Source organism: Nerophis lumbriciformis, linkage group LG11 (assembly GCF_033978685.3).
Source record: "Nerophis lumbriciformis linkage group LG11, RoL_Nlum_v2.1, whole genome shotgun sequence".
Lineage (NCBI taxonomy): Eukaryota > Metazoa > Chordata > Actinopteri > Syngnathiformes > Syngnathidae > Nerophis > Nerophis lumbriciformis.
Genome location: NC_084558.2, coordinates 6,391,768 through 6,442,960, shown reverse-complemented (window position 1 = coordinate 6,442,960; position 51,193 = coordinate 6,391,768). Strand labels below are relative to the sequence as shown.

The 51,193-nt window shown below is 41.0% G+C and overlaps 4 protein-coding genes across 9 annotated transcripts in view; 1 reads left to right on the top strand and 3 right to left on the bottom strand.

Annotated features, from left to right (window-relative positions):
• Window positions 1-4,731: 4,731 nt before the first annotated feature.
• Window positions 4,732-7,493, bottom strand: znf668 (zinc finger protein 668). Of its 2 annotated transcripts, none has more exons than XM_061967572.1 (2): window positions 7,404-7,493; window positions 4,732-6,912 (listed from the first exon to the last, which is right to left on the bottom strand). In XM_061967572.1, the coding sequence occupies exon 2, from the start codon at window positions 6,902-6,904 to the stop codon at window positions 4,967-4,969; it is 1,938 nt and encodes a 645-aa protein (XP_061823556.1). In that variant the 5' UTR covers window positions 6,905-6,912; window positions 7,404-7,493; the 3' UTR covers window positions 4,732-4,966. The 2 variants fall into 2 exon arrangements, with proteins under 2 accessions (XP_061823556.1, XP_061823557.1); XM_061967573.1 differs by lacking the exon at window positions 7,404-7,493 and adding an exon at window positions 7,115-7,265.
• Window positions 7,272-24,821, top strand: znf646 (zinc finger protein 646). Of its 3 annotated transcripts, none has more exons than XM_061967571.1 (4): window positions 7,272-7,561; window positions 8,657-11,120; window positions 12,279-13,268; window positions 20,574-24,821. In XM_061967571.1, exons 2-4 carry the CDS (start codon window positions 8,821-8,823, stop codon window positions 21,331-21,333), a joined length of 4,050 nt encoding a protein of 1,349 aa, XP_061823555.1. In that variant the 5' UTR covers window positions 7,272-7,561; window positions 8,657-8,820; the 3' UTR covers window positions 21,334-24,821. The 3 variants fall into 3 exon arrangements, with proteins under 3 accessions (XP_061823555.1, XP_061823554.1, XP_061823553.1); XM_061967570.1 differs by lacking the exon at window positions 7,272-7,561 and adding an exon at window positions 7,900-8,037; XM_061967569.1 differs by lacking the exon at window positions 7,272-7,561 and adding an exon at window positions 7,916-8,080.
• Window positions 24,822-24,904: 83 nt separating this feature from the next.
• Window positions 24,905-43,622, bottom strand: LOC133610868 (tumor necrosis factor receptor superfamily member 12A). The gene is made up of 5 exons (XM_061967574.1): window positions 43,300-43,622; window positions 29,001-29,099; window positions 28,794-28,937; window positions 26,804-26,852; window positions 24,905-26,718 (listed from the first exon to the last, which is right to left on the bottom strand). The coding sequence occupies exons 1-4, from the start codon at window positions 43,376-43,378 to the stop codon at window positions 26,812-26,814; spliced, it is 363 nt and encodes a 120-aa protein (XP_061823558.1). The 5' UTR covers window positions 43,379-43,622; the 3' UTR covers window positions 24,905-26,718; window positions 26,804-26,811.
• Window positions 43,623-48,336: 4,714 nt separating this feature from the next.
• The window catches only part of rnf40 (ring finger protein 40), an 18,001-nt gene continuing 15,144 nt past the window's right edge, over window positions 48,337-51,193 (bottom strand). For all 3 annotated transcript variants that reach the window (XM_061967577.1, XM_072914066.1, XM_061967575.2), the window contains exons 18-20: window positions 50,865-51,005; window positions 49,810-49,911; window positions 48,337-48,818 (exon numbers count right to left, since the gene is read on the bottom strand). In XM_061967577.1, coding sequence (XP_061823561.1) covers window positions 48,642-48,818; window positions 49,810-49,911; window positions 50,865-51,005 — 420 coding nt within the window. In that variant the 3' untranslated portion in view covers window positions 48,337-48,641. The remainder of the gene's footprint in view (window positions 48,819-49,809; window positions 49,912-50,864; window positions 51,006-51,193) is intronic.

Sequence of the window (51,193 nt, the reverse complement as noted above, 5' to 3'; positions counted from 1 at the left end):
ATGATTTAATGATTTATTTAATGAACATGTGTGTCATTATGGGTCAGCAACATATGATTGTGTATTGTATAGCTCATAGTCACACCACAAGCACCGTGCGTAGGGCCCTACCATTTGTTGGGGCCGCCGTTACGCATGAAGAAGTGCATGTAAAATGTCAATTAATGAATGACAGGGCACTTCATATGAAATGTTACTGCAAAACGGATTCCTAGCCCCTTCCTGCTCTGTCACTGATAAGAATGTAATGGAGCAAATCTCCAATTTCTCATGGTGTCACAGTGCTAGTGCTGTGATTAGGTGGGCAGGAATCGAATCGAGGTAGTGCCAGGAACATTTGGAATGTTGTCTTTGTTCTGTTCAATTTGTTATTTTGCACAAAAGGCCTTCATTTAACATTCATTTCAGTACAAAACATGCATGAAATTTAATTCAAGTTTGATTTAAAAAGTATAACAAAACGTTGGACATAAAAACATTTGTAATGGGGATGAGGCGGCCTCAAAATACAATTCTGCTCAGGCCCCCAAGGGGTTTTACCTTTCAATTAACCACAACAGCGCCCCCACCTGCATGTAAAGAGGTATATCGTACGTCTGGAAACGTTTAAGTATTTTGAGCCCAACCCAAAGCAGGTGCCACCAAGGTCTTTTAAAATTTAAAGTTAAAGTACTACTGACAGTCCCACACACACACTCGGTGTGGTGAAATTACTCTCTGCATTTGACCCATCCCCTTGTTCTACTCCCTGGGAGGTGAGGGGAGCAGTGAGCAGCAGCGGTGGTCGCGCTCGGCAATCATTTTGGTGATTTAACCCCCAATTCCAACCCTTGATGCTGACTGCCAAGCAGGGAGGTAATGGGTCCCATTTTTATAGTCTTTGGTATGACTTTACAAAATTTACAAAAAAAGTCTAAATTAATACAAAATTAATGGGATTTTGATTACTTGTTAAATACTGCACCACACACTACAATGAACCACATGTGTCAAATTATATTTTGGTTTTATTCCTCTTGTTGAATACTCATTTTTATACTTTCAGATAATACTCAATACAAATACTTCCACAGTGAAACAGTTATGAATCACAAATGCAAAATACAGTCAATGCAAGTGTCGCTGCAGGAAATGAATTAATGTTACAGTGAAGGACGTACAGTAAGTGTGCAACATGTCATACTTAGGGAGTCATTACAACACAAAGCAATGTTTTAGCAAACATTTAGTAGGAATTCATAGAAAAAGTTACCATCGTTTACCTAGACTAAATAATTACGAACCAAAAAAAGTCCGAAAACGGTCATCAGAGCTTTTCCACCAGTCATTCACGCACATAATTGACTTGAGATGCTGTCACAGAGAACGGCTGGACAAAAGGCGTCTAAAAGATCGTTAGTAAACAACAGAGGCGTTATGATGCAAAAGGGACAAGCGGTATGAAATGGATGGATGGATGGATGTTCTGATCTTGTTGATCAATGAAGCCTCGAGGCACACTGACACGCTTATGGCCCCTTCCCCACCAGAACACTCCCACTTACGCCAAATCACCGCCATGAAGTTGTAAAGGAAAGATATGTAACAGAGTATGAAAATCAGGAATTTGTCAACTCACCCAGAAAAAAATGTAATCACTGTCACTGGAAAAAAACAACTTGAAGACTGACACAGACATGACATTAAAATAATATCCTAATTAAGTGTTTAACTTTTTGTAATCTCCGCATTTCCTTTTTTTTAATGTAATATTTTAGTACCTATCTTGGTCTACAAAGTCCAAACTTAATAGCAGTTTTCAGGCTCCATACTAATTGTTATGGTCTTAAAATAGTCTTATTCACGGCCGTCTAGTAACTGGATGTACTTCTTTGTTGTGTGCGGGACTTTGCTACAAACTCCTACTGAAATGCAGTGAGCTAGTTAGTTTTTTAGTTGTGTATCTAAGGTAGGGAGGGCTGCACGATTTGGGCCGAAAATAAAATCTCAATATTTTCTTAAGGGGTAAAAACTACAAGACAACAGGAAATGTTATTGATTTATTTAAATACACATTTTTGTGTGTTTATTTATTATTTCATATTTTTCCTCATTACTTTATGCCTTTTTGTTAAAGTTTTTCCATCTTTTGTTCATTTCTACAATGTGCCATGGGTCCACAAGATGAGCTTGTTTTACAATTGGCCCCTGGGCCAAACTTTAAACATTGCTGGTTTTAGCAAGAAGACACGATGGAAGTCAGCTCTGTTTTCTTAGCAATTATGGAAGCAATAAAGTATGGGTTGCTTCTGGAACCTGCTGACACACAGCGGTGGTGATGCGCACTCCCTGGGCTTGTGGAGGCGGATCTCTACTCACGCGGAAAAAACTTTGCCTTTCGTGATTGATTGATTACAGAATACTTGCATGACGCAAAAGCACTTATTGAAGTGAGTAAGATTGGGTTGCTTCCAGAACCTTCAGACTGGCAGTTTTCTCTACACTTTGCACAGCGGTGGAGATGCACACTCCCTGGGCTTGTTGAAGCGGATCTCCACAAAGGCGGCGAAAAGTTTTGCCTTTCATGACCGGTTGTATTTGATCACAGAATAAATGCGCTAAAGCACTTATGGAAGTAATGATAAAAGTTGTTTTGCTTCTATTGCCTCCAGACTGGAGAGGCTTTCTGCACACTCCTTGGGCTTGTGGAGGCAGATCTCCACAGACGCAAAACACACTCATATATATATATATATATATATATATACACACACATATATACATACTGTATATACATATATATATATGTATGTATGTATGTATGTGTGTGTGTGTATATATATATTTCATTTTTAACACGTACCTTTACTTGCTAAATAAAGCTACAAAGTTGAATAACTGGCACCAAAGACGTTAAGTTTTCTGTGGCAAAGCAGGTGAGTATGTGGTGTTTTGTGAAGTGGCCCATACTGCCACAGTTCCGGAAGGGGGAGCTAGCTTACAGTAACAAAAAAAAATGGTATAAAATTGATTACCTTATTTTTCTGACTTTTAGGCGCACTTAAAATCCTTTAATTTTCTCAAATATCGACAGTGCGCCTAATACACCTATTAATTCTGATTGTGCTTACTGATCTCAAAGCAATTTTATTTTGCGCATTGTGTAATTATAAGTGTGACCAGTAGATGGCAGTCACATATAAAATATGGGTGGACTCCAGATTGACGCCTGTTCAATAAATGACGCTAGCAAGTACCCGTAAGCAAGCAACACCAAAACTTTGATGTTTCATTGAGAATATAGACAATTACACAAGACGCTCAAAAAGCTTTCAAATTGTTTTAGTAGGACTTTAGTAAGCTACGAAGCTGCGCCACTTGATGGAACGCGGGGCATTGCGGCAACCGTAGTTAGACGTATTGGGCTTCAACATAAATGTATTATTATAGTGTGTGTGTATAAGGAGCCCCAAAATGGCACCTATTAGGAGACCTACTATCTGGCGTTTTGTTTCGTTGCGCAAAACCAACTTTTCTTACCTATTGGTTGGTACCCGCTTATGTGTATTTGGGATCTGCATACCGATAAGTCCCGAAAATCAGCGCATGTCCGCCAATTTAGCCATTTTTTTCTATCCTCTTGTTGTGGGGCATTCATCCTCTAGTGTCACCATTTCTAATATAAAGTAGCATACAGTTCAAACTTATATCTGTCGGTAGACTCGCTATGGAAGTGCTAAAAACCATCGGTGCAACAAAGATGACGGGGAGAAGCGGAGCCATGTAAATAAGACCGCCCATAAAACGGCGCATCCTGAAGAGACGGTCAGAAAGCGGCTTGAAGATGTTCTGAAAAACATAATCTATGCCATATTTTGACCACAGAACTATAATTACATGTTATGTACACCACAAGGAAGTGTTTTAAATGCAGGGGGGGGAAATCATAATATGATCCCTTTAACCTCTTAAACCTCTAAAGGCTTAGTTGGCCACATGCGTGGACAGCACCTTTTAGCTCTTATTTCCAAAATTGTGTACACTACTGAATTGGGGTCTTATGGCCGCTTATGTGGACATTTATACTGCCATCTGGTGGTGTCAGAAGAGTATGACATACAATGGAATTTGGGGGAAAAAGTGTAAAAATAAGAATTAGCATGTCACTAAACATGAAGTACACATTTGTGTACTTATGGACTAAGTACATCATATCAAAAGATGATTCTTAGTTTTTATTCTAATTAGGGTCCAATAAGCCCAAATAGCAAAGAGAAATAAAAAAAGCATGTAAACAAACAGCTTGGGCTTAAGAGGTAAAGGCCCAAGCTGTTTTTTTGCATGCTTTTTTTATTTAATTAGAATAAAAACAAAGAATCATCCAATAAGCCCAAATAGCAAAGAGAAATTAAAAAAAGCATGTAAAAAAACAGCTTGGGTCTTAACCTCTTAAGCCCAAGCTGTTTGTTTACATGCTTTTTTTATTTCTCTTTGCTATTTGGGCTTATTGGACCCTAATTAGAATAAAAACTAAGAATCATCTTTTGATATGATGTACTTAGTCCATAAGTACACAAATGTGTACTTCATGTTTAGTGACATGCTAATTCTTATTTTTACACTTTTTTTCCCTTCATATTCCATTGTATGTTTTACTCTTCTGACACCACCAGATGGCAGTATAAGTGTCTACATAAGCGGCCATAAGACCCCAATTCAGTAGTGTACACAATTTTGGAAATAAGAGCTACAATGTGCTGTCCGCGCATGTGGCCACTAAGCCTTTAGAGGTGTTAACGCGCCTTTTGTATGAAAATAGACCCGCTCATTGGCAGTGCGCCTCATAATCCGGTGCGCCCTATGTTCCGAAAAATACAGCAATCGTGCAGCCCTAACCCAAAGTGGATTTTAAAACAACACCAAATAACGACAGAGATACAAGACGGACCATTGATAGTTGAACATGTGTGAATGGAAAAAAAACGCTTTAAAGTCCTTCTTCTTTGATTAAGTAATCGGGTAGAGTCTGAAAAGTGGCGGTGGACACAGGGACGGGGACTGTCAGGGAGATGCTGCTGGCCTCCACAGTGATTGGTGGTGGCTCACTAGGTGGAGGCGGCACAGGTGTACGGGGCGGTTCACTAGGGGGCGGCGCGGGTGCAGGCAGCGGATCAGTGTGGATGATGTTTAAGTCAGTGTGCGAGGTGGCCAGGTGAGTCCGTAAGTGCTTGCGCAGGTAGGCGGGGAACAGGAAGGCCTTCCCGCAGTGGGAGCAACTGTGAGGTTTGCTGCTGGAGTGAATCTTCTGATGTTTGCGCAGGCCGGCCCGGTTGAGGAAGCCTTTGCCGCAGCTGGGACAAACGTGAGGCCTCGGTTTCGGGTGCTGCCTCTCGTGCTCCTGCAGCTCCGCCGGTTGTGTGAACTCCGCCTGGCAGGTCGCACACGTGTGCAGGCCCGCCGTCTTCCCCGCGTCCATGGCGTGGAGATTCTCGTGCACTTGGACTTCATCCCATGTGCCAAAAGTGGCGTTGCAGTGCGTGCAGGAGAACTGAGGCAGGGTGGTGTGGCTGCTGAAGCCTGCTGGCTCCTCTGGTTCTTGTCTCTGCTGCTCCGCAGCGTGAGTCCTCTCGTGTTTGCGCAGGCTGGAGGACACCACAAACGACTTCAAACACTCCCCGCATTTAAACGGACGCTCTCCCGAGTGCACGCGGCGGTGCTTGTTGAGGCTGGAGCGCTCTGTGAACGACTTGTCGCACTCCGTGCACGAAAAGGGACGGAGACCCGTGTGGACCAGCATGTGACGCCGCAGATCCCAAGACGCCACAAAGGCCTTGTCGCAGCTCTGACATTTATAAGGCCGCTCTCCGGAGTGGACGCGCTCGTGCACGGCCAAATCCGCCGGCTGTCGGAATCGTTTAGCGCATTTGTCGCAGGGGTATGGTTTGAATCCCAGGTGGGCTCGCTGGTGCCGGCGGAAACTGGACGGGTCGGAGAACATCTTGCCGCATTGCGGACACAGGAAGGGCTTCTCTCCGGAGTGGGTGCGCAGATGAGACTGGTAGGAGGACAGCTGCGTGAAGCCTTTGCCGCACTGCTCGCAATGATAAGGTTTGTTTTGGGAGTGGATGCGCTGGTGGCAGACCAGCGAGGACGAGCGCGAGAAGGCCTTGCCGCAGTCGGAGCACAGGAAGGGTTTCTCCCCAGTGTGGGAGCGCTCGTGGTTCTTCAAGTCCTTCACTTCCGTGTAGGTTTTGCCGCATTCCTTGCAGGCGTACGGACGATGGCCCTGGTGGTTTCTCCTGTGCTTCCGGAACACGGACGGGTCAGCGAAGCTCTTGCCGCAGTCGCCGCAAAAGTACGGCTTCTCTCCCGTGTGGGAGCGCATGTGCACCTTGAGCTTGGACAAGGTGGGGTAGCTCTTAGAGCATTGGCGACAAGAGTAAGGGCGCTCGCCGCTGTGCTGCGTCATGTGGATCCTCAGGCAGATCGCCTGCATGAAGGCCTTGCCGCACTCGGTGCAGACAAAGGGTTTCTCTCCGGTGTGAGAGCGGCTGTGGTTGCGCAGTTCAGTGGGCGTCTTGTACGCCTTGTGACAGTCGGGGCACTGGAAGGGCCGCGGGGCCGAGTGGGTGCTCTCGTGTTTGGATAATTGCGCCTTGCTGGGGAACGTTTTAGCACACTGAGCACACGCGTGCTCCGTCGCGTGCGCCGAGAGCTTGTGGCCGCGCAGCGCGGACACACTCCGAAAGGCCTCAGAGCAAGACGGGCACTTGAATGACAGTTTGGATTTCGGGGGACGGCCCCTGCCTCGCTTTTTCACGGGCGGATTCTTGGCCACGTCCTCCTCTCGTTGACTCTCCTCATCTTGCCCTGGAGGGGTGTCCTGCTCTACAGGAGGCGGGCTGGCGGGCTGTGGAGAAGCCATCCTTACATCTGGAGATAAATTGTACAAAAAAAAAGTCATCAGCATTATGGAGACACATTATTGTGACAGTAGGCTAAAATGCTGCTTCGTATAATACATGAGAGCGACGATGCCGCATCATATTAAATTAAGTGTACATTATCAGGTGCAACTATACAGCATTACGTCACAAAATGGCTGGCATTAGGACCTTAGGGACAATAAACTCACCGATTAGACGGCAGGGGAAGTCGGCGGGAATTAACTATTTTTGAGTGCGTAACAAGATAACAAGCCGCACGTGTCCGTGACGATGTATGGATGTCACTGCGTTAATAAATCCTGACGATAAATTGCGTATAGTCCACTGTTAGCTTCTATGCTAATTTATTTCGGAGCGGCACAAAATGGCTGGCTTTAGGACCGCCTGCATCAGCTGGCATCATTCGCGCAAGTTTGACTAGGCTAACATAACATTGTTATGGTTTTACTCTATTTAACAAACAAGTTGCACACTTGCCTGGAAAGGAAACATGGAAATTACTCCCCACGCTATTCCTTGTCTGATGAAGCGGTTCGTTTTGACGGTCTGTGTGTGTACTGTGGCTGTCTGACGGGCGGCGCTAGGACCATGATGACGACATTTACAGCGAGCCAAAAGTGAAACTGCCTCTGTATGTACGTAAAGATTTTAATTATTGCCAATTTTATTCATGAATTCTTAACATGTAGGCTGAAGAATCATAGCTGGCTTGGGGGGGTATTTTAAATACATACGTATTAATATAAATTAACTCTCAAAAGACAAAGACAGCCTAAGCCACATAAAACAATGTCAACTGGTAAATGTTTATTTTTGCATTAACCTACGTGAAAACCAAAACAGTATTTGTTTAATTAATTTAGAAATTATTATTATTAAATAATTATTATTTACTACATTATTATCGATACATTATTTCTCTGGGAAGTAGTTTTTTAAGTGACTCTCGACGGGGGAAGGATTAACCGCTGCACATTTCCTGTTCCCTAGCAACAAGAGCAATGTAAAAGAAGAGATGGGAAGACAATTGGAAGAAATATCTTATCTTTAAGCTAACAAATACATTTTTGTGACTAATGAGCTATTATATAATCGTCGGAATGTACATGAGGTGACTTCCAAGGTTTTTACTTGAACACATTTGCTGTCGTTGTGTGAGTGCATATGCTTCCGGTCGTTTTGGTGCAATGTTTGTTTTGCTAGCTAGGATGTGGCTAGCAGTTAGCGCGCTAACCATTAGCTCGGCGAACACATTTACCGGCAGTTAGCTTATATATTTTTTTTAAATGTCAAATACATTCATACATACATTTGTGACGCTGCGGTTCCCAATTGCTGCAGTAAGGCTTTGGTTTGTCGGTCTATTGACACAGCTATAGCCTCTTAGTGCAATGTGTTCAGGTGTGTTTAATTATGTTTCGTCTTTTCCCTTTCAAAACGTGATCATATCTAATTATGAGCTGTAATATGGAATGTTGTAACGATTTGCTGATAATGGGGTTTACACTTGGCTAACTAAGGTATTCAAATAGTTATAAATATCTCAGTATGGTGCAGTGCAGTTATACACAACAAACTATAATTAGAAACATCCACAATGTATCTTTTAAAGGCGGGTTTCATTCATGGAACTCTTATTAAATTGTGCCAGTGTACTAAATGATGATCAATTATATTAGAAGAATGGTTGCTGTATACTAAACTAATATATTCTTTGTTGTTCCTCTCAGCTGCTACTCTTCTAATTGCATGGACCTACTCCCCATCTGCTATTTTCCCCCCAATGGATTCCCTTTGGACTTAAAGAACTGTTCTCTATTGTGAATCAAATGCATCGCCCTCCTGCTCATTCATACACTTCATATTCAGTGCGCTTGTTTCAATCTGCATTGTCATGGCTCAGCACGACACCGCACGGGCGACCGGCTATCCGTGCAAACAGTGCGGGCTGGCGTTTCCCAACATGCCCGATCTACTTGAGCACATGGACGCTCACCTGGACCAAGAGGAGGAGCGCAAATACAAATGCGATGAATGTGGGCGCGGATACAGACACGCCGGTAGCCTCACCAACCACAAAAAGGCTCATGACGTGGGGTCCTTTCAGTGCAGCGTATGTGGCAAGGAGAACCCTAACGCTTTGGCTTTGAAAAACCACATGCGTAGTCACACATCGCAGAAAAAGTACGCCTGCTTAGAATGCGGGAAAGCCTTTCGCCTGGCGACGCAACTTGCCACACATGAGAGGGTTCACCTCATCGTGCAAGAAAAGTGCGAAGACGTAGAGAATGAAACCTCTGATAGTGAAGACAAGACAGAGGTGTTTAATCCGCCATGTGACACCGCTGACGACGGCGACGGCGGCGGCGACCGACCTTTCAAATGCGACTTGTGTGACAAAACCTACATCCACCATCGCAGCTTGAGCAACCACAAGAAGACCCATCAAGTGGGGATGTTTGAGTGCACTGTATGTTTCAAACTGTTCAACAACATGGCTGCACTCTACAACCACCAGAGGACTCACAAGGTCCGAAACGGCAGCAATAGCGGCTCAGTGTCTGACCTCTACACCAACTCCACACTGGAGCAGTTTTCTCCTCAGAGTCACGATGCTCCTGTTAATTTCTGCCATTTATGTCAGGTTCCGTTTCCAAGCGATGAGGAGTTCCAGGAGCACATCCAAATGCATAACTCATCATCCGCATCATTTGGGCTGCCAGATAACGCGGCAGAGAGCCAGGATGTGACGTATGACAGCACGGCTAAATCAAGCTATTTTGCACATCCTATAACTAATCCTTCTTTGTCACTAGTAGATAAGAGTCAAGGTTTTAATGGCCTCATGTATTCAGACTGCGGCAATAATTCAGCACCTCAGGGAGAACCCTCGCTCACGAGTGATGACGTTCCCGCTCTGGCACTGAATGTATCTGACTCAAACGCTGTTGAATCTGCCGAGCGTCCCTTCAGGTGTCAGATCTGCGGCAAAAGCTACCGCCACTCCGGAAGCCTCATCAACCACAAAAGGTCACATCAGGTCGGGATTTACCACTGCTCAGTCTGCAAGAAGAGCTACCCTCACCTGGCTGCACTCAAAAGTCATCTTCGCCTCCATAAAGGTCAGAAATCCTTAGGCCTCAACGGGGATGAGGATTGGCTCTCCTTAGAACCCTTCACTCTGGACGACCAGCAGGGATTATTCCCCTCACAGGAGGAGGAAGAGGAAGACCTCGCAAGCCTGGGTGTCGATCAGGAGAACGGGGCCATGTATAGCGAGCCGTTTAATCAGGAATTACCTCCGGATATGAGCGCACAGCTACCTCACAGCGAGCACTTGATGCAGAGGCACATGTGTGCTGACTGCGGTGAGACGTTTGCAGACATCGCTGGGATTATTGCTCACAGTTGCTCTTTACTGCAACAGGCAGACACCAAGGGGACCTTCCAGGACAGCACCGATATGTCATTTCATGGACAGAACGAAGCCAATCATCAGGGTTACTTTGATCAAGAAAGTATGAGCAACGACCGGCTGAATGGTGACGAAGAAGATGACGGTGATCTTTACCAGTGCTCTATTTGTGGGAACAGCTACAGCAGCATGAGGGCCCTCAGGAGCCATCTCCGAGGACACACTCAATCCCAGTGCACTGCCGCCACCAGCTCCGGGCCCTCGTCCATGTCCTCCCATGAGGAAGCGAGAGAGGACGAGTCAGAGGAAATGATGATCTGCAGCACCTGTGGAGAAAGCTTTGCCAGCAGACAGGACTTACTCACGCATCAGGTTGTGCACATCAAAAACTCAGAGGACATCATCAGTAAGCATGACGAGCCAGGAGGCGAGGAGGAAGCGGAGAGCATCATATGTGGTAGCTGCGGCATCTTTTGCAGCAGCTACCATCACCTTGAGAACCACAACTGCACAGCTAAGAGGAAAGAGGAATCAACAGCAAATATTAAGGAAGAGGATATAAAGGCTAAGGATGTACGAGAAGACAGGAGCAGGGAGGCTTCAAGGGATCGTCGGCACAGGTGTGATCAGTGCGGCCGCTCGTACAGACACGCCGGCTCCCTCCTGAACCACAAAAAATCGCACAAGACTGGCGTGTTCAAGTGCCACATCTGCCAGAAGCGCTTCTACAACCTGCTGGCTCTTAAAAACCACCAGAGGTCCCACTTTGATGTCAAGAGGTCAGTCCCAGGCAAAGTACATTTTAAAACTACAAATGATTATTATATTCTTATCAGTCATTATTTGTTACTTTTTTCTATATAATTAGTAGTGGGATGGGAATAAATCCTGTCTGAATTAGTTTTTTAGAGCAGAAAAACGCTGGAACGCAACATCTAACAGCCGATGTCATGTTTTTATTTTTCAGTACAGTAGAGTATAGTACTACAGTTATCAACAATCAATTTTACACAGTCACCAAAGTTATTCACAACAATCAAATCATCGGTTATTATTGCCATCCCTAATTGTGACGTCGGGACGTAGCTCGGGATGTAACGGTTACCGTTAAAATGATAAACTGTGGTAAAATGTGTTAATATTACCGTTTCAAATTGGAATTCTCGTAAAATCGTGGTTGATTAACACACTATAAAAAAAACGTACCATGATACTGCTCATTTCCCGGAGAAGCAACTTGCTCACTAATCGCTAGCTAGGTTAGTTACAAACAACACCTGTGTTAATTAAAAAAAACATATTAAAACAGAAGTAGACAAACATATGTAAACACTTAAATAGCAATAATATGGCTGTTAAGATGCCAGAACAATATTTAATGTTTCTTCTGCCAATGAACGTGTGCCTGCGTGCGTTCGGCTAATAAATTTTTTTTTTATAAAACTTTGTGAAAAGATTTCTGTGTGTGTATTAGAGCAACAATACCGTAGTACAAATGATAACTAATGATTTTGGTCACAATAACTGTAATATGAAAGGTTAATATTGTTATAGCTCTACAGTCTACACATAGCATTTGACTACTTGGCAGCAACCAGCAGAGAGCGCTATTAGTTCAGGCCCAAACACTTTGCTGCCTAAATGGGCTGCCATCAAAATTTAAATGGAAAGTAGATACGAGATATTTCCAAACATTAAATACCTTAAACCTGGTCACTAGAGGACATTTTGGCAACATCAATTCGTCTTTATGCTTTCAACTTTAATACTTCTGGTGTATACATCATCATATTCCTTCCCATGTACAAGAAAAGTGTAAACATTTGCTAACTTTTTTCAGATAATCCATTAGGAAGCTTATTACAATGTTCATGCCGTCAGCAAAGGAAGGTTATATGTATGCATCATTTTGTCTGTTCCTCCTCTCTCCCCATCAGGCACACTTGTCACGAGTGCGGCAAAGCCTTTAAAATCCAGAAGCAGCTTTTGAACCACCTCAGGAGGCACAAGGAGAACCGGGCCAAGATCCAAGAACTGAATGACCAAATTCAGGCCCTGATGCAGTTGAACAGGACCGGGTTTGAGGATGATGCCAGAGAAAGGCAGGAACAAAAGAGACCGGATGTCGGAGTCAAATCAGAGGACATGGGTGACCGGCGACCGTTTGCATGTGAGCAGTGTGGGCGCACGTATCGTCACGCAGGAAGTCTGGTCAACCACAGGAAGTCCCATAAAACAGGCCAGTATTACTGTTCTGTTTGCAACAACGCTTACTCCAATCAGCTGGCAATGAAGAACCACTTACGCACACACTTTGCCAATAGAAAGCATTCTTGCCAAAAGTGTGGAAGAGGCTTCAGAGGTAAGAAGCAGCTCTCAGCCCACATTTGTGCAGACTCCCGAAAGGGCGGGAGGCGGAGCTCGAGGCAGAGAGCTTCAAAGTGCAAACAATGTAAACAGACGTTTCCTACTGCTGACCAACTGACGGCCCACACCTGCGGCAGATCTCCGCGAAGCGGCAGTGCACAAGCAAACGGTAAAGAGGAGCGGGCGTTCACGTGCAACATATGCCAACGCAGCTATCGCCACGCAGGCAGCCTTCTCAACCACAAGAACACCCACAAGACGGGACACTTCACCTGCACCTTCTGCTCCAAGCCCTTCACCAACCCTATGGCGCTGCGCAATCACACACGCATCCACACGCAGAAGAAGAAGTACACGTGCGTCACATGTGGGAAGGCCTTCCGTCTGGCCAGCATCCTGCACAACCATCAGAAGGTGCACGTCCGAGCGGACGGACACTTCAGCTGCTCGGCGTGCGGGAAGAGCTTCCAGGGAAGGTCGGGCCTTAAGAGGCACCGATGCAGGAGAGGTGAGGCAAGCAGCAGCGTCCAGCAAGGAGAGAACACGGACAAGTGCTTCACGTGAGTTACTATTACTAGCCATTGTGTGTGTGATGTACTTTCATCATATCCTTGGTTTGTTTACACTCACCTGCCACAGCATCTCATGCAGGGGTGCCCATTACGTCGGTCGCGAGCTACCGGTAGATCGCGGAGGGTGTGTCAGTCGATCGCCAGCCAGTCATTAAAAAAAAATGTCCTAAAAATTAGCGATCATCAATCTTCACTATAAAGTCACTTTTGTCACTTGACTGACATTCGCGGCACTGGCTGCTGCGAGCTCAGTATTGAGAAAAAAAACGACTGACAGAAAGGCGAGGAAAAACTCTCGCATCGTACATGCTGTCAAAAGCCTAAAGACCGACCGCACAGTGTGTGCGTTAGAGATGCGCGGTTTGCGGACACAACCGCGGAGTCCGCGGATTATCCGCGGATCGGGCGGATGAAATTAAAAAAAATAAGATTTTATCGGCTCGCGGGTCGGGTCGGGCGGATTAATTAGATTTTTTTTTTTTTGCGGGTGGCAGTTAAACCAATTGGGAAATATATATACATAGTTAAATGTTGTTACCCACATACGAAAAACGAGCAGGCACCTGCTGCATATGCCACAACAGAAGAAAAAAAGAAAGAAAAGAGATGGACACTTTTACGGAGCGGAGAAGGGACGCCTCGCCGGGGTCCGGGACCGAGGCCCCTTCCCCCGAGAGGGCCCCACCGGGAGCCGTAGCTGAGGCGATCCGCGAGAAGGGCCCGACGCACGTCCAGGGTCACTACCGCGCCCACCGCACCGACACCCCGCCTCGTCCGCTTTCGCCGCGGCCGGCGTCACGCGCAGCAGGTAAGCAGTTTACCTGCCCGCCACCCCCGTGGCCGGGGGCTCGTAACATGGGTCACTCCGCGCGCTCCGCCCGCGCAGCTTACCTGCTTGCCACCCCTGTTGCCGGGGGCGCGTAAAAGGGGTCACTCCGCGCTCAGTGCGCTCACGAAAGGGGTGGGGCTCACCCTGGTTGATATAGAGAGCAGGACGGTGGCCATGGAATTTCATTTAAGGTTTGTGATAAACCATCAAACTCATTCGTTAAAAGGACTCTATAGTAATATAAAGCGAAATTTTCTGGACATTATCATGCAAGAAAAGTTTATTTTTGGGATCGCGATCACCGCGTAATGATTTTTAAAGATTGCATTACATTATTAACTGTCCCATGTGATCAGCCAGTGCGATTGGAAGTCCATGCTCAATTATTGCCTCCGTAAATAAAACTTCGGCATTTATCACATCCAAAGAATCTGTTTGGGCGACGAAAAACGTTGAAAGTTTTCCACTTGTATCGCTAGCAACGGCATTAGACTTGTGTTTTTTTTGTCCCAACGTGGTCTTTTACATCGCTAATTCCTCCGTGTCCGATCGAAAAATCTTGTCTGCACAAGGTGCAATACGCGTAGTTTTCACCCTTTTTTTTTTTTTTTAATTAATATTAGATATATAACAACGGGCGGATGGCGGGCGGATGCAGTTCAGATCAAACGTTACATCGGGTGGATGGCGGATGGATGACGACTTTCTGACGCGGTTGCGGATGAGATAAATTGCCTATCCGCGCATCTCTAGTGTGCGTGTATTCAGTAAAGGGCCAAAAGTTTGGACACGCCTTCTTATTAAACATGTTTTCTTTATTTTTAAAGGGGAACATTGTCACAGATTTCTTTGACTTTATCGTTGGAAATGCATCTGCTTTGAGTGTCGCAGGATATCCACACATTCTTGCCATCTCTGTCGTAGCATAGCTTTCGTCGGTAAGGTGTGCGGAACAAACGTCCAATTTCTTGCCACTTTCGCATCTTTGGGCCAGTGGTGCAACTTCAATCCGTCTCTGTTCGTGTTGTTACACCCTCCGACAACACACCGACGAGGCATGACGTCTCCAAGGTACGAAAAAACGGAAAATAACAGAGCTGATTTGACTCGGTGTTTGAGAAAATGGCGGATTGCTTCCCAATGTGATGCCACGTTGTGACGTCATCGCTCCGAGAGCGAATATTAGAAAGGCGTTTAATTCGCCAAAATTCACCCATTTAGAGTTTGGAAATCGGTTAAAAAAATATATGGTCTTTTTTCTGCAACATCAAGGTATATATTGACGCTTACATAGGTCTGGTGATAATGTTCCCCTTTAAACATGTTTTCTTTATTTTCATGACTATTTACATTGTAGATTGTCACTGAAGGAATCAAAACTATGAATGAACACATGTGGAGTTATGTACTTAACAAAAAAAGGTGAAATAACTGAAAACATGTTTTCATATTCTAGTTTCTTCAAAATAGCCACCCTTTGCTCTGATTACTGCTTTGCACACTCTTGGCATTCTCTCGATGAGCTTCAAGAGGTAGTCACCTGAAATTGTTTTCACTTCACAGGTGTGCTTGAAGCCCATCGAGAGAATGCCATGAGTGTGCAAAGCCGTAATCAGAGCAAATTTTAACCTGTTGATCCTGGACCCACAGCAGAATGTAGTTTAATGTTGGAGCCAATCCCTGTGTTGTTTGGGACCCACCACAAGAGAGGCGGATGACCCTTTTTCATGTCGGGGGGGTCATTTCAGTTTTTATAAAGTCCTCTGAGGGTCATACTAAGTGTAGGAAAAATATGATGCATCAATAGAACACATGTTTATTATTATCATACACTATAAAGGCGGGGGAATCTCATTGGAATCCTCCAAATCCCAGCTGAGATTTTATGTTCCGTGTAGTATCTTAAGATCTTAGTATTTGGGTTAAGGGTCTTTTTTTCACACTTCCTCTGAGCTTTGACTTGTTTTTGGAACTGCATGGCATACCACATCAAACGCATACGGCCAACAGGCCTTAAACTTTTTAGTTCCTCAAGGGGTCTCAGATTGCTTGTATTCTGTCACGTGACTTCTTCCCAGAAGTGAAAACAGTGGTGGTCAACCAAGCTAAGATGGCTGTTGTACAGCAAGCAGTGCGCGAACAATCTGAGTACAAAAGAGGCTTAAATCTTCCTGCAAAAGCAGATACGTGTGAAAACTCTTAACTATGCAATGGAAAAGATCCCTGTACTTTTATCAAAAAAAAGATTTGTCGAGTGATATCAAGGATTATATGTCGGTCGCGTTCCCAGACATGTCAAACATTACAAAACAGATGAAAACCTGGAAAAGCATGGAGTCTGCAACTTCTTTATGTGTGGCTGGTTCAAGGTAATTGGTATCAAGACTCTTTTGTATAAATATGCATTGTTTTTGCTCAGGTAAGTTTGCATTTCATGATTAAATTTTGCGTCTACTGATTTTTGTTGCTGTTGCACGCACCGTTTATGAGTAGCGTGTTTTTCCCCATCTTTATCAAAATATAACTATAGATGTCAACATTGTGTATGTGCTGAAATATTTATTAATGATTGCTGCCTTTGGTATAAGCTTAACTATTTCAGGTTTTGCTCACATTTGCTTTTCTTTTATTTAGACTGGCCATGTCGAGCTTTTTGAAACACTAGTAGCAAACATGTGTTTAAGAAATACAAATAATAACAAGATATTGCTTAAATGGGAAATAATAAACGTTAAAAGTATATCAAACAAACCTCTAACGATGTGATCACTGCAAACTCATGTATTCTTTGACTCTGCTCCCTTGGACTGGAGTGTAAGCTGCTTTTCTTGTCTTTGTTTCGTAAATCTTGCAGGCTTTTATCCTTTTCGCGATTTGAACGTTTCAAACAGCCGAAAACAACACAAGCATAGGGCGTTTTTTTGTTCGAGAAAGGCTAAATGGTACCCATTGAGAACAGCTAGCTTGACCACCCCAAATATTTAATGGGCTTGACGTGAGTCGGACGTGACGTCAGTAAAATCCAAGCAATTGAACTCGATCCATACTCCCAAAGGATCCAAATTTTTGCACATGACAAGAAAACGTGTGGCGCCCCCTACGGGTTCTACTTTAAGTGCTTACATGTAATAGAGTTTGATCATCATTGGACAAGTGGTTATAGACCAGTGTTTTTCAACCTTTTTTGAACCAAGGCACATTTTTTGCGTTGAAAAAATGCGAAGGCATACCACCAGCTGAAATCATTAAAAAAAACGAAACTCAGTTGACAGTAAAAAGTCGTCGCAATTGTTGGATATGACTTTAAACCATAACCAAGCATGCATCAATATAGCTCTTGTCTCAAAGTAGGTGTACTGTCACCACCTGTCACATCACGCCGTGACTTATTTGGACTTTTTTGCGGTTTTCCTGTGTGAAGTGTTTTAGTTCTTGTCTTGTGCTCTTATTTTGGTGGGTTTTTCTCTTGTTTTGGTATTTTCCTGTAGCAGTTTCATGTCTTCCTTAGAGCGATATTTCCCGCATCTACTTTGTTTTAGCAATCAAGAATATTTCAGTTGTTTTATCCTTCTTTGTGGGGACATTGTTGATTGCCATGTCATGTTCGGATGTACTTTGTGGACTCCGTCTTTACTCCACAGTAAGTCTTTGCTGTCGTCCAGCATTCTGTTTTTGTTTACTTTGCAGCCACTTCAGTTTTAGTTTCGTTCTGCATAGCCTTGCCTAAGCTTCAATGCCTTTTCTTAGGGGCACTCACCTTTTGTTTATTTTTGGTTTAAGCATTAGATACCCTTTGACCTGCACAACTGCTGTTTCTGACATCTACAAATCAATTAGCTACCGGCTGCCACCTACTGATATGGAAGAGTATTACACGGTTACTCTGCCGAGCTCTAGATAGCACCGACACTCAACAACAACACATCATTTGCCGACTATAATTACTGGTTTGCAAAAAAGATTTTTAACCCAAATATGTGAAATTAGATCATCTCTCATGGCACACCAGACTGTATCTCACGGCACAGTGGTCGAAAAACACTGTTATAGACAAATGGACAATTTATTGCTAAGTCACAAAGATGTTTTGATCGATGTTTTTTTGTTTTGTTTTGTTTTTAAACCAATCCAGTTTCACACACGTGCTTGTTAAGATGTTAGAAATGACAAGTCAATCTAAAGGTGGGGTTTCGTAACAGCACCACAATGTGGTGTATTTGTCAGAATATTAACATACAGGGCAAGATATTTTTTGTGGTCCCATTTCCATCTTTAGTATTACTCGCGTAACACTAGACCAGTGATTCTTAACCTTGTTGGAGGTACTGAACCCCACCAGTTTCATATGTGCATTCACCAAACCCTTCCTTAGTGAAAAATAACTTCTTCTTTTTTCTTTTTTTTTCAAATTCAAGACAAAGTTATATGTTTTTGGTAACACTTTAGTATGGGGAATATATTCTAAGTAACAAAGACTTAATTTAGAGTTATTTGGTTAGGGTTAGAGGGTTAGGGCCAGGGTTAGGGTTATAATAAGGCCATGCCGAATAAGGCATTAATAAGTACTTAATAATGACTAGTTAAGAGCCAATATGTTACTAATTTGCATGTTAATAAGCAACTAATTAATGGTGAATATGTTCCCCATACTTAAGTGTTACCATGTTTTTTTACTGGTGCACAAAATGAACCGTGCATGAACATCACCTTGTTCAAAGAACAAAACCAACACAGTGCATAAACTCACAACAAATTACACACCTGCAAATCAGTGTGACTTCTGCTGTTGCCGTATCCGTAATACGCCAATAGGGAGAAGTTTTTATTTACACGATGAGTCGGGTGTGTCTTGACCTCTGCTGAACCCCTGAGCCCGACTCACCGAACCCCTAGGGTTCGATTGAACCCAGGTTAAGAACCACTGCACTGGAGGCTTTAGGTCTGCAACCCAGTGAGTATTGTCAAAGTGTGTGGCTTATAAAGGTGACGATGTGGGTGTTGTTTCTTCTCTTTTCATGTTAAAAAACATTAAAAAAGTCGTAAAAGGGGTTTTTATGCTCTAGCTATAAAAATCTTACATTTATAATTAATAATTCCTACTTTGCAGAAATGTGTTTACCACGACCAGGCCAGGAACCAATTAACGACGATAAACGAGGGATTACTGTATTATTCTTTGCAACCAGCAGTAGTTTAGTAGCTAATATGAAAATATATTTAAAAAAAAGATTAATAGGCCCAAAGGAGAAAGAAAAGTGTTCAATATCTCCTACCACAGACAAGAAAATTAAAAACTGCTATTGAAAAAGTTAACAAGATAGCATTAAATTGTCAAAAAAAAGAATGTTCTTTAGACATATATTTAGGCTACAACATAAACTTAAATAGTATGATTGTTTTAGAAATACAGTCATAAATTTGTCATTAGGACAGCGTTCGAAGTAATGCCAAATTAGTAATTATCTCTGTGGGCTTTAGAATGGACGTGGCCATGGTGCTGCTAAACAATTTCTAAATATTACAAAGGAAATGTTGACTCCATCCATCCGTTTTCTTCCGCTTATCCGAGGTCAGGTCGCGGGGGCAGCAGCCTAAGTAGAGAAACCCAGACTTCCCTCTCCCCAGCCACTTTGTCCAGCTCCTCTCGGGGGATCTCGGAGCGTTTCCAGGACAGCCGGGAGACATAGTCTTCCCAGTGTGTCCTGGGTCTTCCCTGTGGCCTCCGACCAGTCAGACGTGCCCTAAACACCTCCCCAGGGAGGCGTCCGGGTGGCATCCTGACTAGATGCCTGAACCACCTCACCACTCCTATGAGTGGTGAGCCCATTGGAGGGCTACCAGGCACTCGCCATCGAGCCCCACTTCCGGGTCTGGCTCCAGAGGGGGGCTCCAGAGGGGGGCTCCAGAGGGGGGCCCCAGTGACCTGTGTCCGTGCGAGGGAATTCTGAGTCCTGGTTGTTTCTTCATCAGAAAGGTCTTCGAGCTGCTCTTTGTCTGATCACTCACCTAGCACCTGTTTGTCTTGGGAGACCCTACCAGGGGGCATACCCCCCTGGACAACAAAGCTCCTAGGATCATTTTTGACACGCAAACTCCTCTACCACGATAAGGTGGCAGCTCAGAAAGGAGGACATGTTGACTCACCATTGAATAAAAGTTCAACAGAAACTAAATATATTTGTAACCTTGAGGTAATTTAGTCCGTAGTTGTAGTTGCAGAGCACGGTGAGGATCAGCTACTGAAGTGACCGCTCGCCATCATCATGTGACCCCTTCTAGTGATTGTGGCACCTCGTCAACCTCATAGTGTTTATGCCAAGGATGGGTGCATATTTTGGAAGAATGATTACCATTTTGTGCGCTGCAGTTCAGGGCTAGAAGAGTTGCACACACCTTATGGGAAGTCCTGATCTTTCCACATTAGGAGTGGATGTGATTTTGTTACCAATGTCTTCCTGTTGCAGGTGTGACCTCTGCGGCCGCTCCTACCGCCACGCCGGCTCCCTCCTCAACCACAAGAAGACGCACTCAGAAAACCTCCACCACTGCACCTTGTGCCTGCAGACGTTCCCGGACCCCCTCACGCTGCAGATCCACTCCCAGATGAGGCGCCATTGCTGCCCGGACTGCGGCAAGACCTTTTGTCTGGTCTCGCACCTGCAGAGCCACATGGAGACGCACTCCAAAGTGCGCTCCGGGCGCCACGCAGCCGAGGGAGAGCCTGAAGAATTGGGCTGGGACTTGGCGGCTTCCAAGGAGGTGCCCCCGCCTTTATCCCATCTCCCCGAAAGCGACGCGGCAGAGAAGGAGGAGAAGAGCCACGTGTGCGAGCACTGCGGTCGCACTTACCGCCACGCCGGCTCTCTCCTCAACCACAAGAACAGCCACAAGACGGGCTCCTTCTCCTGCGCCGTGTGCTTCAAGGAGTTCACCAACCTGATGGCCCTCAAGAACCATCGACGCATTCACACGGAACCCAAACGCTACCAGTGTCTGGAGTGCGGGAAGGCGTTCCGCGTGTCCACGCAGCTCATTTGTCACCGCAGGATCCACAGCAAAGAAAGACCATTTAGCTGCTTGCTGTGCGACAAGAGCTTCTCCAGCAAGTCCAACCTGAGGCACCATGAGAGGATGCACCAGAACCAGCAGTCCTTTGACTCCGCCTCTTTTAGCTGGGACGCTAACACCTTCATGGGCTTGGACATGATGGGCTCCTTCCTTTGAGCAACATTTTACCTCCGATTATTTCAAGCAGGACTTTTGGACCTAAAAGAAACTCTTAACGTCAAATACCTCCTAGTTGGTTGTTGGAAAACTCCTAAATAGCTCTTCTAGTACTACTACTACTAACATTACCCTTCAAGTCCATGGTTCTATGCTAAAAGCATCTTCTTTATTTATCTACTGTACTTGTATGTGTGTGGAAGTAGGAGGACTCTCTATGAATGTTGTCTTCTGTAGCTTTTGACAAACTGGATGGCAGGAATGAACACAAACAAAACAAAACAAGAAGTCTGTCCTTTTTATCCACAGTGGCAAAGCAAGAGTCCTATTGTTTTTGGATGAGCCATCAGAAGTTACATTGGTGCATTTACTTGCTTTTCTTCAGTTTTCCCTGTCAAAGCGAGCACTTCATTGATGTTAGCCGATAGCCAACGTAAGTCGACTAAAATGAGCTAATGTCATTTATTTGTTTTTAAACTTCCGGGGTTTGTCTTTTTAAGGTAACAACTTTTTTTTTTTTCCATTTTGAACTGACTTCTCGGTACACACAAATGTAGTACTTTTGTACTACCTGACCAAGTGTTATGTACATGTTTTAATATGTTTAAGTAACTGTTGAGGTGTTATTGTGTAAAAGTTGACTGTACTAAACTTCACACAATACAGTGGCTGTAGAATATAAATACACCCTTAAAAAACATGTTTTGGTATCATTGAAATAGAAATAAATCTTACATCATTTAAATATGTTTTTAAAATATTGTTGTAGACATTTAAATTATAATAGGCATAGAATAAAATATTTTTCATTATATTTAAAAATGTTACGACCTGTAACTGCTACATTTCTATTTAAATTGGTGCTGTCAAATGATTCACGTTTTTAAACGGATTAATCACACTTGAAATTGGATTAATCATGATTAATCACAGGTTTAAATTTAAATGAACTAAATAACATTTTTTTAAAAAGAGCCCAATATTTGGACACAAATGCAATTTTATTATCAGAATCTCACCCAGGAACAATTTTAAATGTATTACTTAATATTTGGTAAAAAAACTTGGTAACAATTTTATCTAAAGCACAGTCAGGGTGTATTTTGAAGTGAACTTTTCCAGCGAGTACAACAGTCGATGTCTCTTTAATAATGTTTGCGCTAATTTATTGACCAGGGGCCTCATGTATTAAGTGTTGAGTGGATTTCCTACAAAAAATTGACATACGTTCAAATCCAGAAAACAGCGTACGCAAGAAAAAAAAGTGTGTGAAAGCACAAATCCAAGCTTTTTTCTTTGTTTCGTCGCAATCAACGTGGTATTGATTGGCTGGGCACGCCCGGGCCACTCCCCCTTAATCAATATGCGAGTCATAATGAAATTAACCATGTGCCTGGGATGTGCACGCGCTGCCCAATCAAAATTCAGTAGGAGGTGCTTTTTTCTTATGTTTCCAGCTAAGGAAAGAGGGTTGAATGGAAAAGCGTGTGTGAGGCTGTCGATGAGTCAGAACTGCACACAGGAACAAATAAATGCGTGGTACAACATCAACAAGATGCATATGCATGGCCAACACAGGCGAGTGTAGCGGAGATAAAATAGTGTTGCGGCAGTTTAAATAGTCGCTGCGATGTAGAAGAGGGAAAGTGACTCTGATTACCTCCAATATAAATCTGATTTGTGTAACTGACAACAAAATGTGTTCATACAGTAGCCTGCTCGCAGCCAGATTAGAGTTTCATGTGAAACTTAAGTAATATTTGGTGTACAATCTTTTAATTTAAACATGGCAGCATGGTGCTTAGAGTGTCCGCCCTGAGATCGGTAGGTTGTGAGTTCTAATCCCGGCCGAGTCATACCAAAGACTATTAAAATGGGACCCATTACCTCCTTGCTTGGCACTCAGCATCAAGGGTTGGAATTGGGGGTTAAATCACCCAAAAATGATTCCTAAGCGCGGCTGCTGCTCACTGCTCCCCTCACCTCCCAGGGGGTGAACAAGGGGATGGGTCAAATGCAGAGGACAAATTTCACCACACCTAGTGTGTGTGTGTGTGTGTGAGACTATCGTTGGGACTTTAACTTGTTTGATTATTCAATTTATTATTATAACATAGGAGAGCTTCTTGCAGTATCAGCCACCTGACACAAAGCTAAATGAATAGACATCCTCATTAATACTTATATGAAGCATTGAATGCATTGGTGAATAAGTGAATTTAGGTCCCTTGCCTCAGTCTTTTTTGTTTTACATTGTTGAAGTCAAAGGCCGGAGGACCACGTCTGTGTAGGGCTACAGTATCCCCTGCGTGTGGAAATGTGCGTACGTGAAGCGTGACGTTGGCGAGAGGCAGCGCACATTTCAAGTTCACTCTTGATACATTTCAACTTTGCCGCGAAAAAGGGTTTACGGCAGGTTTTTGGGTGTGCACAAGCTTAATGCATGAGGCCCCTGATCACTGAGGGGCTGCACATCTCCCCTCAGCCTTTCAGGTAACCAAGTAGAGGAGTATGTGTGGGCCAAATAGATTGCCTGATCAATAAATACACGATAGTTTTGTGTGATTAAACACGAGTAAACTTGTTTTTGACAGCCCTAATTTAAATGTGTACACTGTATATAAACACAGCGGTGTGCTCGCTTTCTGTACTTTTTTGTCTTATTGACGATTACGGTCTTGACCCGAATGCAAGACGACTATTTTTCAAAGACATTTATTTTAATTGTTATTAAAAAAAAAAACTCTGACTCGTTTAGCACCCCCCCCCCTCGTTGAATGAATCTATACAGCATACAAAATTACTCATCTTTTTCAGACTTTTTTCTCAGGCAAAAACTGCGTCTTACGTTGGGGTCCGTAGGGCATTTCCCGCATGGATATTTCAAAGCACAAGGAGGACCAATCTGAGAAAGATGTGCAGTTATTGGCTTTTGTGCCTCGACAATTTTTTATTTTTTTTTTAAACATTATTTTTCCTGCCTTATATTTGCCAGTGCTTGTACATATGAAATACCTCGTTGTAGGCTGTATTGTAGTACAGTATAGTAGTAAGACACTGTCCACAGAGCAGTTTGCAGCGTGAGATTGTTTTGCACCTTTGGTGGAGGCCAGTAAAGAAATAATGCAGCCAACATGACCTTTTTGTTAGCTCTTCTACTGCAGCAGTACATTCAAAGTATTCAAGACTGTTGTTTTTACTATTATTTGTCATCTGAGTGTCATTCGAATTCACCTTGGTAGCCTACTTGCAAAGCAACACATGCACATTAAAACTAATAATTAGTTTATTTTTGCTTTAATGTTTCCTACACCTGTTATTGTTTTGACAGCGCAATACAATGAAGTATCCACTTGACGGTTGTGATAGTTAGTCTCGTAAAAAGATGGAGAAAAAAACCCAGCCATGTAATGGATTTTGCTCAGTATTGAAGTCATATTTCTATACTATTTTGTCACTGAAGTGTAGATTTCTACATCATTTAGAATCTAAGCTAGGACTTAAGGAATAAAAGACTGCAAAGAAGTGTGTCTTGTTGATATTTGCCCCCCCCATTCATACTAAAAACAAACATGGTTGACACTTTTATTGTGAAAATACATTTGGTACTAAAAGCAATAGTAGGTCAAACAAGCCAGTGCATGTACAGTACTTTATATACATTTAGAAATGGCAACACAAAGAGTGTTAGGAAGAAGGCGTTAGTACAAAATCACAACGAGCTGGGCTGTAACAAAATGGAATCTTCACTGGAAGTCCGTCCCTTCATTGAAATGTGCTGACAATGCACATAAGAATATTTATAACAATGTAGTGTCAATTCCATAACCTTTTGTGCAGATTTTAAGACAACAAAAGAGCATCAAGCCCTTACTGACAAGAACAAAAGGAGGCAAAATGTAGCAATCCCCAACTTCACCACTAGGTAGAGCAGCTACATTCTTAATTCTTCATTTCAGCGTTCACTCACTTGAGTATCTTTAATATTATTTTGGCAATAATACACTTTTTTGTCCTCATATTGACTTTATTCATGTCAATTTGTGTCTTTAAGGTTTTACCGTTCTTTATATCGATAACATATTTTTATCGTATTGTCCCAAATCTTGACTTTATTTACTGAAGTTAGTTTTTGTTATTCTTGAAATATTGCAACTTTTCCCCCTTCATTTAGAAATGTTGTACATGTGGCGAGACAGCGGTGAGGGATACGCCTCAACACCAAACACATTTCTCGGAACTACAAGCAATTGGTTTTCAATCTGATTTGTCAATGTAAAAAATATGAACGCAAATATTAAACAATGTATTCTGTTAAACCACCAATGGTAACATTAAGTGTTCTTATGTTGTACTTTTTGCTTTAAAAAAAAAAAAGTCCCTTTGTAGTACAAGTTTACAAGTTGTAATACTTTCAACATTGCAACATTTCTTTAAAAAAAAAATACAATTGTATTGCTGCTGTTCTTCATTGTAATATAAAAAATCTCAACTTTATACTTGCAATACAGCAATTGTTTTCTGTAAAATTAGGAAAATAAAAATATACTATATATATAAATAAATGTTTTAAAACTTATTTCTATAGTTGTCTTTTTTTTTTTTAGTTTTGAGGAAAAACACTTTCAATTATTGCATAACTACTATTGCAAACTGCATTATTTTGTCCTTTATTTCAAAACTAAAATGTTATTTTTGTAACACTGAAAAATAAAAATGGCCACGTAATATTTTTAAAAGCACAATTTTATTACTGCTTTTTCTTCTATTATTCCAACTTTTGTCTTGAAAAATTGTAGTTTTATTCTGTATATATAAGCAATTCTCTTTGGCGGCGGCAACATTTGAATGATGATTTTAATTTATGAAATACTGCAGTTATTTTGGGTCAAATCCGCACTATTTTCTATAGGTTCCCCTTTGTCAGTGTGGCCCTACAGTCATGGTGAGGTGAGTCATTAGTGTTATAAAGATGAACAAAGACAGAAGAAGAAGGGTGTCAGGACATGAGGACACAGTGCACCAATGACTTGTCCTGAACACGCGCTACATTCAAACGCATTCTTGTGCCAAACGGTGAGCAGAGTCCTTGCCTGTTAGCTACATTCATCTGCGGAGAAGCGACTTCTTTAAGAAGGCTGAGCGCCACCTAGCAGCCCGGCAGGGAGGCACCTGCCGTAGCGGCCCAGCAGGGAGACACCTCGGCGCTCCCAACAGTCCGTCAGTCCCAAGGGGATCATGAGAGTTTGATTAAAGTTGTAAATTGTGCGAGAGCTTGGTCCTGCTCAACACTTAAATACTTGTCAGAGAACGCAGGTCACGGTCCAGAGGGTCGACCTCTCAGCCTCAGTCGCTTCTTGCTTGAGTCACGGGTGTTTCCAGAGGCTGCAAAGGAAACATCATTGACTCCTTTAATGAACTGGGGATGAGATCAGCTGCAAAGTATGCAAACAAGAGGAAAGACACTTACTGATATGTTTAAGCTTGATAAAGTGGCCCCGCTGTTTCCTCTATTGGCTCTGTAATAGTAAACAAACATTAAATATAGCATGAGCTAATAATGTTTATTAACATTCACAAACATTATCTTTTGTATTCTTCAACACTAATACAATCATCTATAAAAATGATATAATAATATCATCTAATAAGATGATATTCTGCCTTTACCAAGATAATGCTCACTTTTTTAATTGACACTGTTTATTATTGTGTCTCATCTAATTTAATAACCCACTGCTCCATTTTGTTTTCTTTGAAAAATGTTTTTAGCATTTTGTCAGTACTGCAACCTTTTCTCATAAAACCATAACTTCATTTTTCAAGACAAATATTTTTCATTCTTTAAATGTTGCAATATTTTCAAATAAAACTACAACTTTATTCTTTAATAAATGATTTTAGCATTTAGCAACCATTTTCTCATAAAACTGCAACTGTATTCTTTGATAAAAAAAATATTGGTAATTATTAAATACTACAACCTTTTCTCATAAAACTACAGCTTTAGTTTTCCTGTAACTCTATATAGTATTGTATAATGCTCTTGAACCTTTGTGCTGAAAATTAATGTTGTTGTATTGTTTTAAGTGTAATAACAATAAAACTATTATATTATATTCTTAAAATAAAAATATTTAAATTATTTAAACATTGCAATTTTTTCTCACAAAAACACAACTCTACAATTTAATAAAAACACATTTCTCAAAAGCATTAAAAAATATTTTAATCATTTTATATTAGATTTTTTTGTGAACGTTCAACTATTTTTACATTTTAGTAATATTATTTAATGACTTACTAATTAAAATAAGTGTTTTTATTCTTTCAAAATAGAAATTTTGTTCTCTCATGAGTACAGTATTTCAATATTTTATTCCTACAACACTTATATAAATACTTTTGAAAGATAACTTAATTTTGTCATATAGCAACGTCAACCCGTAAAATTAGAAATATTTATTTTTAATTTTAATTCTTGACTTAATGCAACTTTTTTCGAAGGCTATTTTTACTGTATTTTTCTTCATTTCATTTTGTTTCTCTCTTGGAATAAATACTAATAAAAAATGATTTAGTCAGTTCTCAATGAGTTCTACATTTTAATATTATATATCACAACCTTTTTCTCACATGAGTTCAGTATTTTATTTTTGCAGTACTTCAATTAATTGCAGTGCACTTTTTATATTCATAAATTGGGACCATTTGTTATTGTCTTTTTATTGTTAAATTTGTTTTGTTTATTTCAGAAAGTATTTACTTATTGTAAAAATAACTGTGATTACTTTTAAATAGGAGTCATTTTTAAAACATAATGTACCGCATTTTTCGGACTATAAGTCGCAGTTTTTTTCATAGTTTGGCCGGGGGAGCGACTTATACTCAGGAGCGACTTATGTGTGAAATTATTAACACATTAGCGTAAAATATCAAATAATATTATTTAGCTCATTCACGTAAGAGACTAGACGTATAAGATTTCATGGGATTTAGCGATTAGGAGTGACAGATTGTTTGGTAAACGTATAGCATGTTCTATATGTTATAGTTATTTGAATGACTCTTACCATAATATGTTACGTTAACATACCAGTTGGTTATTTATGCCTCATATAACGTACACTTATTCAGCCTGTTGTTCACTATTCTTTATTTATTTTAAATTGCCTTTCAAATGTCTATTCTTGGTGTTGGGTTTTATCAAATAAATTTCCCCAAAAAATGCGACTTATACTCCAGTACGACTTATATATGTTTTTTTTCCTTCTTTATTGTGCATTTTCGGCCAATGCGACTTATACTCCGGAGCGACTTATAGTCCGAAAAATACGGTACATATTATTTTTTCTGCAATGTTTTCATGGACCTGAACACAACCTTAATGTAACGAGGCGTGCTAGACTTTACAGCTACATAATAATAATAATATAATAAAATGACACATTGAGTCTCACCACGTAGAGGAAGTTTGCGTGACTTGCGTCGATGCACCATGACCCCGATGATGAGGGCCGCGCCCACCAGGACCACGGCCAACACCGAGAAGCTGGTGATGGCCGCTAGCTTCCACACGTCCGACGTCTCCTCCACTGATTTACCTGAGAGACAAGTTGAAGTGTTGGTGTGTAGCCTGACATGTTGTGTGTGATTGTGTGTCTTACATGTGTTGCATGACGGCGTCTTAGGGTACTGCTTACACGATGCACACTGCATGCAAGCATCCAGGTCAGAGTTCCAGAATTCTAAGCTGCCGCACTGACCTGAGCACAAGGAAAAGAACATTTTCACTTAGAACCAGTCCACATTTTCTTTCCAATATGGATTTACATTCCAATGCTGAGAAAAACAACAAAGTACAACAACACATTTATGAATAAAATTATGATTTTATTTTTGTGATGCCAACTCTTCCACAAAAGAGCTTGGACGATGTAATCGTGCTAATATTTAGTGAATTTCTGGGTTCGAAATCTGCCTAGCAACAAGCATGCGACAATTAATAATAAATATCGTCGACTATTTGTGGTTTATATTTAATACAGAGTGTCAATTCATTTGCAAAATATGTAATTTGAAACTTGACTAATAATCATATTTGTTGGTTTGTTTTTAAAGTGTTTTCCTTGGCGATTCAAAATCTGCCTAGCAACAAGCGACTAGCAAAATAAATATAATCTGTCATGTTGAGCCACGCCTGCTAACAAGCATGTGACAATTAATAATCAATATTGTCGATTATTTGTAGTTATAGTTGTGCATGATTTGTGTATATTATAGTTTTATGTCGTCCACAGCTCCTTTACCACATGGGGTCCCCCAGGGCTCAATCCTTGCCCCAATTTTATTTGCGCTTTACCTTCTCCCCCTTGGTTCTATTTTTAGGAAGTACAGTATTGCATTTCATTTTTATGCCGATGATTGCCAGATTTATTTTCCCATGGCACAAAATAACACGGTTCAACGTCTTATTGACTGCCTGCACGACATCAAAGTCTGGCTTTCAGCTAACTTCCTGAGCCTAAATGAAGATAAAACAGAAGTTATGTTGTTCGGTCCAAGTCGCTCTCCCTCCCCCAACGTTGACCTCGGCACTCTGACCCCGTATCTCAGCGACTCTGTCACAAACCTGGGGGTAAAGTTTGACTCAGATTTTAAATTCGAAAAACAAATCAGCAGCGTCGTTCAAAAAAGCTTTTATCAATTACGCCAAATAGCGAAAGTGAAACCGCTTCTATCAAGACATGATCTTGAGAAATTAATCCACGCTTTTATCTCGACTCGTCTTGATTATTGTAATGCCCTGTATGTTGGCATTAGCCAGGCCTCCCTCGCCCGCCTGCAGCTCGTGCAGAACTCTGCTGCTCGTCTGCTAACACAGACCCGCAGACGTGAGCACATCACCCCTATTTTAGCGTCCCTTCACTGGCTCCCTGTGCGTTACCGAATACATTTTAAACTCCTTTTATTTGTTTTTAAATGTCTAAACAACCTCGCGCCAACCTATCTCTCCGACCTCCTTCAGCCTTACTGCCCCACCCGATCCTTAAGATCAGCCGATCAGCTGCTGTTGACGGTCCCTGACACAAGGCTGAAGCTTAGAGGTGACAGAGCTTTCGCCGTTGCTGCTCCCAAGCTCTGGAACGACCTACCCCTGAGTGTTAGACAAGCCTCCTCTCTTCCTGTTTTTAAATCTCTCTTAAAAACATACTTTTATTCCATGGCTTTTAACACTGAGTGATATCCATCCTGCAATGGCGCCCCATAATACACCTGCTGTGATCCTGTTTTTATGTTGTTGTTTTTTATGTTTTTATGTTTTTATTAATTCTATTTTAATTATTTATTTTTTATCGTGTTCTGTTTGTGTTGTGTTGTGTTTGCTCGGTACTCGTTTTATCTTTTAACCTGCTCATTGTACAGCACTTTGGCTACCCCTGTGGTAAATTTTAAATGTGCTCTATAAATAAAGTTGATTTGATTTGATTTGATTTATATGTATATTTAATACCGTTTCAGTTGCAAAAATATGCATTTTTAAACTTGACCAAAAATATTATGTTTTAGTTTTTAAAAGTGTTTTCCATAGTTGGTGTCAAAAATTGTTATATTTGTTGGACTCAAAATCTGCCTGGCAACAAGCTAACAAGCATGCGACAATTAATGATTAATAATGTTGGATGTAGTTTATATTTAATACGGGTTTAGTTGCAATTTTTTTATTTATTTTTTTTACTTGGCTAATAATCCTTTTTCTGTTTTGAAGGGTTTTCCATAGAAAGTATCAAATGTCATTACATAAACATATTGTTATATTTATTGGCCTTCTGGATTCAAAATCTACCTAACAGCAAGCATGCAACGATTACTAAATAATATTGTCGACTAATTGTGGTTTATATGAAATACAGAGCAGCGATTCAGTTGACATGTTACTTGTGTCAAAATCTTAAGGTTATAGTTTTAAAATGATTTCCTCAGGGAGTTTCGGTCATTGCCAAGGAAACAAGAAACGTGTTGGACAATAGGCCAATATTTTTTTATGGATTTCTGCATTTGAAATCTGCCTAGCAACAATGTCCAGGAAAAACAATGCTAAGTTGCTGAAATGTAAAGTTTCATCTTCAATTGCATATAACTGTTGTTATGCAGGTTATATTTAATACAGAGCAGTGATTTAAAATGACTGTATGTTAATTATCAGCCGAATAGTCTTCCTCGGTCTGTCTGGCTTTCTGTTGCTGCCGACTCTCCCTGTCCTTTTTCCCCACTGTGTTGTACAGCCAACACTGTTCCCCACATTGCCATAGAAACAACAAACATGTGCCATTTTTTTATTTGATCATTAGATTTGAAAGCTGCCTAGCAACAAAACTGTTTTTATTTCCTTAGTGTTCATTTCCCTAGTGTCTGCCTGACTTCCTTTTGTTGCCGACTCTTCCTGTTCTTTCTCCACCATGTGAGGCAATGGAGGTCTGTGCTCTAAGTTGTTGAGGAAGCACTTTTTACGTGAAAATCAGCCGAGCAACAACACACCAGAAATTATGGGAGCAATTCTGTTTCCTGTTTTGTGGAGCCTAAGTGGTTGATGTTCCAATATTTTTTTCACCTAAATAGAATTAAAGCACCATCACCATACAGTCCATCAGAAATCAGCTGTTAACAACTAAAGAGAACACTGAGCAACTTTGTGGGTGGCAAGCTTTCACTGCTGATGTAACACACAGTTGTGTGTGGGTAACTTTTTGTCTGTCTGGGGAACAGGATGTGTTTGCATAAAGTGCTTCCTTCGGATTGTTTGTGTGTCTTCCAGAGAATAAACGAATGTGTCTGTGAGGAAAAAGACGGTGGTTTAGAGAAAAATGGTTCCTTCCTGTCCTGTAGACACAATGGAAGGCTTCATTTGTTTTTATGACAGCCACAAAGATGAGCGCTTCAATGTGTGGGTGCGAGTACATGGTTGAATCTCCATCCATCCATCCATCCATTTTCTACCGCTTATTCCCTTTGGGGTCGCGGGGGGGCGCTGGAGCCTATCTCAGCTACAATCGAGCGGAAGGCGGGGTACGCCCTGGACAAGTCGCCACCTCATCGCAGGGCCAACACAGATAGACAGACAACATTCACACTCACATTCACACACTAGGGCCAATTTAGTGTTGCCAATCAACTTATCCCCAGGTGCATGTCTTCTCATCATGGAAAATTTCTAAACTATTTGAATTTTATATAAAAGAGACAAGCGGTAGAAAATGGATGGGTGGATATTATCATATTATAACAATGACTACAATATTACGTCTCTCAGAAATAGCGTGTAATAAGTGCTAACCAGCCCACAGTATGCCCCCTAGTGGCTGGATGCTTTAAAGCAATCTGATTGGCAGGCAAGTGTTACAAAGCAAGCAAGGGCCCTACTTTTGCTTCCTTGTGTACATCATATTCCAAAACTTGATTTTTTTTTTTGTAATTATCCCACACCTTAAAACTTTGTCGTTAAAATGCTTGCACATCATGCAGCCCTCCAGATTTGATTGTAACAATGCCTCAAAACAATAACCGACGACCTGCATATAACATGGCTCCCACCTGCACAATCTAATAAGAGCCAATACAAGATGTGTATTAAGAATTCCACACAGGTATCAAAAAAATGCTAGGTTTTTATACTCTGGTGTCACTTCATATTAGAACGTGCATGTGTGCCACATGAAGTGTCCAGTGAGTATATTACACAATAGGAAGATGTCACATGTGAAAAAAAAATTGTGCAAAACAATATTTGTCTTCCAGATAAGACGGAGAAAACAATAGGCTTGCATGACACTTTGTGTTACATCATGCTTCCTGCCTTGTCTATTTGCATTGTCTTTCCTTTTTGGGATGACTGAGATATAGGCAAGCACCAGCAATAGTGTGTGCATATGGTCTTAACTGATATATTTTTACTGTATTAATTAAACAAAAGTGCAGCAGTATCTACAGTATTCAAATATTTGCATGAATCTTTATTATTTATTATTAATTACTATTATTAGTTTATTACTTATTATTGTATTTGTTTACTATAAATTTATTTTTAGTATTATGTTTTGAGGTGCTCAAAAAAAACGATTCACATCCAAAATTACAATTCTTATTTATTCTAAAATGTATACTTAAAAAAAAAAAAAAAAAAAAGTGTATATATTTAGGATTTAAGATATAAGATTTTATTTAATTTTTTTCCTGCGACCCCGAAAGGGACAAACGGTAGAAAATGGATGGACGGAATCTTTTTTTAGACACTCTTTGCACTTACTGTGCGTATATGTCACATGTCAGCAGCCAAGTGGAGCTTTTGTAAACTGTAACCGGTTTTGAAAAGGTTTTATGATCATTTTTATACCAGATAATATATTGCGGAAATCAGTTTGAAGAGAAAATTTAGTTGTTGTAAAATTCCCATCCCTAATTATGTTGTTTTTATGATATATTATTTAGCTGTATTGTATTTAATTATTTTATTACATAATTTTACCATTTATTGGGGACGGCGTGGCACAGTTGGGAGAACCTGAGGGTTCCTGGTTCGATCCCCAGCTTCTACCAATCTAGTCACGTCTGTTGTGTCCTTAAGCAAGACACTTCACCCTTGCTCCTGATGGGTCGTGGTTAGGGCCTTGCATGGCAGCTCCCGTCATCAGTGTGTGAATGTGTGTGTGAATGTGTGAATGTGGAAATAGTTTCAAAGCGCTTCGAGTACCTTGAAGGAAGAAAAGCGCTATACAAGTATAACCCATTTATTCATTCAACTCGAAATGTTTTGTAAATCATTTTATTTGTTTTTTTATTTATTTATTTTATTTAGGTTTTTGTTTATTTTGTGAATAATGTAGTATCTTATTTTATTATGTTTTGTTATTAATATATATATATATTTTAAATTTAACAATTTATTTTCGTTGTTAAAAATGGTACTTATTTTAATTTTAACTTATTTTCTTAATATTTTTTGTTACTTGCCTCTAAAACAAGAATTTAATCACAAAAATGTATACAAAATACAGCTGCATAGAAGAAAAAAATATGTTTTAACACAAAGTGCCACTGCAAACTACATTCACAATGACATGAATACTGTATTGTTTAGTTAATGCAGCTTGATGTGTGAGTTTTAGCTACATTTCTTGTATTGGATCCTATTAGAATGTTCAAGTGTACCTAATTGTGTGGCAGATGCAGGCCCGGCCCTAACCAATCTGGCGCCCTAGGCAAGATTTTAGGTGGCGCCCCCCCACATCGGCAGTGAAGTGTATATACTCACAAGAAACCGAATAGCTTTGTCTTTGACCTTTTTTTTTTACTTAAATAAAGCAAATTAACAATCAGAATAGTTAACAAGATAAAAAAAATATGAATAAATAAATGAATGCAAAAAATAAAAAATGAATATATGAAATACAATATTTTTTACATACATATTGCTTAATTTACATTAATGATGTGCACTTTAACAACTAGGCTTACAACTATACCTAATATATAAAGGGGTGGAAAAGTGACTATTACCTGCAGGGCAAACATTAGCTAACCAGAAGGCAATAACAATGTAAAAAAAAAACACCTGCTTAAAAGATCTAATACAAGGAATGTAAGGTGGGAGTACTGTAATTACCTAACGTTACATTATTATTTTCCATAACAATATTAACCCGACGTTAAAACAGAACTAGCTATTTATTGATTAGCAATTGCCGAATCATGTAACATTAGCTTAATGCTAAAAAGCCAGGTTACTATCACATTCTGTAACAGACAAATAATTTCATGTAGGCTAACGTTACCTATGCTACCTCTTGTCTTTTTCTCGTTTCTCCTCCTCTTCTTTTCTCTTTTTTCTTCCCTGGGCACCTGACAGTTTTGGCCGTTTTGACATCTTGTGTTGATTTTTTGATGTGGTGACGTCCAAAAAGAGTCATGATACGGGAAGGGAGGGGGCGCGCCGTGCGGGGGGAGGGGGGGGGGGGGCGTAATGTTGTAACAAATAATATTTCTATTATATAGGCTTTACTTTGCATTTTAATTAACGTGGGATTATTTTTTGTATTTAGAAATAATAGTACCAACTTTTTTTTTTTTTCTCCAACATTTGTGGCACTGGCGTGGCGCCCCCTGATGGACGGCGCCCTTAGCATTTGCCTATACGGCCTATGCCACGGGCCGGCCCTGGGCAGATGAGTGTCTATTGAACCAAGTTATGCATTCAAACAGTTGCCAGGCGCATTTTGAGGTGATTTTTTTTCACATTGAGCAGTTTGTGTTAAGTGCTAGGATTTTAAAAGGTAAAGTATGCTAGTGTGAGAATGTACCTCAAAATGTACCTGGTGCATTATGGGAAATGTAAGACGAGGTCATTTTTGAGCAGAGACTGAAAACGTAACAAAGTAAGGATTTTAAGAGCCTTGTTGATTTACACACTATGTTATTTTCTCATCAAGGAGAGTATTTAAAAGAACACTATGTTATTTTCTCATCAAGGAGAATTTTAAAAGCTTTGGGGTCACATGTTCAAGTCCTCTTGGCAGATTCTGAGCTGGCCTAAGTTACTGCACAGCCTTGGTCACAACAGCAACAATGTGTCACCGCTCTTGTAAGCTTTTCCTCCAGACGCCTTTAAGCCCGACCCTCGGCTACATGACGCCTGCTCTGGGAATGCCCAAGGTCATCGGGAAGTAGTGGAGGCGTGACCGTGCACTGACCTCTGCCCACAACCGCCAACGTCTGCACCGCACCACAAACATCATACTCTTTCTCACCGAACTGCTTAGCCCTGGCAAAAAGTTAGAACTAAAATAAAAGCCATGTTCTCACACCTTATCACATTTCACGGTTTGTTTCTCGCCCGCTCTGCACGTCAAGCAGAAACATGGAGCCAGTTTTTGCATTCCTGACGTTGGGGAGTCTCATTTAGCCCGAGTGTTTTTTGGGTGTGGGGATGTTGCATTTTGTCATAAAACAGATGGGGGCGGGTGGACCAGCAGCTGATATCCAGATGTTGGAGATGGCCTCACACTGCTAGACTCTGCTTTATGTTTGCTTCAGGAAATGATGTGAAACTGTGTGCAGGGTTTGAATGTTAACTCATCCCGGTTTTTGTCCACTGTGAACAAAAACAAGTATTTGCATGAAGCACACGTACACTATACACTAGTAATAAATTATTAGTTGTACACTTACACCAGATGTTCTGTTTATTAGTGCAGACTTTTTGTTGTAAAAGTTTTTTGTATTACTTATTGCAATGATTTTACAAAATTATACAATATATTGTCCTTTAACATTGCCCCTTTTGTTAGTTTTTTAGATATATTTTAATAATTATTAATTACAGTGAATGTCACATAAGAACAATAAAAAATATATGTGTATAAATATACATATAAATAAATGATAAATGGGTTATACTTGTATAGCGCTTTTCTACCTTCAAAGTACTCAAAGCGCTTTGACAGTATTTCCACATTCACCCATTCACACACACATTCACACACTGATGGCGGGAGCTGCCATGCAAGGCGCGAACCAGCAGCCATCAGGAGCAAGGGTGAAGTGTCTTGCCCAAGGACACAACGGATGTGACTAGGATGGTAGAAGGTGGGGATTGAACCCCAGTAACCAGCAACCCTCCGATTGCTGGCACGGCCACTCTACCAACTTCGCCACGCCATATATATATATATATATATATATATATATATATATATATATATATATATATATATATATATGGCCAACTTCGCCACGCCATATATATATATATATATATATATATATATATATATATATATATATATATATATATATATATATATATATATATATATATATATACACACACACACGCATACACACACACATATACACACACCGTAGGGAAGGGATTCATACGGCCCAATTCCTGAGTGGATCTCGTGTGAGAGGAAGAGGAGAGGGTTAGTCATTTTTGCAATCCAGTCTGTAGAAAATGATGGAAAGCGCCACTTTACATAGCAACTGACGCTGTGGTCAAAGTTGGAATTGCCACAAAACCCATTCATTCAACACTCTACTACAATCTGGCGGCTGAAGTGGATCGTGTGTACCCCCCCCCCCCCCCCCCCCCCCCCAATTCGTCACGTTTCATGTGTCAGGTAAACCGCAAGGAATTGGCCATATATATAGGAGAGAGAAACACTACCATCTTCACACTTTTATGCATAGATATGCAGAGAATATATGCCCCTCTTAATTGTACAGCATATCATTTGTTTCATGTATAAAATAGAGATGGTGTGCTTACCTATGCATATTATATATGTATGTATGTATGTAAATATAGATATACAGTATACATGAATGTGTATGTGTATGTATATAATTGTATATATACATGATAGATATTTTAGAAGTTTAAGGTTCAATTTCACTGTTTACGAGCTTTTTGCATGATTGCATCCAGATCCATCCATATTAACATGCATTAAATGCTGTTCTTTTACCTAATAAGGAGTAGGCGTTCAACATAATATGAACCTCTAATGTCAGACTCTAATTTCCAGATGATTAAATATGCACCTTTTGCTTTTTCCTTGACTTTTTCGGGTGACTCTTATTTCGTCGTCATTTGTTGACAAATGCTACATTTTTGACCGTTTGTGCCAACCTTTATCATTAAACTTAAGGCTCAGCGTCTTTTATCAATAATGGTTCACTTCTTGTTACACCTGTATGACAGTTAAGAATGTTAAAACCTAGTTTGACCCCAAAAAAACGATCATTTCTATTCGACTATTTGTAGAGATGTCCGATAATATCGGGCTGCCGATATTATCGGCCAATAAATGCTTTAAAATGTAATATCGGATATTATCGGTATCGGTTCGGAAATTATCGGTATCGATTTCAAAAAGTAAAATGTATGACTTTTTAAAACGCTGCTGTACACAGTGGTACACAGACGTAGGGGGAAGTACAGAGCGCCAATAAACCTTAAAGGCACTGCCTTTGCATGCTGGCCCAATCACATAATACCTACGGCTTTTCACACACACAAGTGAATGCAAATCATACTTGGTCAACAGCCATACAGGTCACACTGAGGGTGGCCATATAAACAACTTTAACACTGTTACAAATATGTGCCACACTGTGAACCCACACCAAACAAGAATGACAAACACATTTTGGGAGAACATCCGCACCGTAACACAACATAAACACAACAGAACAAATACCCAGAACCCCTTGCAGCACTAACTCTTCCGGGACTCTACAATATACACCCCCGGTAACCCCCCCCCCCCCCCCCCACCTCAACCCCGCCCACCTCAACCTCCTCATGTATGCATGTCCCAAATTCCAAGCTGCTGTTTTGAGGCATGTCAAAAAAAATAATGCACTTTGTGACTTCAATAATAAATATGGCAGTGCCATGTTGGCATTTTTTTCCATAACTTGAGTTGATTTATTTTGGAAAACCTTGTTACATTGTTTAATGCATCCAGCGGGGCATCACAAAAAAATTAGGCATAATAATGTGTTAATTCCACGACTGTATATATCGGTATCGGTTGATATCAGAATCGGTAATTAAGAGTTGGACAATATCGGAATATCGGATATCGGCAAAAAAGCCATTAGCGGACATCCCTAACTATTTGTTTTGTTTGTGCTAATCATGGCCGCACTGTCATGCTATATTATACAAGATATATAGCAGCAGCAAACACTTTGCGGTTGTTTAGGGCCACAACCACAAATAGAGGCCACATGAACCTCAAACCGTGGTACGTGGTACATCTAGTAGTACGCCAAAAGATTTGACTTATTATTTTTTACAGTCTTTTATTTTCCTATATTCAAACACAGTCCCAGATAGCAGTTCATAATGCGCCAGATCAACTTTTAAATCACCAGATATGTATAAAGTCATGCCCGCTCAGCGAATGTGGACCAGTTGTGGCTGGGACTCTCAGATTGACAATCGAAATGATTGGTTAGGCCCTATCTAGGGGCGGACTACGCAGACCAGACGCGCCACCATTCAAAATGTACCAGTCAGCGAGTGACGTCACTGCAGTTAGCCACGCGGAACTGCAGAGGACGAGGAAGCGCGGCAACATCACCAACGGCGAAAAGTATCAAAAGTAAGTGTTTTTTATTTTTTTAAACATTGCTCCTTATGAATGTTTTAGTTTGGTGGCTCTTGTTAAAATCATCTTTTGAATGGCAGACCATTTTGGGGGGTTTTACCGTTAGCTAACGTTATTATAAGTAGTGGTCTCTTGGTGAACATATTGTAAGAGTACAATTAAATTAAATAACATAATAGTTTTGTCTCTGTCGTTAATTCGTCCTCCCCATATTTTGACCTTGTCATCCATCGAGGGACATGACATCAGGCAGATTACCTGGAACTTCCTGTGACACATTTTTTGCCGATGTGACCAAGAAAATATATTGGAACAGAGTAAATGGAAAAATGGCCCTCCGACAAATGGAATTGAGAGCAGCACTTGCACATGAGTACATAAAGATGCCACTAGAAAAAGTTTGATTTGTAGGAAAAAGTTACGTTATTATGGTGGTATATCTCCAAAGAAGGCTTGGTAAAAATGCCATTGTGTGTACAATTTGTTGGCAGGAATGTTGAGGATGAACACACTTACTGCAATTGAACACAAACATAATGCTCAAATGTTCTAATCCTATTTATTACTATACTAACATGTATTTGCAAGTGAAACATGGCAACCGCTTTGACGTTTTACAAGAAAAGATCGCAACAGCGCTACTTGTAATATTTCCAAAATAGTTATTTCATCAAGAGAAGGACATACAAGCCATATGCTGAAATATTTGAGCACATAGCATGCAATAACTATAAATGAATGTAACGTTTTTGAACCACGCCGATCTCATCACAGGCATCAGTCATGTGGTGTAAATACAACAGGTACTAATACCGCTTGTAATGTTTGCGCTCTTTTACCTGTTAAATTTAAATGAATGCCTTCTCATTCAGATGACCATGAGGAGACATCTTCTGACTGGTTTCAAAGCGGGCATTAATGGCTCCATTTCACGTCTGCCGCTAGCATTCACCGTGGCAGGAAAGAGTACCACTCCGCCAGGAACGACCAATGTCATCAAGCAGTGACTACGTTTTTGGTCAAAAGCTTACAACACTTTGCCACATTGATACTACTTCGGTAAGTGAATGTTCAATTGTAGTCAGAGAAAAGTTGCATGTTTCCTTCAACCTCATTTGCACTCAGTCATTATATTATATAGGTGAAACTCCATCCATCCATTTTCTACTGCTTGTCCCTCACGGGGGTTTCTGGTGTGGCTGCAGCCTATCCTTGCTGCATTCGGGCGGACAAGTCGCCACCTCATCGCAGGGCCAACATAGGTAGACAAATGTGTATGTACTGTATGTATGTAAACTTACTGTTTTGTTTGTGTCCATATATATATGATATGTATATACACTATATTGCCAAAAGTATTTTTCCACCCATCCAAATGATGGGAATCAGGTGTCCGAATCACTTGGCCCGGCCACAGGTGTATGAAATCAAGCACTTAGGCATGGAGACTGTTTCTACAAACATTTGTGAAAGAATGGGCCGCTCTCAGGAGCTCAGTGATTTCCAGCGTGGAACTGTCATAGGATGCCACCTGTGCAACAAATCCAGTCGTGAAATTTCCTGGCTCCTAAATATTCCAAAGTCAACTGTCGGGTTTATTATAAGAAAATGGAAGAGTTTGGGAACAACAGCAACTCAGCCACGAAGTGGTAGACCACGTAAACTGACAGAGAGGGGTCAGCGGATGCTGAAGTGCATAGTGCAAAGACTTTCTGCACAGTCAGTTGCTACAGAGCTCCAAACTTCATGTGACCTTCCAATTAGCCCACGTACAGTACGCAGAGAGCTTAATGGAATGGGTTTCCATGGCCGAGCAGCTGAATCTAAACCATACTTCATCAAGTCCAATGCAAAGCGTGGGATGCAGTGGTGTAAAGCACGTCACCACTGGACTCTAGAGCAATGGAGACGCCTTCTCTGGAGCGATGAATCATGCTTTTCCATCTGGCAATCTGATGGACAAGTCTGGGTTTGGAGGTTGCCAGGAGAACGGTACGTTTCGGACTACATTGTGCAGAGTGTGAAATTTGGTGGAGGAGGAATTATGGTGTGGGGTTGTTTTTCAGGAGTTGGGCTTGGCCCCTTAGTTCCAGTGAAAGGAACATTGAATGCTCCAGGATATGAAAACATTTTGGACAATTCCATGCTCCCAACCTTGTGGGAACAGTTTGGAGCGGGCCCAACATGACTGTGCACCAGTGTACAAGGCAAGGTCCATAAAGACATGGATGACAGAGTCTGGTGTGGATGAACTTGACTGGCCTGCACAGAGTCCTGACCCGAACCCGATAGAACACCTTTGGTATGAATTATATATACACATATATATATATATATATATATATACAGTAAATATACAAAAGGCCACAAAAATTATATAACTGGCAATGAGATAGATAGACAGACAGACAGACAGACCGAACGACAGATAGATAGACCGATAGATAGACAGATATATAGATAGACAGATAGACAGATAGATAAGACATTACAGTTTCATGTACCGTAACGAGCTAACATGCTCACAGTAATTCAAGTTAACGTTTTAATATTTTAATAGCGATGAAATATTGACCTTAAGAATAATGCTCTTGTCAACTGGCTTCACACGTCTGGTGTGTTGTTAATTACACACAGGGGCGCCGAAAAGGGGGGGTAAAGGAGACGGATTCTAGGGGCCCATGATGGAGGGGGGCCCAGAGAGGCCCCTAATGATGATGAAATTATCCATCCATCCATCCATTTTCTACCGCTTATTCCCTTTGGGGTCGCGGGGGGCGCTGGAGCCTATCTCAGCTACAATCGGGCGGAAGGCGGGGTACACCCTGGACAAGTCGCCACCTCATCGCAGGGCCAACACAGATAGACAGACAACATTCACACTCACATTCACACACTAGGGCCAATTTAGTGTTGCCAATCAACTTATCCCCAGGTGCATGTCTTTGGAAGTGGGAGGAAGCCGGAGTACCCGGAGGGAACCCACGCAGTCCCGGGGAGAACATGCAAACTCCACACAGAAAGATCCCGAGGCCGGGATTGAACCCAAGACTACTCAGGACCTTCGTATTGTGAGGCAGATGCACTAACCCCTCTGCCACCGTGAAGCCCTCTTTACACATGAAATTATAATACAGAAAAAATAATTACACTGTGTTGGGGGCCCTGTAAAGATTCTTTTCATGGGGCCCAAAATCCCTAGCGGCGCCCCTGATTACACACCAAAATACTGAAACATAAACCTGACTTTTTTGTGTTTAGTTGTCAATAATCTACAGTAATTACCTAAATTAGCTAGTTAGCTAGCAACTATTTAATATAGCTAGCTAGCGAGCTAACATTGGACAGTAATTGGCGACAATAACTTTACAAATAAAGTCGATGTTTCATAGAATATGTTGGTTTACTATTTTAATGAAATAGATTTTGTGCTAAACAATAGCTTTTCGTCGAAGAAAAACAGGTCCTGCGTCACTTAGAATTGTATTTTAGTATGTTGGTCACAAATCCAACTGGTGCCATTTTACATTAATACTTGTATGTATTTAAAATGTAAATTGTTTCTTCTTTTAAAAGTTTCAGTGAGTGGACACATGGAGTGTTCTTGTAGCCGTGGAGGAGCCACCGTCGGAATGCGGAACCGGTGCGATAAAGCCGGTAAAGGAAGCGCTTGTGTTAACAATACCCCCCCGCTACGTGACTGTTTTAAATTAACTCAGCACAATTCAATTAACACAGCACAACTACGCCTTGAAAAGACCTCAAAGTTTTAAAAAAAAAATACACTTACTTTTTTGTGCGTTAATACCGTGGACGACAAACGCCACGAAAAGTCCACAAACGGCGCAGCAGAGCGCGTGAGCGTCCATCACGTGACCCTCACTACACAATAAATCCCTCCAAAATTTTTAAATAATTAAAATGAATATTTAAAAAGAAAATTGATAAAGGACAAAAGCATCGAAAAGTGAGCATCAGAGGAGTGAGCCACCGGGACCACTGTGCTGCGTGTTTTTAACACAAGAGAGCACACACCCACGCTCACTGACTACACGCACACGCACACGCACGCGCACGCACAGCTCCAGTCCTATGAGTCATTTCCTATCCACACTGCTTCACTTCTCTGCTCTCAGGAAACTCCACCAGTGGACTTTCATGTCTTTTTCCCCACATTCTCATGTACAAACACGACTAAAACATCACTCCCATCAACTCCACGCACACTCTTGCAACTCTCTTTTTCTACTTTTTACTGGGATTTCAACGTCTTTTCCTCCCATGTAATCTGGATTTCATTGTGTTCTCATTGTTATTACCACGCCTGACGACGTCATCCCCAATCATTGCCAACACACACACACACACACACACACAGAGAGAGATCACTGATGACATCCAATTGAGAATTATTCTGTTTTGAACATTTTAGTCTTGAGCAGGGGTGTCAAACTCATTTTAGATGGGGGGGCCACATAGAGAAAAATCTACTCCCAAGTGGGCCGGACTGGTAAAATCACGGCACGATAATTTAACAATAAAGACAACTTCAGATTATTTTCTTTGTTTAAAAAAATAGAACAAGCACATTCTGAAAATGTACAATCAATCAATCAATCAATCAATCTTTATTTATATAGCCCTAAATCACAAGTGTCTCAAAGGGCTGCACAAGCCACAACGACATCCTCGGTACAAAGCCCACATACGGGCAAGGAAAAACTCACCCCAATGGGACGTCGATGTGAATGACTATGAGAAACCTTGGAGAGGACCGCATATGTGGGTAACCCCCCCCCCCCCCCCCCTCTAGGGGAGACCGAAAGCAATGGATGTCGAGTGGGTCTGACATAATATTGTGAGAGTCCAGTCCATAGTGGATCCAACATAATAGTAAGAGTCCAGTCCATAGTGGGGCCAGCAGGACACCATCCCGAGCGGAGACGGGTCAGCAGCGTAGAGATGTTCCCAGCCGATGCACAGGCGAGCGGTCCACCCCGGGTCCCGACTCTGGACAGCCAGCACTTCATCCATGGCCACCGGACCTGTGCCCCCCCCTCAAGGAAAAGGGGAGCAGAGGAGAAAAGAAAAGAAACGGCAGATCAACTGGTCTAACAGGGGGGCTATTTAAAGGCTAGAGTATACAAATGAGTTTTAAGATGGGACTTAAATGCTTCTACTGAGGTAGCATCTCTAATTGTTACCGGGAGGGCATTCCATAGTACTGGAGCCCGAATAGAAAACGCTCTATAGCCTGCAGACTTTTTTTGGGCTCTGGGAATCACTAATAAGCCGGAGTTCTTTGAACGCAGATTTCTTGCCGGGACATATGGTACAATGCAATCGACAAGATAGGACGGAGCTAGACCGTGTAGTATTTTATACGTAAGTAGTAAAACCTTAAAGTCACTTCTTAAGTGCACAGGAAGCCAGTGCAGGTGAGCCAGTATAGGCGTAATATGATCAAACTTTCTTGTTCTTGTCAAAAGTCTAGCAGCCGCATTTTGTACCAACTGTAATTTTTTAATGCTAGACATAGGGAGACCCGAAAATAATACGTTACAGTAGTCGAGACGAGACGTAACGAACGCATGAATAATGATCTCAGCGTCGCTAGTGGATAAAATAGAACGAATTTTAGCGATATTACGGATCATGTTATTGTTTTTTTACACTTACATGTTGCGGTTAATAGTATTCTATATTTATAATTGTCGTTATTTATACTTTCTGAATAAATTATGTGATAATGTTCATCAGTCAACTCATTGGTGTTGATTTCCAGTCTAACAAGATAAAAATATAATATCAAAATCAAATTACAGGATGTTATTCATGACTGGTGGTTTATTTGTTTTTACATACAGTATGTAGCATCATCCAAAAAGATAGAAAGAATTGCTATTGTGACATCCAGTGGACACATTTAGAACAGCAGTTTCTTTCATTCCAAAATTTCGGCTCGTTTTTATACTTGGCAAACTCATCCCGCGGGCCGGATAAAACTCGTACGGGCTTTAAGTTTGACACTTTTGGTCTAGAAAGAGTTTCTAGAATGTTTCAATGTGTGTGACAGAGGTTGTCCAACTTTTTTCATCAAGCGCCACCTCAGATAACACGTGGCTCTCCAAGTACCACTATAATGACCACCATTTAATAAACAGTAGCGTAGCAAGCCTAAGTATTCATTAAAAACAAGACATAGTTGTTGTTTTTTAAGTATGTTTAATATTTTTGGATTATTATGGATAGTTTTTCATGTTTTTTATATATTTTTTATTATTTATATTGTAACGGACTGGGTCCTCTGTTGTGTTATGTTCCACATGTAGTTTATTCAATGTGTATATACAGTAAAGGGCCAAAAGTTTGGACACGCCTCCTCATTAAATGCACTTTCTTTATTTTCATGACTATTTACATTGTAGATTGTCACTGAAGGCATCACAACTATGAATGAACACATGTGGAGTTATGTATTTAACAACAAAAAAAGGTGAAATAACTGAAAACATGTTTTATATTCTAGTTTCTTCAAAATAGCCAACCTTTGCTCTGATTACTGTTTTGCACACTCTTGGCATTCTCTCGATGAACTTCAAGCACACCTGTGAAATGAAAACCATTTCAGGTGACTACCTCTTGAAGCTCATCGAGAGAATGCCAAGAGTGTGCGAAAAAGTAATCAGCGCAAAGGGTGGCTATTTTGAAGAAACTAGAATATAAAACATGTTTTCAGTTATTTCACCTTCTTTTGTTAAGTACATAACTCCACATGTGTTCATTCGTATATGTATGGTCTGTGAATCTTTGGGCACCACATGATGATTCAATTAGATTATGAATCGATTTTTATAATATTGGTCGCCAGTTTTATGATTAACCACATTCCTTCTTAAAATATACTTTTTCGTTCTTTATTTTCTTCTAAATACAGAGTATTTATATTTATATTCATCATCTTTACAGCAGGGGTATATAGGGGCTCCCTTATAAGCCTTATGCCGATTCAAATAAATGTAATATTCCGCGAGCTGTTCTAGATGCCGTAGTACCATTTCTATTGTATTATAATTATCACTAATAAAGAATTATTGTTGAATTTTGTGTTTGAGTGTTAGTCCTGACAATATAGAGCAAAAACAGACGAAAATAGCATGTTCCTAAACAGTTCCCTAAACGTTCTTGCCAAACGTTCTTGGCTAACGTTCTGCTAACCAAGCAAGAACTCCACAACCTAACGTTCTTTGAACGTTACAAACTAACGTTCCCATAACAATGCCACTACGTTCTCCTAACGTTCTCATAACGTTCGCGTGTTACCTGGGTAATTATGTATTTTTTAGGGCTGTCAAATGATTTATTTTTAAGTCAGATTAATCACATTTTTGTATTTGGATTAATCATTAATAAAAAAAACAGGTGATTATTACTCGCTTGCATGATTGAAATTGGCTGAAGTAAAGAGCCCAATATTTGTACACAAATGCAAATGTATTGTCAGAATGTCATCCAGGAAGGTTTTTGAACATTCTACTTGAATGCATATCATTTATTTGCACAAAACTTGGAAACAGTTTTATCAAAAGTTATTCTAAGCTGTATTTTGGAGTCAAATTGTCCAGGCTGCACACCAGTCGGGAGTCTCGTCGCTCATTTTTGTACCGACGTATGCATTGACCTGATCACTGACCGTATAGCAGTTAAGGTAAGAGCTTGTAAGGGCAAAAGAAATCGCATGATTATTCTAAGTGTTCGTGAGTAATGCGATATTTTGTGATTACCTTGTTAATTTTGACAGCCCTAGTGTATTTGAGCATTTTAATACCTTAAATCTATTTTAGAGAAATTCCAATTCTAATTTCCAGGTAAGATATTGGGAGTATCATGCATTAGCGTCAAACGTTTCCCTTTTTGCCTACATTTATAAGGGTAAAAAAAAACTAAACTGTGTGACCTTCCCACTCTGGAAGACGTGAGTGTCCCTGACGCAGAGTGGTGGTGTTATTAGTGTCTGGGGCTAGGGTGTAGCCTCCTGCAGCAGTGCAAAAATGCAATAACAAGGCAATGAACTCATGGCTGCAGTCCCCCCTCCGTCACAGCACAGCAACACAAAACACGACAGTCTGTAGAGGTGTGTGATATGAATTGAAACACCCTATTTATTCATGCCTGCTTGTCTACAATCATAACTAAACAAGCAGTTAGATCACAGTAGTTTCTGCCAACAAGTCTCCTGGAACGTTTATCTAACTGTTCCCAAATGCTGAATTAACTCTTTTTTTCCCCTTCCTCTCTCTCTGTGGAGTCTGGAAGCGTTTCTGCACAACATGGCGTGAACTGCCTTTCCCACAAGTTCTAACGTCAAACAGACGCTAACCAACCTCCTTGCAAACATTCACATAATCGGACAAGAGGGAGGGAGTTAAAGGAGTCTCATCGCATTCATGACGCCTGAGGAATGTCCTCACGCAGATGTTTTTCTACTCCACCTTTAGGACGACCTGGAGCTGCACAGGCCCATATGTGCTGACTTTCCACTGCAGTGACTTCATACAGTAATGAGCCACTATAAGCTGCAGATGTTGTGTAAAAACTCAGCAATGGGCGCCATGGCAACAGGATGAACACACATACACACATACGGAATAGCTTGTCCAAGGTGATCCAAACTCTCTTGCATGTGCTGACTGGCTGCCAAACAGGCCTCTCGCTCGCTCTCTCCAGGGTTATTAATCCTATAGCCTCGGCAATGACGTCACACAATCTGGGTGTTGTACTTCATAAATTATAAACATACTCTGTCACACACAAGCAAGGCCTCCAGTATGGAAAAAATACCTTTAATCTGAGTGGTTTAATGTCCTGAATGCACAGAAATGCTTCAAGATGTGTGTACTGTCATGGATTCATTAGAAAAGTCTAAAGATGGATGTAAAAGGGGGGCTTGTTTAAAAGAATGCAGTTTGACATGTTGCATGGATAGCATTAGTGTACTAACAGCAGTTTATTACACTACAGGACAACTCTCAGTCACTATCTGTTTGGTCCCCACGTGGCAACCATGCGGTAAAAGACGTCCAAAGAGAGATAAAAATAATCCGTTCCCAATGTTCACCCCTTTTTTTAGATTTAGGTGATGTAGATGCGGTGAAAGTCGTTGGCGCCGAAGGCACAGTTGCACTTGGGGCACTTCCTTTGGCGCGTGTCGTAGCGCATCTTGAGGCATTCGTAGCAGAAGACGTGGAAACATTTGGTGAGCACGGTGTCTTTGTCCCGCGTGTTGCAGCATGGGCAGCGCAACTTTGCCTAGAGACAGAAGAAAACAAAAAAACATTACACACGCAGACTATAGACAATAGCTATTTAAGTGGCCTGGGAAAGACATTTGAGGCCCCCTTAGTTCAATTCAAAACCTGGGAGACAAACATTTTTGCAGCAAATTCCTAAAAACACTAGAGTGCTCCTGTTGTACAGAGGAACTTGGAACACTGTAAACACATTGGAAGATCATTGTATTGATATGTTAACCTTCCTAGCAAACATAGAACACTGAAAACTGAAATTCAAATAACTAAGGCGTTCCTCAAGGCACCCCTTTAAGTACTCGCCTTTTTGGCGGTTACAATTTTTTTCATAATGAGATTTATGCAACTAAGCTGTTGCTGAAGCATGTTTACTTCAGATGCAGTCAGTAGTCATTTGTTCAACTTCTTTAGTTATACTAGTGGTGTTCCTCAAGCGGTTTAGGTTCTCTCTTTTTTAATCATTAGGGATATTCAACTGGTGGCCCGCAAGTTCAGTCAAAAAACGTGTATGAGTAGCAACTCACAGTTTTGCAACAGCTTCTTAGAAAAACTTGAGTGCTGTCAGAGATGATATTTGACTAACGTTTTTGCAAAACGTCCTTAAAAACAGCAAAGCACTCCTGCAACTCTGACAACATAAATAGACCAAAATCAAATGTCTACTGTAGAGGACGCTCGCTCTCCGGAATATACAAAATAAGACTAATAGTGAAGTGGGAAGTCCAGCCTCTTTCCTTTCCTTCTGGAAATGTGGCCCCAAAAACAATTTAGTTGAATGTCCCTGCTATAAGGTAATGTTTGGCCTCCTGAAAAATGGAAAGTGTTATCAGGAGGGGAAAACACTGCAGTCTTATTTATAGCATTTCTTTTATAGGAAGTCTGTTGCATATGTTGCCAAAAAGCTGTTGAGTGTTTTTAAATGCCAGCCTCTGCATCAAATTCCCTAGGAGAGGATACATTTTGTTTTGAAAAAGTCAGAGATTTATTTGCACCTTGTACTGGTTGATTTCCTCCTGCAGGATCTCGTCGGCATCAGAGTACACCTCAACCTTCTTCTGTTTCTCCAGCTTCCGTCTCAGCCTGGACAGATCCTCCTGAGACACATGCGGAAAAACGATATTATAGTTACTTTTTATTTTTACACATCGTGGTGTTTCGATATGGAAAAACACACAAAACTTTAGCGCACCTTTCAATTCAAATTGCTCAAAATACATCAAAATTATTCACATTTATTAGGATTTGATATGTATTCTGTTATATTCATCTTATTTGCTGTGTGCTGATTTTTTATTATCTTTGAATGTGCTTTCTTTTGTTGTTTTTATTGTGATTTAGTTAAGCATCTATACAAATTATATGTATGTATGTATGTATGTATGTATGTACGTATGTACAGACAGACAGACAGACAGACAGACAGACAGATAGACAGACAGATAGATAGACAGACAGATAGATAGATATGGATATATTTATTTATAATAAAACTACAACACTCAAACTGTAACCATCCAGATCGACAAAAATTATCAGTATTCCTGCAGCTACTTGTTCCTACGCATAATTAGTTTGTAGACCAATCCTTATGAAATGATGTCAATGTTAGATAGGATGTGATTGCTGCTCTTGTTGTTTTGGTTATTAATGGTTTTACTGCCATGTTGTTGTTTTTAATGGCAGTGTTTTCATATTTGTCCCCTCCTTACGGTCAGCGTAACATACAGTGGAATATCAAGGCTGCTGTCGTTATTGCTGCGGTTCTTACTTTTGTATTCCTATTTTGTCATCTGTCCCCTCCTAAATCACATACCGTCTTTTAATCTGTTTGTTGTTAAGGAATGATGTCACCTTTAATCTTGTATAGGTTGCCATATTGGTGCTGTTGCTTTAGTCTTTGATTGTTAGGGTTGGAGCCTCTTAAAGATTGATTAGACTGCCATTACTAATGCGGTTGTAGTTTTTTCTTCTGCCTGTCCCCACTTAAACCATTTTCTATCCAGTGGAGCTCCCAATACAGCTCAATACCAAGTTCAGGTGACCGTACCTGCGCTCGTTTAAGGTTGCTGCTCTCCCTCTCTCGGGCCGAGCGGTTCTCAGCCACAGCAACTTGAATCTCCTTAAGTTTGGCCTGCGTGTGTTCCAGCTGTACCTTCAGGTCTTCTGCCAGCTGTGCTGCCTCCACTGCCTGTAGCAAGGCAACAACAACACCACACTCCATTAAAAAAAACCTCCTGATGAGGTTCATAAATGAACGTCACCTTGTTAACGACAGCCAAAGCCTACGCGTTAAGCAATATGAATAATGGAACGTTTTTTTGTCTAGCAACCATCTAATCAGTGCTCTCCACAAGCACCGTGAAGACTATTATTCAA

Coding starts and splice junctions, on each gene's coding strand:
- znf668 (XM_061967572.1), bottom strand. CDS start 6,904: ATGGCTTCTCCACAGCCCGCCAGCCCGCCTCCTGTAGAGCAGGACACC.
- znf646 (XM_061967571.1), top strand. CDS start 8,821: ATGGCTCAGCACGACACCGCACGGGCGACCGGCTATCCGTGCAAACAG. Junction 11,121..12,278: donor TCCCACTTTGATGTCAAGAG/GTCAGTCCCAGG, acceptor TCTCCCCATCAG/GCACACTTGTCACGAGTGCG. Junction 13,269..20,573: donor AACACGGACAAGTGCTTCAC/GTGAGTTACTAT, acceptor TTCCTGTTGCAG/GTGTGACCTCTGCGGCCGCT.
- LOC133610868 (XM_061967574.1), bottom strand. CDS start 43,378: ATGGACGCTCACGCGCTCTGCTGCGCCGTTTGTGGACTTTTCGTGGCG. Junction 29,100..43,299: donor CGGTATTAACGCACAAAAAA/GTAAGTGTATTT, acceptor CCTTGTGCTCAG/GTCAGTGCGGCAGCTTAGAA. Junction 28,938..29,000: donor GACGCCGTCATGCAACACAT/GTAAGACACACA, acceptor CTTGTCTCTCAG/GTAAATCAGTGGAGGAGACG.